The sequence below is a fragment of the Hypanus sabinus genome, chromosome 8 (genome assembly GCF_030144855.1).
Source record: "Hypanus sabinus isolate sHypSab1 chromosome 8, sHypSab1.hap1, whole genome shotgun sequence".
Classification (NCBI taxonomy): domain Eukaryota; kingdom Metazoa; phylum Chordata; class Chondrichthyes; order Myliobatiformes; family Dasyatidae; genus Hypanus; species Hypanus sabinus.
This window is the reverse complement of record NC_082713.1, coordinates 38,455,385-38,527,473: the sequence shown is the minus strand read 5'-3', so window position 1 is coordinate 38,527,473 and position 72,089 is coordinate 38,455,385. Positions and strand designations below refer to the sequence as shown.

The window sequence follows — 72,089 nt, the reverse complement described above, 5'->3', positions numbered from 1 at the left end:
CCTAAAGAATTTTGTTTAAACAAGCTTAAAATATGAGTTGCATGCCTTTGACACAATTGGACATACCAGGCAGCACCCATGCACTTCATATACTCCAAAGACCTGGATCAGCCTTCTGGACTGAAGAGTGTTAGCAATCAGGGTGTGGATACAATTCATCATGCCGTGCACAAGAATGTATCACACACAGGGTATTTTTAGCCATGTCTTCTACAACTTCAGGGTATTGCAAAATATTTTATAGCCGTCAAAGTACTGTTTCTTAATGTATTCAGTCTTGGAATATAATTTAAGTTGCAACCATTTGGCATGTGACAAGCATTCAAATATGACAAGATAATTTTTTTAGGGTGATGATTTAGGGACTAAACATCAGCCAATGCACCTGTTCTTCTTCTGGTAATGTGGTAAAGTTTGATGTTCACCCAAAAGTCCAATGAGCCCTCAGTTTAAAACTGTATTTTAAATATGGAATCTTGAAGCATTTCCTGAGGACTGTACTGGAGTGCCAGTATGGATTATGTGCTCCTGCATCTGGTACATCTTCAGCTTTGCTAATTAAGTGCATGAGTGTTGTCAACATATTGAAGTGAAAGGAAATCAAGGAAACTGTAGCCATAAGGAGCTGGGAGAGTTAAAAATTATGTTAAGAAAGTTTGGAATCTTCTAGAACATAGCTATTTAAAAGTGATATCTTCATTATTTTGTTTCCTTTTTTGTTCTTCAAATATTTTCATACAACAGTTGGTAGACTTTTGCTGAAAAGATATTTTGGTGACAGATCCGTCTTGTTTTGTGAAATCCCATTGCACAACAGCCATCAAGGAGTCTTCTCCCTCTTGTGCTGGATGAGTGCTTCATCAATGCCAGTAACTCTTGAGAACAAATATTCCATGAAGCTGAAACATCATACGCAGATTTTCAGTTTGTGCTACAGTGGATAAAAATGAACGAAAATGGTTAGCAGCTACAGCATGTTTAGATAGAATTATAAAATTTTAGCTCAATGCATCAAATAGAAAGCATATGAACTCACATACAAATCCCTTATAAAGTAATATTTTTAAGTTTGTGTGTGAGTGTGAGAGAGAAAGTATTTGCTATGGGAGAGGTCTTGTCACTAATTATGTATATTTAGCATGCTTTGTAATGTCACAAGTTTCTATATAAGCAATATATATAATTCTCTTTATATAGGCAATAGAGAAGTGAAAATATTACTGCAAATATTAAGCAAGCTGTCATTGGAAAAGAGGAAGTTAAAAGCATTTAACTTAAATTTGAATTGTAACTTTACTGAAACAATACTCCAGAATGCCATTGGTTCCACAATGGATTTCCCAGTTAAAAACAAAATTGAAATATAACACCTGAGACATCATCTAGTGACCAGAAGAGGAACAGACCATATGTGATAAGGCAAGATGAAGAATTCTGTTTTTCTTCTTTTTTTTCTTGATTGTATTGTTTCTTTTTAGGGAAGTTAGCACTGCAGTCCTGAAGGTTCTTCAGATACCATAGTAGACGGCGTCACATGTCTAATTTACAAGCTGCTTGATTTTATCACACCTCATCTTGTTGATCCTTTGGCAGGGCAAGCTAAACCTGTGGAAATGTAAACAAAATTAATATTACAGGTTGAAGACATTTTGTCAGAACTTATTGCAATGTGCCTTCAACCTGAAGAAATTTCTCTTTCCACAATCTTCTGCGTATTTCCAATATTTTCTGCAATGCACACAAAAGTGCTGGAAGATCTCAGCAAGTCGGGCAGCTTCTAGGGAATGGAATAAGCAGTCAATGTATTGGGACAAGACCCTTCACGAGGACTGGAAAGGAAGGGGGCAGAGCCGGAACAAGAAGGTGGGCGGAGGGGATGGTGTACAAGGTGGTAGGTGACTGGTGAAGCCAGGTGAGCAGGAGGGTGAGTGGGTGGGGGAGAGAATATGAAGTAAAGTTGGGAAGTGATAGGTGGAAGAGGTGTCAAGACAAGTCAAGTCACTTTTCTTGTCATTTCGACCATAACTGCTGGTACAGTACAGAGTAAAAATGAGACGACGTTTTTCAGGACCATGGTGTTACATGACACAGCACAAAAACTAGATTGAACTACTTAAAAAAAAACACAGGGAAAGCTACACTAGACCACAGACCTACACAGGACTGGGTAAAGTGCACAAAAACAGTGCAGGCATTACAATAAATAATAAACAGGACAATAGGGCAAGTTGTCAGTCCAGGCTCTGGGGGAAGAAACTGTTACATAGTCTGGTCGTGAGAGTCTGAATGCTTTGGAGCCTTTTCCCAGACAGCAGGAGGGAGAAGAGATTGTATGAGGGTGCGTGTGGTCCTTCATAATGCTGTTCCCTTTGCGTATGCAGCGTGTAGTGTAAATGTCCGTGATGGCAGGAAGAGAGACCCCGATGATCTTCTCAGCTGACCTCACTATCTGTTGCAGGGTCTTGCGATCCGAGATGGTGCAATTTCCAAACCAGGCAGTGATGCAGCTGCTCAGGATGCTCTCAATACAACCCCTGTAGAATGTGATGAGGATGGGGGGTGGGAGATGGACTTTCCTCAGCCTTCACAGAAAGTAGAGACGCTGCTGGACTTTCTTTGCTATGGAGCTGGTGTTGAGGGACCAGGTGAGATTCTCCACCAAGTGAACACCAAGAAACTTAGTGCTCTTAACGATCTCTACCGAGGAGCCATCGATGTTCAGTGGGGAGTGGTCGCTCCGTGCCCTCCTGAAGTCAACAACCATCTCTTTTGTTTTGTTCACATTAAGAGACAGGTTGTTGGCTCTGTACCAGTCCGTTAGCTGCTGCACCTCCTCTCTATAAGCTGACTCGTCGTTCTTGCTGATGAGACCCACCAGGGTCATGTCATCGGCGAACTTGATATGGTTCGAGCTGTGTGGGTCAGCAGAGTGAACAGCAGTGGACTGAGCACGTAACCCTGGGGAGCCCCCTGTGCTCAGTGTGATGGTGTTGGAGATGCTGCTCCCGATCTGGACTGACTGAGGTCTCCCAGTCAGGAAGTCTAGGATCAAGTTGCAGAGGGAGGTGTTCGAGCCCAGTAGCCTCAGCTTTCCAATCAGTTTCTGTGAATGATTGTGTTGAATGCTGAACTAGTCTATGAACAGCATCTGAACGTATTTGTCTTTTTTGTCCAGGTGGGTTAGGGCCAGGTGGAGGGTGGTGGCAATGGCGTCATCTGTTGAGCGGTTGGGACGGTACGCAAACTGCAGGGGGTCCAGTGAGGGGGGCAGCAGGGTCTTGATGTGCCTCATGACGAGCCTCTCGAAACACTTCATGATGATGGATGTGAGTGCAACGGGACGGTAGTCATTTAGGCAGAACACTAAGGACTTCTTCGGCACAGGGACGATGGTGGCAGCCTTGAAGCACATTGAAACTGTGGTGCTCCTCAGGGAGATATTGAAGATGTCAGTGAGAACATCTGCTAGCTGGTCTGCACATCCTCTGAGCACTCTACCAGAGATGTTGTCTGGTCCAGCAGCCTTCTATGGGTTGACCCTGCACAGGGTTCTTCTCATGTCGGCCACGGAGAGACACAGCACCTGGTCATTTGTAGGAGGGGTGGATTTCCTCGCCGCTAGGTCATTTTCTGCCTCAAGCTGGACGTAGAAGTTATTCAGCTCATCTGGGAGGGAGGCATCACCTGCACAGTCAGGTGATGTTGTCTTGTAATTGGTGATGTCCTGGATGCCCTTCCACATGCGCCGTGTGTCGCCGCTGTCCTGGAAGTGGCTGTGGATTCGCTGGGCGTGTGCACGCTTTGCCCTCTGATGGCTTGGGACAGCTTGGCCCTCACTGTTGTTAGAGCTGCCTTGTCGCCTGCTCTGAAGGCGGAGTTGTGGGACCTCAGCAGCGCATGCACCTCCGCGGTCATCCATGGTTTCTGGTTAGCGTGTATAGTGATGGTCTTGGACAGAGTAACATCATCAATGCACTTGCTGATGTAGCTGGTCACTGATGCCGTGTACTCCTCTAAGTTGGTAGAGTCGCCATCGGTTGCAGCCTCCCTGAACATGTGCCAGTCAGTGTGCTCAAAGCAGTCTTGAAGAGCAGAGATGGCTCCTGCTGGCCAGGTTTTCACCTGCTTCTGAACTGGTGAAGGGTTGAAGAAGGAAACTGATAGGAGAGGACAGTGGAACATGGAAGAAAGGTAAGGAGAAGGGAAAGTGTGAGAGTGTGACTAAAATGGGGAATGGAGAAAGAGAGAAGAGAGTGGGTGGAGAAAATACAGGAAGTTAGATAAATCGGTATTCATGCCATCTGGTTGGAGGCTAACCAGACAGAATATGAGATATTGCTCCTCTATCCTGAGTGCAGCCTCATCATGGTAGTAGAGGAGGCGATGAACTGGCATGTCCATCACTTCCCTCTGGTGCCCCTCCTCCTTCCCTTTCTTCCATGGTCTACTGTCCTCGCTTATAAAATTCTTTCTTCGTCAACCCTTTACCTCACCTCCCAGCTTCTTACTTCATTACCCCTCTGTGGTAAACTTTGTATACCTGTCTGGCCACACCCCTCTGCTGACTGCTCCTGTGGCTCCTCCCACAGACCCCTGATAAAGGCGATTGGAGGCACTGCTCCCCCCCCCCCCCCCTCCAGTCTCCAGGATGTCGTGGTCTCGTTTGCTGCTAATAAAAAAGCCTATCGTTCACCTCCTGTCTCTGAGAGTTATTGATGGTGCATCACCCTCCCCTCACTATCCACCTTCCTCCTCACCTGGTTTCATCTATCACATGCCAACCTGTACACCATCCTCTCTCCTCCATGTTTTTATTCTGGCTCCTGTTCCTTACTTTTCAGTCCCAGTGAAGGTTCATGGCCGGAAATATCATCTGTTTATTCCTCTACACTGCTGCTGCGTGACTTGCTGAGTTCCTCCAGCACTTCATGTGCATTGCTTAAGATTTCCAGCATCGACAGAATCCCTTGTGTTTCCACTATTTTCTGCTTTCCTTTCAGACTTCCAGCAGCTGCTGTTTTTCAATTTACACATTGCCGGGCCAAGTGAGGCAATGCAATGTGCATCTAGAAATCCTGTTTAAATCATATACTGTAGTTCATTAAATAAAGTTCCAACTGAAGTTTGTATTTTTTGGCATACCTTCACCTCCATCCTGTACATATCAGTTCTCCAGGTCTGGCTGGATTTAACACTATTCTTAAAGGCAAGTTGCCACTGTCAGAAATGGTGGTGAAACATTTTTTTTGTCACCAAACATTTATTTCCTTCGTTCAGCCTTCTGTTTCCAATGCATTTAATGAGCTTTTTAAATTTCATCAACTAATATACAGGAGTCTGAGTTGAGATACTTAATAAAAATAGAAGAATTCATGAAGCAGTAGCCACATAAGCAGAGAATTTTCATACTTAAAGTACAAGAGATGCATGATACTGATTGTTTGGATTTTGCCCCCCAACACAATAATCATTTCATGGAATTTGTGGTTGTCTTTTTTTCTCAGTATAATGCAGATTGCATGGAATAATGTGTCCTTCACTGTCACAGCAAAGGGGTTTAATACATGACCTCCTGAGCCGCTGATGAATGTCAAACCTTTACTGAAATGTTAGTAATTCCAAATGTAAACGATTCTAAAGCCAGGGTCTGAAAGGCAACAAGCTTCCTGACTGTTTTGGCAGATTCCCAAATCTCACAAAAGGTTTGCATCTGTCAAGAAGACAGAAATTTCTTGCAATGTTATTGACACTTAAGAGTAAGGGTACACCTATAAATAAACCAAGTCTACTACTTAGTCATTCCAGAGGAAATTATTTTTGGTTTTAACTTGACCAAGTGTAAAACTGGAAAATGTTCTTAGGAGAGTGCCTTCTCTACTTCCTGGGATTGAAATCGTACCTTCACAACTCACTCCAAACTTTTAAACATTTACCATCAAAACTAAAATAAAATCATATTCTATTGAATTCACATTGGAACAATTACTGTATTTTATAGCTAAGAGGCTAGTTTTATATTTTCTAACAAGAAAAATTGAATTATAGAATGTAATGTCAAAGTTTTAGCGAACATCCTTCAGCATAACATGTGAGAGAAGTATTTATCTTATTCAGTTACCATAAACCCTGACACTTGTTCATAGGCATTTTGTGGAATGGTTTTTCTGTTGTATGTATTTTAATTTTATTTAAAAGCCATTACATTTTTTGAACAACGCACACAAAATATTAAAGGAGCTCTGCAAGTCAGGCAGCCTCTATGGAGGGAAATGAACAGAGTTTCGGGCCACTACCTTACATCAGAAATGGAAAGGAAGGGGCAATATATAAAGGTAGGTGGAGGGGAAGAAATGCAAGTTGGCAGGAGAGAGGTGAGTCCAAGTGAGAAGGGGAAGGGAGGTAGGGGAGGGAGGAAGGGTAAAAGAGAATGATTTGTGAAGCTAGGAGGTGATAGGTGAAACAGTCAAAGGTCTAAAGAAGAAAGAAACTGATAGGAAAGAACAGCAGATCATGGAATAAATGGGAAGAGGTTGGGAACCAGGAGGAGTTGATAGGAAGGTCATGAGGGCGGGTGAGGGGAAGAAAAGGGCTGAGAGGATTACCAGACTGAGGGAAAACAAAAGGGGAAGGACAGGAAAACAAATTGAACTTAATTGAAATTAGAGAAATTGACCTTAATACCATCAGGTTGGAAACTACCAAGATGAGATTCCAACCTGCATCTGATCTGATTGTGGCCGTAAAGGAGGCCATGAACAGACTTGTCGGTGTGGGAATAGAAAGTGGATTGAACAGGGTGACCACTGGGAGATCCAGACTGTTCTGGCAGAAGAAGCAAAGTGCTTGACAAAGTTGTCCACCTATCTGCATCAGTCTTCACACCAAAAGCACTAGATGTGACAAGTGTCACAGACAGAATTTCATGTGAAGCACCACCTCACCCAGAAGGACTGTTTAGGGCCCTGAATGGTAGCAAGGAAGGATATGTAGGTGCAGATGTATCACTTAGCATCGCTTCAGGGATAAGTCCCAGGAGGGAGATCAGTGCGGAGGGCCAAGTGGACACTGGAGTCACGGAGAGAAGAACTCTTGTGGAAAGTGGAGAGAGAGATGTGCCTGCTTAAGCTTAAAATCTTTTAGTTCACTTGAACCGAAGAGGCCAACAAGCCCTTGGAGGAAGAAATGGGGGAAGATATAAACTATTATGGCAAAAAACTAGTGGACGAGGCAAGCAAGTTTAACAGTGATGCTGGAATAGAGACAGGAGGCTTAGCTGAAATGAATAGCATGAAAATATTAGAGATGAGGCAAAGTATGATATTGGTGATGTACAAACAAAAATACTTATATTGCAAAGCAGTGGAAATATCAAAGTTCCAGAAAATCAGAGTTGAGATTGATTGATATGCATGTAAATACAGAAAACATTAAAGGCAAAACTGAAAAGCTTGAAGCATTAGAGAGCAAACAGACACTTTAGTAGCTGCTGTTGCATGAATGAAGTCACCAAAGAGAAGTAGTGGTAGATATGAGGAACACACACAAAATGCTGGTGGAACGCAGCAGGCCAGGCAGCATCTAAAGGGAGAAGCACAGTCGATGTTTCGGGCCAAAACCCTTCGTCAAGACTAACTGAAAGGAAAGATAGTAAGAGATTTGAAAGTAGGAGGGGGAGGGGGAAATGCGAAATGACCGGAGTAGACCAGAGGGGGTGGGGTGAAGCTGAGAGCTGGAAAGGTGATTGGCAAAAGGGATTCAGAGCTGGAGAAGGGAAAGGATGATGGGACGGGAGGCCTCAGGAGAAAGAAAGGGGGAGAGGAGCACCAGAGGAGAACAGGCAGATTGATGGGCAGAGAGAGAGAAAAAAAGCAGGAGGGGGGGAAAAACTAAATATATCAGGATGGGGTAATAAGGGGAGGAGGGGCATTAATGGAAGTTAGAGAAGTCAATGTTCATGCCATCAGGCATGTAGACCCAGCACTACAAGACATTTTATGTGCTAAACATCAAAGAAAATTCAGGATAATTCCATGTTTACAGTGCTTCCTTTGAACTACACATCACAATTCCATATTCACAATGCTTCCTGTAAACTATACACCACTTTCACACATCCATCCTTTACACCCATACTACAGACACCAATATACACTTAATTAAAAGGATTTAAATTAGTGCTGCCTGGTCTTCCAATTAACTCTGGTGCCTTCCAGTTAACTTGGTTCACACTTCTTAGGAACCCATTGTTCAGAGTTACATTTTAGATTTAATCTTAAATGCACATTCAGATCTGAAGGTTGGTCGTTGAAGTCAATATTCACTTTTACATCCTAACCCCAAAAAGACCCTAACAGTAGCTACAACATTTGGACAAGGCGGGCGCTTAATCATCTTGGCTATAACATTTTCAGAAAAGACAGAGGAGAAAGAATCTGACTGTTGCAGTAAATGATCACATCACTGCAGTGATGTCTGGGAACTGGCACTGAGACTGAATCCAGAGAGGTAGAGTTAAGGCAAAATTTAACAACTCCAGTGTATGTTAGAGTGTAGGTATTTTGGTGAAATATGCAAAGAAAGGCATAAATATTGCAAAATTTGTCCAAACGCAAAATAATTTGGAATAATGTATTTGGCCCCATTGATGAATGATTACATAATTCATCTAGGTCTACTTACAAATCCATTTTTTTTCAAAACTGATATATTAAAAGCTTCATTTGTTCCATCTTTTAAAAAAACAAGGAGCTGAAAGAAAAGCAGGAGAATAACTGAGTAATGGTAACCATTGCCTCTTAGAACACTAAGCACATTAAGGAAGGTTTGTTAAAACATAAAGTATCCAGTCCAATTAGAGTGGACAATAAAGGTGGTAAATAAAGGGCACAGAATAATGAATAAATATCAAATACCCAAAAAATTGAAAGAAATGTGGTGATGTTTCATAATTACCCACTCAGTGAACTGCAATGCACACACGAAAACCTGACTAAAACTTAAAATGGAGGCAGAGAAATGAAAAACAAAGAAATAGGTTGAAAGAGAATGTAGAAAACCACTCAAAAGAGCAAAAGGTTTGATTAAAAGTAATGGAATTAAAGCAGGGAGTGGGGAAATTCAGCTGAAGAAGTGACGCAAAATCTGGAACCACCAGATATAGGAAGAACATTAAACAAATATATCATAATTAATATTAGTAAAAAATAGAGAGAATGGGTATATGAAAGGAAGATATGAAATGCTTGTCACAAACTCATTAAGAAAGGAATTGGTTTTGAAAGTATTAGCAATACTTAGGGTACAACAGTTATTGTTTGCACATGAACCATATGATCTGGAAGTTGTCCTTCCTATAACATTTTCAAGGTTGCAACATAACTCAAAGTCCTGCAAATGACAGATACAAGGATTCTAATTTCTCAATCAAAATTTAATCTAAATTGTAGTGAGCAATGTAACACTTACTTTCAATAAGAAAATTAAAGATACAATGGAGAGTGACAGATGACAATTCATGCTATCAGATACAATTGTTTATTATAAACAATTCTGAAGAGAAGAAAATGGAAAGAGAGGCAGCAACAACCAAAGCCTGATCTGCCATCTGGAACTACCTGTGCTGAATGCGGAAGAACTTTCAAAGCCAAGATTGGACTCCTAAGCCACTTGAGATCCAATAAATAGATCAACAGAACAAAGACCATCATCCTTCACCTCGAGGGATAGCCACGATGACGACAATAAACAATTAACATGGACTTATCGTCTTAGTCAATTTTTAACGGGAATTATTTTGTCAATGAGAAAGAACCAGGTACATTCAACTTTCGTGATATGGGGTGGTGGGTGTTGCATGAAGAGTTACATGAGTCTAAAGACACACACTCAACGTTTAGGAACAGCTTCTTCTTTTCTGCCATCATATTTTTGAATAAACAAAGAAAACATAACATTACCTCACTAGTTTTTTTTACTTGCTTTTGCACATTTAATTTAATGTTTATATATTTATTTCTTATTGTAATGTATAGTTTTATTATTTTTATGTATTACAATGTACTTCTGCAGCAAAACAATAAATTTCATGATATATGCCAGTGATATTAAATCTGATTCTGATTCTATTGCATTATGATACAATTGAAAATGGTGCACCATGAATTGAAAATTGATTGCTGGATAGATAAACCTGTGTTGTGCAAATTGGAGATTCTGAAAAACAGTGTATTACAAGGGTCAGTGCTGGATTTATTTTTGTTTCAAGAATACAAAAGAACATTTGGATTTATTGCTTTAATATGAAAAAAGCATTCTACTGTATTTCATACAGCCATGAACAAAAGATGGCTTCAAACTGTAGATAATATTATGAGCAACACTCTCTTTAGAGCAGATGTAGGTATATGTATTTGGCAAAGGAATCACAAATTATGGGACTGCAGCCATGAACTACCAATGGAACACTGAAAGCCCAAGTTTCGCAGAAAATTTGAGATGGAACTATAGACGGTTACAGAGATGGCAGTCAGAAGACCTAGTAAGAACTTAAAGATGATGGAGACAATGTTAAATCATGGCTTTAAGAGTTTAGAAGCCAATGACAATTAAAATAAACAGGAGTTTTGTGCAAACAGGACATTCTAAAAATTGCCAGAGTTGAAATACTGGAGATAAGCCAAGGGGTTAAAAAAACTGAGTTTAAAACACATGCTCTATTGAGGACACAAAAGCAGGTGGTCTTGAAACAGTGAAGAGAATTGTAAAAGCATTCAGGAAGATACTTTAAACTTAAAAAATAAACTTTATTTGAAAATATATATGGAAGAAATAGAAAAGTGCATGGCTTTGTTTATATTCATAGTTCATCCAATCTGTACATACAAGCCTATACATTTATGGCATCATTTAGTTAATACAGACTATGTACGAAGCATGTGTCTTTCGTTTCACGGAATCCTGTTTAACCCCTTCCATACTGGATGCAGCGATTCAGATCAATGGATTATATACACTGTCAGGATAGATCTATAGAGTTACTCAATAGCAGAGGTGGAGGAGTGTGCCTCATGATCAACTCATATTGGTACAAAGAAGTAATCAGCATTGTCCCAATGCTGCTCACCAGACCAGGAATATCTAGCAGTAAAGTGTTGTCCTTTCTACCTACCATGGGAGTTGTCTGGGATCATTCTGGTAGTAGTTTATATTCCACCTCAGGCCAATGTCAAGCAGGCTTTAGATGATCTGAGCAATGGGATCATCATGCATGAAACTGCTCACCCTACTGCCTTCATCATCATTTTAACCAGGCCAGTCTGAAAAATCACTAAGAAATTACCATCAACAGATCACTTGCAATACCAGAGGAAACAACACACTGGACCGTTGCTACACCACCGTCAAGTATGCCTACCGTGCTATTCCACACTCTCACTTCGGGAAGTCTGATCACCTGGCTGTACTTCTACTCCCTGACGCAGAGACTGAAGACTGCAACCACCAGCAGTGAGGACCAAGAAGGTTTGGACAAGGGAAGCACAGAAGCAGGACTGCTTTGAATAGGTGGACTGGACTGTATTCAGGGATTCATCATCGAACCTGGATGAGTTTGCTGCAGTTGTTACCGACTTCATTAAACCCTGTGTGGATGAGTGTGTGCCAACAAAGACTTACTGTACATTCCCAAACCAAAAGCCGTGGATGAATCAGAAAGTATGTTGTCTGCTGAAGGCTAGATCTGTGGCATTCAAGGCCGGCACCCAGGCCTGTACCAGAAAACCAGGTATGATTTGCTGAGGATTATTGCAAGGATGAAGAGACAATTTCGAACGAGGTTGGAGGTGACATCAGATGCACGGCAACTCTGGCAGGGTCTGCAAGATATTACTTCCTACAAAGTGAAACCCAATAGTATGAATGGCGGCAATGCTTCACTTCCAGATGAGCTCAATGCCTTCTATGCACGCTTTGAAAGGGAGAACACAACTACAGCTGTGAAGATCCCTGCTGCAACTGATGACCCTGTGATCTCTGTCTCAGAGGCCGACGTCAGGCTGTCTTTAGAGAGAGTGAACCGTCGCAAGGCAGAAGGTTCCGATGGAGTACCTGGGAAGGCTCTGAAAACCTGTGCCAACTGACTAGCGGGAGTATTCATAGACATTTTCAACCTCTCACTGCTACGGGCAGAAGTTCCCACTTGCTTCAAAAAGACAACAATTATACCAGTGCCTAAGAAGAATAATGTGGGCTGCCTTAAAGACTATCACCCAGTAGAATTCACATCGATGTGAAATGCTTTGACAGGTTGGTTATGACTAGACTGAACTCCTGCCTCAGCAAGGTCCTGGACCCATTGCAGTTTGCCTATCATCATGATAGATTAATGGCAGATGCAATCTCAATGGTTCTCCACACAACTTTAGACCACCTGGACAACATAAGCACCTATGTCAGGATGCTGTTCATCGTCTATAGCTCAGCATTTAATACCATCATTCCCACAATCCTGATTGAGAAGCTCCAGAACCTGGGCCTCTGTACCTCCCTCTGCAATTGGATTCCTTGACTTCGGAATACCACAGTTTGTGCGGATTAGTGATAATACCTCCTCTTTGCTGATGATCAACACTGACACACCGCAGGAGTATGTGCTTAGTCTCTACTCTCTGTATACACATGGCTGTGTGGCTAGGCATTGCTCAAGTACTTACAAATTTGCTGATGATACAACCATTGTTGGTAGAACCTCAGCTGGTGACAAGAGGGCATACAGGAGCGAGATATGCCAACTAGTGGAGTGGTGCCACAGCAATAACCTGGCACTCAATGTCGGTAAGACAAAAGAGCTGATTGTGGACTTCAGGAAGGGTAAGATGAAGGAACACATACCAGTCCTCATACAGGGATCAGAAGTGGAGAGAGTGAGCAGCTTCAAGTTCCTCGGTGTCAAGATCTTTGAGGATCTAACCTGGTCCCAACATATTGATGTAGTCATAAAGAAGGCAAACCAGCTGGTGGTGTAGTGATATCAGCGCTGGACTTAGGAGCGAAGGGTCCTGAGTTCAAATCCAGCCAGTTCTCTTGCACGCTTTCCATCCGTGCTGGGTTGAGCTAGCAACTCAACCTCGTAAGCTTGCTTAAAAAACCCCCCATCATGATGGCATCCTGATGACTCCACTCGGAATTAAGGGCTTTCTTCTTTTTCATAAAGAAGGCAAGACACTGACTATACTTTATTATGAGTCTGAAGAGATTTGGCATGACAACAAATACACTCAAAAACTTCTATAGTTGTACCGTGGACAGCATTCTGCAAGGCTGCATCACTGTCTCGTATGGAGGGGCTACTGCACAGGATCAAAAGAAGCTGCAGAGGGTTGTAAGTCTAGTCAGCTCCACCTTGGGCACTAGTACCCAGGACATCTTTAGGGAGTGGTGTGTCAGAAAGGCAGCATCCATTATTAAGGACCACCAGCACCCAGGGCATGCCCTTTTCTCACTGTTACTGTCAGGAAGGAGGTACAGAATCCTGAAGGCACACATTCAGTGACTCAGGAACAGCTTCTTTTCCTCTGTCATCCGATTCCTAAATGGACATTGAAACTTTGGACACTACCTCACTTTTTTTAATATACATTTTTTCTATTTTTGCACATTAAAAAAACTATTCAATATGTGTATTTGATCAACTTGTTTATTTATTATTATGTTTTATTTTATCATTTTTTCCCTCTCTGCTAGATTATGTATTGCATTGAACTGGTGCTGCTAAGTTAACAAATTTCACGTTACATGCCGGTGATAATAAACCGGATTCTGATTCTGAAGCACAATGCCATACATCTGGACTCTTTGAGCAATATATCTGCATGTGTTCATGGGACTGTTGCAGAAGATCCAGAGCTTCAATCCACAGAGGCGGCAGGAGCTTCCTCAAAATCCATTGCGATAGTTTCACCAAGCTTTAGTACTCCCCCTATCAAGTCTTCCTGCTACCTGGAATGTGCCAGATGTCAGCATTTACTTATGACCAAGATATGTTTTTCACAAATCAATAAGCTTCTAGAAGTACTTGGAGGTTGTTTCAGTGTGCAGCCCTGGAAAGAACCCGTAGATGAGAGTCCTCTGTTCTGCAGCTGGTCTGGATGAATTTTAACAAGAAGCTATGCATTATTTACCCATCTTTCTTTGCATAAATATCATCAACAATTTGTCCTGGTTGTCCGTCATGATTCTAACCAATATAGAGAGGTACTATAGAAAGCACCCTATCTTGACATATCTTCATTCAATACAGCAAATACTCTGCCCAACACTGGAAAAAATTGCAGAGAGTTGTGACCATTAGTGTTCTGCAGTGGTCAGTTTTGGGATCACTTCTTTTCACATTACATGTCAACAATCTGAATGATGAAATTGATGACCTTATTGCCAAGTTTCTGATGGTACAAAGGTAGGTGGAGGGGCAGGTAGTATTGAGAAATCTGAGTCCATAGAAGAACTTGGATAGATTAAGAGAGTTGGCTAAGATGTAGCAGATGGAAAACTGTGTAGGGAGGTGTATGCTCATGTACTTTGATAGGAGGAATAAAGTGTAGACTATTTCCTAAACTAGTAGTGAATTCAATAATAGAAAGAGTAGCTGGGTTTGGCGGTGCTCGTGTAGGATTCCCTCAGGTTAGCTTGCAGGTTGAGTTGGTGGTAAAGAAGGCAAATGGAACATAAGCATTCATTTCCAGAGGAATAGAATATAAAAGCAAGCGTGAAATGCTGAGGTATTGGTCAGTCTGCACTTGGGAGTATTGGGCCCCTTATCTATTGGCATTGAGAGGGTCCACAGCAGGCTCACGAGAATGACACCAGGAATGAAAGGGTTATTGTATGAGGAGTGTCTGATGGCCCCGGGCCTGTATTTGGTGGAGTTTAAAAGAATGAGGGGGGAATCTCCTTGAAACCCACTGAATATTGAAAGGCCTAGAGTGGATATGGTGAAGGTGTTTCCAATAGTGGGGAGTCTAGGATCCATGGACACAGCCTCAGAATACAAGGACAAACCCTTAAAGCAGAGATAAGAAGGAATTTCTATAGCTAAGCCGTGGGGAATTTGTGGAACTAATCGCCACAGATGGCAATAGAGACCAAGTCATTGGGTATATTTTAAGCAGAGGTTGATCGTTTCTTGATTAGTAAAGGCATTAGAGGGGGAAAGGCAAGAGAATAAGGTTGAGATGGATAATACCTCAGCCACGATTGAATGGTGGAGCCGACTTGATGGAAAGGAGATAAGGTGAGAGGGGGAATTGGGGATGGGGAATAGAGAAGGGGGAGAAGACCGTGACTGGAAGTTTGAGAATTAATGTTCATGCCATCAGGTTGGAGGATACCCAGATGGAATACAAGTTGTTGCTCCTCCAACTTGAGTGTGGCCTCATTACGGCAGTAGAGGAAGTAATGGATGGACTTGTCAGAATGGGAATGGGAAGTGTAATTAAAATGGGCTGCTGCTGGAAGATCCCGCTTTTTCTGACGGACAGAGCGTTAAGTGTTTGGCAAAGCAGTCCCCTAATCTGTGTGGGGTCTCCCTGATATACTGGAATCCACACCGGGAGCACTGGATACAATAGATGACCCCCACAGACTCACAGGTGAAGGACCGTTTGGGGCCCTGAATGGTAGCGAGAGACAGGCGTAACACTTGTTCTGCTTGCAAGGGTAAGTACCAGGAGGCAGATCAGTGGGAAGGCATGAAAGGACCAGGGTGTCGTGTAGGAAACGATCCCTGTGCAACGCAGAGAAGTGTGGGGCGGGGCGGGGGAAGAGGAAGATGTGATCCAATTGTACAATTTTTGCATTTCTGGTGTGATTTGGTCAATACGTTCAGTGGCGTTAACAGAATGATATTTAAGCATGGCAACATTGCCCAGCCCCACCGTCTCGATGGCAACTCCGACCCCCGCCCGGGCCGAGCCTCCCTCAAGTCTCGCGGGACCAGCCCGCCGGGGGCGGGGCAAGCGGCGGCGGTCACGTGGTGCCGCCGGAAATGGCGGTCCTTAACGGTGATGATGGCTAGAGGGACCGAGCTGGTGAAAATGGAAACACGCAGTACGTCGCTCTTCCGGTCGGACGCCTGATTGCGGCTCCCGCCGGCCGAGGGACAGCACGCCGCTGACCATGGAGCACATCATAACGCCAAAGGTAAGGCCGACGGCAAGGAAATCAAAGCCGCCCATTTCCTCGATCCCACCCCCTTTGCCCACCAGTCCTCTCTCCGATTCCCATCTCATTCCCGATCTCCACACCATTCCCTCTCTCGATCTCACGTCCAATTCCCACTGCACGATCTCACGTCCCATTCCCTCTCCCGACCTCCCGCCCCATTCCCTCTCCCGACCTCCCGTCCCATTCCCTCTCCCGACCTCCCGCCCCATTCCCTCTCCCGACCTCCCGCCCCATTCCCTCTCCCGATCTCCCGTCCCACTCCCTCTCCCGATCTCCCGTCCCACTCCCTCTCCCGATCTCCCGTCCCATTCCCTCTCCCGACCTCCCGCCCCATTCCCTCTCCCGACCTCCCGCCCCATTCCCTCTCTCGATCTCCCGTCCCATTCCCTCTCCCGATCTCCCGTCCCACTCCCTCTCCCGATCTCCCGCCCCATTCCCTCTCCCGATCTCCCGTCCCATTCCCTCTCCCGATCTCCCGTCCCATTCCCTCTCCCGATCTCCCGCCCCATTCCCTCCCCCGATCTCCCGTCCCATTCCCTCTCCCGATCTCCCGTCCCATTCCCTCTCCCGATCTCCCGTCCCATTCCCTCTCCCGACCTCCCGCCCCATTCCCTCTCCCGATCTCCCGTCCCATTCCCTCTCCCGACCTCCCGCCCCATTCCCTCTCCCGATCTCCCGTCCCATTCCCTCTCCCGATCTCCCGTCCCATTCCCTCTCCCGACCTCCCGTCCCATTCCCTCTCCCGATCTCCCGTCCCACTCCCTCTCCCGATCTCCCGCCCCATTCCCTCTCCCGACCTCCCGCCCCATTCCCTCTCCCGACCTCCCGTCCCATTCCCTCTCTCGATCTCCCGTCCCATTCCCTCTCCCGATCTCCCGCCCCATTCCCTCTCTCGATCTCCCGTCCCATTCCCTCTCTCCGATCTCCCATCTCATTCCTTCTACGGTGTCCCGTCCCGTTCCCGCTACCGATCTCCCGCCCCGTTCCCGCTGCCGATCTCCCGTCCCATTCCCTCTCCCGACCTCCCGCCCCGTTCCCGCTACCGATCTCCCGCCCCGTTCCCGCTGCCGATCTCCCGCCCCGTTCCCGCTGCCGATCTCCCGCCCCGTTCCCGCTGCCGATCTCCCATCCCATACTCACTCCCGGATCTGCCGCCCATTCCGCGCTCTCTGATCCCTCCCCATTTCATCTTTTGCGTCCCGCCCAAGAGCTGGCTGAGTTGCCTCAACACCTGTCGCGTAGTGGCACTCACATCGACTGCGATGAAGTGCTTTGAGAGGTTGGTCATGGCTAGAATCAACTCTTGTTTCAGCAAGAACCTGGACCCGCTGCAATTTGCCTAACGCCTCAATAGGTCTCTAGCGAATGCAATCTCACTTGCTCTCCACTGGGATCACCTGGACAATAGCAATACTGCCGGTTATTGATTACAGAACGTTCAACACCATCACACACTCATTTCTAATCAACTAGCACCAAATCCTGGGCCTCTGCAACTTGATCCTTTACTTCCTCACCAGGAGCTTGCAGTCAATGCCAATGTGAAATAACATCTCCTGGCTGAAGATCAACACTGGCACACCACAAGGATGGGTGTTTAGCCCATTGCTGTGCTCTTTCTACATTCACGATAATGCGGCTAGGCATAGTTCAAACTACATCTGCACATCTGCCGACAGCATGTCTCGGAAAAGGTCCAAAGGGGGAGGGTGATCAGCCAGAACTTAGTACGTATTGGTACCAATGATATAGGTAGGAGAAAGGAAGTGGTCCTGAGGAGAGAATTTAGAGATTTAAGTAGAAAGCTGAAGAGGACCTCAAGAGTAGTCATCTCTGGATTACTTGTGCCAAGGGTTAGTGAGGGTAAGAATAGGATGATTTAGTAGATAAATGCATGGTTTAGGGACTAGTTCGGGGGCATGGTTTCAGATTTCTGAATCATTGGGTTCTCTCTGGGGAGAAGGTATGACCTGTACAAGAGGGATGGGTTACACTTGACACAAGAAAGTCTGCAGTTGCTGGAAATCCAGGCAACACACACAAAATGCTTGAGGAGCTCTGCAGGCCAGGCAGCATCAATGGAAAAGAGTTAACAGTCGATGTTTTGGGCCGAGACCCTTCACCAGAATGGAACACCTGAAGTCAAGGGGAACCAATATCCTTGCGGGCAGGTTTGCTAGACCTGTTGGGGAGGGTTTAAAATGATTTGGTGGGAGAAAGGGAACCAGAGTGATAGGGCTGACGATGGGGCAGTTGGTATACAACCAGACGCAGTGTGCTTTGAGACTCAGGAAAGATAGGCAGATTGTAGGGCAAAATTGCATTCAGTGGCAGGAATTGCAGTGTAACATGGGGACAAGATCGAAAAAAGTAACAATACAAGACTTAAGATAGGTGTCATGCAGTTTAGAGATTAGTAGGTATAATGTGGGCATTATTGAATTGTGGCTGAAAGAACATAGTTGGGATCTTGACTTCTAAGGATACACAGTGTATCAAAAGGTTAGGCAGAGGGGATGAGATAGCTTTGCTGGTAAAAAAAAAATCAAATCCTTGAGAAAGAAGTGACGTAAGATTGGAATATGTAGAATCCTTTTGGGGAAGAGTTAAGAAACTTCAAGGGTATACAGTCCCTAATGGAAGTTATATACAGGCCTCTGATCAGTAGCCAAGATGTGGGCTACAAATTACAATGGGAGATAGAAGGACAATGTTACAATAGTCATGGGGGATATCAATGGGTTGGGAAAATCAGGTTGGTGTTGGATTCCAAAAGAGAGAATTTGTAGAATGACTACAAGATGTCATTTTAGATCAGCTTGTGGTGGTTGAGCCCACTAGGGGAAAGGCAATTCTGGAATGGGTGTTGGGTAATGAACTGGATTTGATTAGGAATGTTAAGATAAAGGAACTCTCAGGAGGCAGTGATCAAAATATGACAGACCCCACCCTGCAATTCAAGAGGGAGAAGCTAAAATCAGATGTATCAGTCTTCCAGTATGATAGAGGCATGAAAGAGGAGCTGGCCAAAGTTGAGTGGAAGTGGACATCAGCAGGGGTGATGGCAGAACAGTAATGGCCAGAGTTTCTGTGAGAAATTAAGAAGGTGCAAGAAGTATTCTGAAGGCAAGGTGATGCAACTGTGGCTGAGAGTGGAAGTCAAAGACACCATAACTGCAAGAGAGGGTACATAACACAACAAAAATTGGTGGGAAGGCCGAGGATTGGGAAACTTTTAGAAATTAATGGAAGGGACCTAAAAAAGCCGAAAGGAAAGAAAAGATGAAATATGAAGGTAAGCTAGCCAATAATAGCAAAGAGGTTACTAACAAAAAGAGTAAAAGAGAAAGTAGATATCAGACCACTGAAAAATGATGCTGGAGAGGTAGTATTGGGAAATGAAAGAAATAGCAGATGAATTAAAAAAGTATTTTGTATCTATCTTCACTGTGGAATACATTAGCAGTATGCCAGAAGTTTGAGAGTGTTGTGGGGCAGAAGTGAATGCAGTTGCTATTACTGGAGAGGAGGTGCTTGGGAAACTGAAAGGTCAGATGACAGATAAGTCACCAGGACCAAATGGACTGCAGCCCAGGGTTCTGAAAGAGGTAGCTGAAGTGATGTGGAGCATTGGTGATGATTTTTCAACAATCACTGGATTCTAGCATGGCTTTGGAGGACTGGAAAATTCCACTTGTCACTCCACTCTTCAAGAAGGGAGGGAGGCAGTAGAAAAGAAATTATAGGCCAGTTAGCCTGACCTCAGTACTTGGGAAGATGGAGTTTATTGTTGAGGATGAGGTGTCAGGGTACTTGGAGGCACATGATAAAATAGGCCAATCAGCATGGTTTTGTTACGGGAAAATCTTGCTTGACAACCCTCTTGAAATTCTTTGAGGAAAAAAAAACAAGCAGGATAGACGCAGGATGGATGTTGTGTACTTGGGTTTTCAGAAGACCTTGGACAAGGTGCCGCACATTACAGGTAGTCCCCGAGTATTGAATGTCCGACTTATGGACAACTTGTACTTAGGAACTGAGGAAGCAGAACGCAGTCCGCCATTTTAAATCGGATCGCAACGCCGTCCACTATTTTAAGTTGTTGCCGTTGACACTGTGTTGAGTGTGTAACTTTGTATTTGGCTTAAATTTTTCTTAGCAAGATTAACCCTGACCCCCCCCCCCCCCCCCCCCGTCGGCTGGTGGTGCAGTGCCAGGCTGGAGAACAGAGCTTCCCAAGTTCAATCCAATGACAGACTGCTCCCGTGCCGGGTTAATGTCAATCCGGTGACTCCTGTACCATCTGTGCCGGGTTGATAATCGAGCTCGTAACTCGACATTGTAAAAAAAACACTGCCACCTCCGGTTTAAATTCCCACGCGGAATATTGTGGAGGATCAAATACAGTACCAAAACCCAGCACAGCCCCCACTCGTCCCATTTAACCTGTCTCAGTGCGGTGGACTTTAGGACCCGGGGATTTCAGTGCGGTGGTCCTTAACTCTGCCCCGATGAAAGCAACAATTATTACTAAGCAACACAGTGGTTTAATTATTGGAATACATATGTTTCTTAAGTATTTTATATGCATAGAAAGGTAAAATGTATACTATAAATTAAGACAAACTTTTGACTAACTGACGCTAAATAATACCGGATGTACTTGTTCCGACTTATGTACAAATCTGACTTAAGACGGACTCGGGAAGGGAACGTATGTAACCTGGGGACTGGCTATAGTCTGCTTAGCAAGGTAAGAACTCATGGTATTACTGGAAAGATATTAACATGGATAGAGGTTGGCAGGAGCCAAAGAATAGGAATAAAGGGACCCTTTTCTGATTAGCTGCTGGTTACTAGTGGTGGTCTGCAGGGGTTGGTGTTGAGACCATTTTTTTAAACGATATATAGCAATGATTTGGATGATGAAATTGTTGGCAGTGGCCGAGTTTTTGGACAATACAAAGAGTGGTGGAGGGGCAGGTAGTGTTGAGGAAACAGGGAGCAGAAGGACTTGGATAGATTAGGAGAATGGGCAAAGAAGTGGCAGATAGAATACAGTGTCAAGAGGTACACTGAATTACAGGAAGGATATTAATAAGGTTGAAAGAGTGCAGAGAAGGTTTACAAGGATGTTGCCGAGACTTGAGAAACTGAGTTACAGAGAAGGGGTGAATAGGTTAGGACTTTATTCCCTGGAGCTTAGGAGAATGAGTGAATGCAAGCAGGCTTTTTCCAATAGGTTAGGGGAGAAAAAAACCAGAGGACATGGGTTAAGGGTGAAAGGGGAGAAGTTTAAAGGGAACATTAGGGGGGTGGCTTTCTTCATACAGAGAGTGGTGGGAGTGTGGAATGAGCTGTCAAATGAAGTTGTAAGTGTGGGTTCCCTTTTAGCATCCAAGAAAAACTTGGACAGGTACGTGGATGAGAGGTGTATGGAGGGATATGGTCTAGATGCAGGTCAGTGGGACTAGGCAAAATGGTTGGGCACAGCCAAAAGGCCTGTTTCTGTGCTGTAATGTTCTATGGTTCTCTGTAATTGTATGGTCATGTACTGGTAGGAGGAATAAAAAGGTGGACTATTTTCTATGCAGACAGAAGATTCAAAAATCTGATGTCCAAAGGCACTTGGGCGTCCTCGCCTAAGGTTAACTTGCAGGCTGAGTCGAAGGCAACAGTGTTATGTGAAGATTAGAATATAAAAACAAGGATATAATGTTGAGGTTTTCCAAGGTACTGATGAGGCTTCACACAATATATATAAATATATAAGATAGCTTATATACTGTATATTGATTGAATATCCATCAAGTGATGCCAGGTTGTACATACGGTGACTGACAGGAAATAAGAACATAGTGGTGGTGTTGGTGAGTGGAGCGGTTGATCAGCCTTATTGCTTAATGAAAGTAACTGTTTCTGATTTTAGGAGTTCTGGTATGGATGCTACAAAGCATCCGCCCCTGATGGGAGTGTGGCAAACTGAACCCCCAAAAATGTCGTAGCTTTCAGTGAACTGCAGGGCTTGAGAGTAATGTGGGATTAGTGGATGGAGGAAGAGTGATTGGTAGTCAACGGATAGTGCTGAAGGGGATGTGTGATGTCATTGGGGAAGGGTGGTCTTGCTGTGCAAAAGAACAAGTGGTTAGCACTTGGAAAGTTACGGGTTTGGGGTAAGGTTTTCTCAAGACTGATGGGAAGAGGAGGTAGCAGTGCGGGTGAAGAGTCAGTTTTCTCTCCTTTTCTTGAATAGTGGGGATAGATTTACATTTTTATGAACTAAGGGATTTTGAAAGATGTCAACCACTGTTTCTATTGCTCCCACCTTCAAACCTGAAGATGCAGCTTTTTTGTTCCTGCAGATTTATTACTTTTCAGTCTCATTCAATTTTCTTACTTAATTCTAGACTAATGCTACTTTCTTTGAACTCTTCATTCATCCTTTGTACCTCACCACTATTTCCAGGCAGATTTTTATATCTTCTGTGATTATGCATACAGCATTTTGTTTAAATTGTCTTCATTTCCCTATCTTTGATATTATTTACCTTTTATCACTCTGTAAAGAACCAAATTAACCAGCTAATCTTTTTCCCTTTCACAGTTCTACAACAGCTCTTACTGTTTTTTTTTACCGTTTCTCAGAGCTAGCTCATGTATTCAGTTCTCCCTTGTAATGGTCTTTCTATGCTGAATCTGAGATTCTCTTTTTTTTTTGGCAAGCTTTTAAGGACTATCTTTTTCCTGTAATCTTTTGTTTCTCTTGACAGCCATAACTGAGCCACTTTTCCTGTTTTGATCTTTGCTTACTCTGATACTGTAAATTGCTGACTCTTTGAGGGACTAGTGACTGCAAACTGCACATCAGAAGAGGTGTTTTTCAGAAAGACCGTCATCAATGTATTATTTAACTCATACCCCAAAATGTGAAACATAAGAGCAAGACATTGACCCTGCATGAAGTGCAGTTAGTTATTTTAGAGTTAAGAACTAAAGTCCTAAGTCATAGTTTACTTCTGAAAGCTCAAATTTCTGCTGGAAGTGGAGGAAACATGCTAATTTATATCATTAGCTGTGTGACTAGATTCTGGCAAATGTTAGCTGCTATGAATTGACTTGGGGTGATTGTCCATTGGTCATTAATTGCCCTGGAAATGATCACTAGTGAGATCTAACATGGGCTAATATGAGGTGGTATAAATTTAAGGTGTTTGGTGGAAAGTATAGAGGGGATGTTAGAGGTAGTTTTTCTACACAGAGCGTGGTAAGTGCATGCAGTATTTTGCTAGTGGTTGTGGTAGGGGCAGGTGCATTAGGGACATTTAAGAGACTTTTAGAAAGACACATGGTGAGGGAAAAATGGCGAGCCATGTGGGAGGAAATTGCTAGATTGATGTTAGGGTTGGTTAAGGGTTGGCACAATATCTCGAGCTGAAGGACCTGTTCTGTTCTATGTTCTAGATAGCTTTTAGTGAGTAAGGTAAGAATGATGCAAGTGGCTTGATTTGAAGACACTTGATTTTAAAATGTTGCCTTTCAAAACATTTTTAAAGTATTATCTGTCTGTACAGCCTCTGATTAGGCTGCACTTAAAAAGCTGAGTTGGGGAAACTATGCTGTAAAAAGAACAAGGAGGCAGTATTTAAATGGTTGGGGTCAGAACTGAAAGATTACAGCTGCAGGAACAATTGAAAGGGTAGCGGACTTGTTTTTTTAAATCAATTAATAAAGGAACTAGAAATGAACTGTGGTAGATTTTTAGAATTCAGGATCCATTGGACAGGGCGGCAGAAGCAAGGATTGTATTGGGCCAGAAATTGTTTGTTTAGTCTGTTTGTGTAAATATGGCACAATTGACCTTCCCAATTCATAACTAGCTGATCCATAAGCAGACGGATGTTTTCACTGGCCCTTAACATACAGGACCTCCGAATCAGTGGGGCTTCCAGTGCTTGAGGAGTAATCTCTGCTTCAAAGATTCTCCGAATGTTTTGACAGCTGGCAAAACCTGACTGTTAACTTGGTCAGCTCTGTTGCCTGCAAAAATTGTGTTTTCTTTTTAATCTGTACATGTCTCTTTTTCAGTAGGTTTCAAAAAATATTAAAATTCATGTAAATAAAAAATACGAAGGATTTATTAAACTTTAGATTCACAGTATTTTACTTTTGGAACTGGAAATACATTACATTGTTTGGTAATTTTATTTGCTAATAATGAATAAAATGCAAGCATCACTGTTTCTTTTTGGATGTTAATGCTTGCAAGAGTCCCTTAAACAATAAAGATAAAATCTCTTTAACATAGTAGTCTTTTTTTAAAACCCTGATATTTTTTATTTTATTGAAATAACCTTTTGTTGCTGAGCATCAATTTGTAATTAAGTAATACATTTACCATGGTTAAGTACATACTATACACTTTCACTTTCATAAATGTTATTATAAATCACATTTATCATTCTACAAACGTTTGTACATCAACAAGGGCACCATGGTAGCATAACGGTTAATGTGAGCTTTTAAAGTTTGGGACATTGGTATTCATTTCCACTGTCACCTGAAAGGAGTCTGTATGCCCTCTTTGTGGAATGTTTTGGGTTTTCTCCAGTCTGGGTGCTCTGGTTTGCTCCCACAGTCCAAAGACTGGTTGGTAGGTAAATTGTTTTGTGATTAGACTAGGGTTAAATCGGAGGCTGCTGGGCGGTGTGGCTGCAAGGGCTTATTCCATGCTGCATCTCTCTCAATCAGTCAATCAATAAATAGTGGCCTACAAATACACCTCCTTATTTCTCAGTGGTTGTTGATTAAGAACATTTGTTCAATGCAGTGAAGTTTGTTTCAAAGTGAGAGGCTATCCGTTTCTGTTGCACTTGTTCAAATGTTTCAGAATTTAAAATGATTGTCTGCTTGTGTGTAGTTTCTTATTGATTCTATCGAATTTCTTTGTTCTACTGTGAATGCCTGCAAGGAAATGTATCTCAGGGTAGTATCTGGTAACATATAAATGCTTTTGATGATAAATTTACTTTGAACTCTGAACCTTGAAAACGAGTGTATCCAGATTGTTCTCATGCTGATAGTGTGATTTTTAAAAGTATCAATGAACTTAAAGCATTTTTCTATCTGTTGTTATTATGGCATGGTATCATTGGGGGGTGGGATATTAACTTGTTTCAGTTTCTGACCATGCCTAATGATTTGATGAAGAACGATTAAAAGGAGGACAATCGCGTGCATTACTTAGTTGAAAATAATTTATTCTGATTACATTTTTGTGAAATGTTTCCTGTGACACATAATATGTAAAATGTTTGTGCCTATCTATCACTATCAATGCCACAGTGCCTCTGAAATTTGCATCAGTTGTTTTGATTCTAAATGTGAACATAGGAGTTTTGAAAGCAGTGTTATATTAAGGCCCATTATGGCTGCTTCATTCTATATAAGTAACATGTTTTTTTTCAAGCCCGGTGGCTTTTATTTGCTGAGTTAATCACCATCTGTATCTGCATGTCTTTATGTGGTTTTTTAGTGTTATGGTGAAAGGCAAATAATTCCTCTACTGTGAATATAACTACTTAACTATTGAAGAACTTTAGTTCAAATTTTTAATTTTCATTTGCCTTTGTATTTCTTGCAGGTGGAATATGTAAAGTTGCTTGACCGGTTTACTTCGAAGAAACCAACACTGGGAACACTTTACTTGACTGCAACACATCTGATATTTGTAGAATCTACATCAGAGGTCCGAAAGGAGACATGGGTGTGTAATTGCATATTATTGTGCACTGCTTTTGTGCTAACATTTGACTCTTGAGAGTAAAAGTACCCACTAGTAATAAATGCTTATTTTGATGTTTGGGTTTTATATACTTTTGACGTCAATGAATTGCAATATTTGAAGCAGTATAAAACTGGCCTCTGATAGAAACAAAATTAGTGAAAAATTTTAAGCAAGTGATTAGAAAGTGACAAGGTTAATACTTCAGATTTTAGTTTCTGTTTATGCCTAACTTTTCCTGGTTTTCTAGAATCTGCAATAAGTTTGTGTGTCAGCTCGGTATCCTTACCCCAGTGAGTAATTTAAGGTAGAAGTTAGTTACTAGTGGGTGTCAGCAATATGAATTGTCTTTTGTTTCTCATTTTCACAATCTATTTGGATTCCTAGTGGGTAACAGTGGTATTTGTTTCAGTTTTCATTTTGATTACTTTATTTACAAGAGATTTGAGAACATTGCAATTGAAACTGCTGTTGCCAAATGAAAAACTACAGAATTCATGGCCAGACATTGAAACTAATTTGTTTTATTTCTTCTTATAGATCTTGCACCATCACATTTCAGCAATAGAGAAGCTTCCCCTTACTTCTGCAGGGTGTCCATTGTTAATCCATTGCAAGAACTTCAGAGTTGCACACTTCGTTATTGGTCGAGAGCGTGATTGCCATGATGTTTACAGTTCACTTCTCAGACTGTCACAACCAGGTACAATACACCCTTTGTAAACCTCCATGTAAATTTCTTAAGTTTCTTAGCACTTTCACTTGCCTTAGTTCTGTTCAGTAGCTGATGCATTGTTTTGGTATCTGATCACATATTTTCAAAATTTCCATATTATTTGTTACTTCAAGGTGATTGCTGTGAATGCCCAGCATAATCACAAACAGGAAATCTATGATGATGAAGCAAAATTTTCCTACTAGTTAAGTTGATTAGAAATCACTAGGGCTCTTTGAATAAAACCTAAATTTAAATGGGGTAACTGTGTTTTTGCTGGCTTTAATGATCCAGAGTGAGGTTCCTAATTGACTCAACTCCACTGTTCATATTATTTTTAATTGTACAATACAAAGACAATTTCACCTAGATCAAATGAATTTACTAAAAACAGACCATTATGTTGCTGCTTTAGAGGTTGACAGACATTGTTGCCACTCCATATTGTGTCAGTGTTGGATGATAAATAGGAAATATTAGAGAAAATCACAAATTAGTGAATGTATTTATTTGTCCCTCAACCATGATAATATTTCTGGCTGCTTCATAGATACATAATCAGGGCAAAGTTAACGGTGAATCAAAGAAAAAGATATTGAGTGATTAAAATCTTGGCTACAAGGAAATTCAGAGCTTGAAACAAACAAAAACATTCTTAATGCTCAACAAGTAGACATCGGAGGATGTTTCTCCTGGCTAAGAGTCTAGAATGCGGGTCACAATCTGAAAGTAAGGACTGCGCCACTTAGGATCAAAATGAGGGGAAAAGTAGTGAATCGTTGAAATTCTCTGCTCCCGAAGACTGATGGCTCAGTCATGACCATATTCAACATCAAAGTTGATTGATTTCTGCTATTAGGACAGTTATCAATATGGAGATGGGTTAGGAAAATTGTGTTGAGCTTGAGGTCTACCTTGTTTGTTGAGTGAGTTTCTATTGATGCAGTTTCTGTGGACCAGATTTAACAATGACAGAGCTGCCAGCTTTGCAGTGAAAAGAATGAGGATGCAAAAGAGTTCGGAGTTTAAGGGACATAAATTTTTTAGAGGTTGACAGTACAGGGATGTGAAAAGTTATGGTAAAAGGAGAGATGATGAACCTTAAGGGATGTCAAGAATGATTGAAAAGAGATAAATATTTAATCAATATACTGGTGGTGGCTGGTAAAAAGACTTTTACTAGGAAATGGTTATCACAGGAGAGCCCAACTTTAAATACGTGGATGGAAATTACAATGGACATTTACAAAATGGAGAAGGTAACAACATCTGTTAACCATAAGCTGGAACAATTTGATTCATACTGGGAAAAATGGTTTAACTACATAATGCCTCATAGGCCTGATTTTATTCTCACAAATCAATGAATCTGTTGTAAAAAAAAAGATCGCTCCCTACTTGTACATAGTTCTTTCCTTTTGCTTGTTTTTTCTTTCCACTCTTTTCTATAAGTGTATACGTCAGATAAATACTTTGTGGAGATTTGTGATATATATAATTATATGATATATATGTACAATGTCTGAAATACATCTTATGGAAATGTTTGATGATGAACTTCAATAAAAAAATAAATTACAAAAAAAAGGGAACTTAGAATTAATGTCTTGAGGTCTTGGGAACAGAAGTATATAAAAAAAGACTGCATGTGATCTGAACAAGGTAGCAAAGTTTTGGATAAGCTAATGTTTATGATGATAGGAGGCTGGCCAGGGAAGCATTAAAATGGACCTTGTAATTGCCGAAAATATGCACTACTATTTCAACAATATTGGCAGGAACAGGGATAAAATACTGAACTGGGATGATGGATATTTTTTGGATTGTAGAGGACATGGAATAAAAATGTCAAGAAACCTGTTGGGATTTTGATGCTAGAAGAATGTTGGTTCTGGAAAACATGGACAGGGATCTGTTTTATTTATAAAGTGAAGTGAAGCAACAGGTATTTGTTAACTAGTGTGTTCTTCTAGGGGCTGAATCACACACTCATTCCTTGCACAGATTTTCAAATCTGTTTTTAGTGAATAGCCAGTTGTACTTTAAGGTGTCAAAAATTGAGGCAATGCTTTTATGTTGTAATTCTATGTTTGGAAATTATATGCAGTGCAAGAAAAATAAGAGAACTCTCTATAGAGAATTGCTTTGATTCTGTCCTAATTTGCAGTGCCTACTCACAAACTATCTTTGTTAGCTCATTTCATTATGGGAAACTTGTGTCAGCATTTTAGTTACTTTTTAAAATATTTTAGAAGTTTGAAACTGCAAAATTTCCAAAGGGTGCTTACCTAAAAGGATAGCATTGTGTAGTACAGTAACATTTTGTTCGATGCAATAGAAACAATTTTGAGAAGAAACATTTGGTTAAGCACACTGCAGGCCAATTCTAGATTTTGAACGGGTTCCATTTTTATAGACATCCGTAAGTTGGTTTTGTCCGTATGTCAGAAAATACACAAAAACACTCGATTAGTTAACCATTGCTCCACAGTATTTTAATGAGTGATGTTGATTAGGGAACATTAACATTTATTCATTTAATGTCTTCTGCCTTCTTTCAATGGTACAAAATCAGTGTCCCACAAAGTGTCTGGTTTCAATGGGCTTGAAGTATCAGTGGCGATTGCATAGTTTAATAAGTGTCATTGTGGCAGTACCAATAGAAGTGGTTGCTTCTCATTTGCCTGGCGAAGTTGCAAGTAAGCAGGTGCTTTTTCATGGTTGGTCTTTTTGGATTTAAGAATATTTATTGGAGTTCTGATGAAGGGTTTCAGCTTGAAATATCAACTGTATATTCCCCTCCGTAGCTGCTGCTGCCTGACCTACTGAGTTCTCCAGCATTTTGTATGTGTTGCTCAAGATTTCCAGCATCTGCAGAATCTCTTGTGTTTAGTGTCATTGCTGGGATATTTTGAATGCAATATTATGGAATTACACATTTCAGGGAATCTGAGACATTGATTTCAAGTTGCTTAGTTTATGAGTCTTGTTAAACTCAGGGGTTCTGGTGCATGTGAACTGTAATGTGTATTTTCGTGGTAGAACAATATAATTGATGAGTAGTTCACAGAGGTCCAATGAAATTGTACGATAAATCAAGCGCACTTTCACAATTAAATTATTGTAAATCAGTCATTTGTACTCACCCTCATCAACATGGAAAACACTCGAAGAAAAGCATGTGATGCAGCTTTTAAGTTAAAGGCGATCAATCTGGCGGTTGAAGAAGGAAATTGAGCTGCTGCACATAATCTTGGCATAAATGAATCGATGGTGAGACGGTGGAGACGCCAGCGTGAAGAACTGAGTCAATGCAAAATGATGACAAAAGCTTTCAGAGGTAATCATAGCAGATGGCCCGAACTTGAAAACTTTCTTGAAGACTGGGTTAACACACAGAGAGCAGGCGGCCGCGGTGATTCCACCGTGCAGATCAGACTGAAGGCTAAAGCAATCGCCACCAAAATGAAAATCGAAGATTTTAGAGGTGGGCCATCGTGGTGTTTTAGATTTATGAGACGAAAAGGCCTGTCCTTCAGGGTACGCACGACTCTGTGTCAGCAGCTCCCTCCCAACCACGAGGAACAACTTGCTAACTTCCGCACATTCACTCAAACAAAGATAGCGGAGAATTCCATCGGGCCAGATGATATCATAAATATGGATGAAGTACCTTTGACGTTTGACCTGCCTCTCACTCGGACTGTTAATAAAAAAGGTGACTCGTCCATCACACTGAAAACAAGTGGCCATGAGAGAACGCATTTTACTTGTGTTCTGAGCTGCACAGCATCCGGACTAAAGCTTCCACTGATGGTGATTTTTTAAGCGGCTGACAATGAAAGTTCAGTGAAAGCTGCCATCAAGAGTACAAACTCAATTCCAGCTGTAATTCCTGGAGGCACCACGAAGTATTTGCAGCCACTGGACATCAGCGTGAACCGGGCATTTAAAGTGGCGCTGCGCGTTGAGTGGGAGGCTTGTATGACGAGCGGTGAGAAATCCTTTACCAAAACAGGACGCATGCGAAGAGCATCTTTAACTCAAGTGTGCCAGTGGATCCTAAATGCGTGGAGCCGTGTCACAACATCCACCATCATCAACGGGTTTCGAAAGGCTGGACTGCTGCATGATGAAGACGACCGCGTGCGCTCAAGTGAGAGCAACAACGAAGAGACTGAAGTGAGTGACGAGATCCTGAGGTTGTTCAATTCGGACTCTGAAGAAGAGGACTTTGATGGTTTTAGTGCGCAGGAGGAAGATGAAGAAGGCGATCAATAACTTTTCCTGGTAGGCTGCAGTATATATATTTTTTTTACCAGTCGTTAGGAGATATTGGAATGTTGTTCGTGCACTGTTCAGTAAAAAAGTATACGCAACGTAATTTGTGTGTTACCGATACGTATGTATATTTAAAAGTAGCTGTGTTACAGGCACTGTTCGAAAAAAAGCATTTGCAATATGTATTTGTTTATGTTACCATACGGATTTAATTAAAAGTTAAAAAATCCTCACGTGTAATATCTTTCTGTGTAAATATCTCATATTACAACGTGGGACACCTGCGGCTTAAAATCCGGTGCGGCCTGTACAAGTACAAAATTGATTTTCTGTCTAAAATTAGAGCATGCGGCTTTTAATCAGGTGCGCTCTGTAGTCCGGAATCTACGGTACTTTGATCTTTTCTTTTGTGGTAGTAAAGTTTGACTGCAGATTCAACTATGCTTTGAAGATTTGCATTAAGTGATTCCTTTAATGGTACTGATGTCTTGGACACATCTAGATGGCATTTTATTTATCTCACAAATGAGTTAGACAAAAAAGTGTTGCTACAAAGGACAGATCTATCTGCTAAATTGTGTGCAAAACTTAATTGTCACTGAACTTAGTCTGGGTTCCTACACAATAAGAACCAGAGACTGTCTCCTTTTCTGTTAGCTGCATGGACTTCAGCACATTCCTGCACACTTCGGCACTGACTCATCTGGCCTGGATCTTACAATCTGCACCAGGATGCTGCTTATTTTGTTTGTGGGATGTGTTCACACAGAGGAACAGCATAATTTAAAAACCTCATGGGTAATTAGGGATATCTTGCCTATAAACCTGTCATGAATTTGATAATGTTCCATTCAGTAACATATTGGCATTCAGTATTATTATGGTTTATATATAAAATTTTTATTGATGATTGTTAAGGGTGTTCCTTTTATACATGAGCAGTTTTATCTTTATTAACTTTGCAACAAAATTGATTACATTTCAGTGGAGTATGAGGAACTTTATGCTTTCTCATACAACCCTAAACATAAGGAAATGGAGAGAGACATCGGCTGGAAAATGATAGATTTAAGGGAAGAATTTCAGCGAATGGGAGTACCTAATGGACACTGGGAGCAGACCGATGTCAATGAAAATTATCAGGTGAGCAGTTCTTTTGTACTTTTTTATAAGCCAGGTATGATCACAGTTACAGGTATCATTGATGGGATCACAGTTCCCAAATAGTTATCACAACTTAGTTTAATTGTTAGTCTTAGCATTAGCTTAGTTGAATACAGTTTATGAATATGAGCCAGCAGATCCTTGGAATTTGTGCTTAGTTTAGGGTCTCTTAATTTATCTGATTTTGCCAGAGCAAATGATTGGTTGTCATGTACGAAGCTTAGGGTAAACAGTGGTTACAGTTTCACTCTCTATTTCTTGTTTACTCATGCTGGAAAGTGTGCAAATGTGAATTTGAAGTTCTCTCTCCAGACACTTTGTAACACTGTCCAGACTGATATCTGAAAAAAAAAATCCATTCGACAGTCTTCCAAAGACAGTCTATCTAAAACCAAAACAGAACAAGAATTTGCATCTCGGGGGGGATGACAATACAGATCCCTAATTTCACTTGAAATATTTTTCCAGCACAGATACAAAATAAACCCAATTCTAAATGTTACAGTATTTTCATCTCATACTTTTATGTTGTTTTTGCCAATGTTCTGTATTCCTGGAGCCTTGAATTTGAAACTGCCTTCCTTATTTATAAGAGCTGAATCAATATCCTATTTAGTTTCCGCTTTTGGTGGATTTCCAACATCACCAGCAAAGATCACTGCTGGAATTTCACTTTCCTGCAGGCAGTGACAAGTTCATTTTAAGAAAACTTACACTGAGCTTGACTAACTTGTTTAAACTTACCTTGTTTTTTGTGCTAATATTGACATTGATTAGGTTTCGAAAGGATAGGAATTAATTTAAATTGTTTTATAAGGTGATGGAATCTAATCTGGATTGGGAAAAAATATAGAATTAATTGCTTAGATCTTAAAACAGTTTTTGCATGGAAACACTGAGGTGAATGGTTGGTTTCTATGACTAATGGTGGGATTATGTTAAAAGAGACCTATCATAAAATCTGTTTGTTATGCTTGTCAGTATATTTTGCTGATTCATTTTTCTGAACCAGCCAAACTATTCGCTGACTCTGTGGTGAAAAATGGCTTTAAACTTTCCAGTAGCTGACATCTCTGATGTGAGAATAAAACTTACAGAGTTCACTAGATCGATGTATTTAGTTTGAAATACGATTATTCATGATTTCATCAAAATCTGGCCTGTTTCTAAAGTCTGAACTTCAGTTTTCCAGGGAATATCTAGACTAAAGTTCAAAACATATCTGCAGCTTGTTAAATTTTAAAGCTTTTCTTCCATTCCTAGCATTAGTGACTAATCTTTAAGTATTGCTTCATTCCTTTTGAAAAGATTTTGTAAATATGAAAAATTGCATTGCAGTGCAATCCAAAGGTGAACAGAAAAATAGCTATTACTGTAGTTGGAATAATTAATTGATATTATTATTCATGTCTGTGTAAATTTTTAGATGTCAGGAAAATAAATGTTCAAAACCTTGTCAAACAGTTCTAGTCATAGAGTGAGAACCTGGAAACAATTCCTCTGGCCCAACGCATCTGTGCAGACCATCAGGCACTCGTTTGTACACTAACATATGCTGTTGTATAAATCTGATTTGGTAAAAGATACATTTTTAGTTGATGAGAAAGATGATAGAAATAAAATTAATGAACTGCTTTGTTAAGTCAATATCATTATTAAAATTGATCCAGAAGCATTTGTCATGGATTTATTAAAACATTTAGACCTTGCAGTGTTGTGAAGTCCATTATTGAATATGAAACTCAAATGTTCATACTAGATGAAAGGCGACCATGTTTCTGACTTCATTTGGCATTCGTTCCTGCAATATTACATCAGTATGGCAGTGACAATGAAAGCAGAAGAGAGCAAAGGTGGTCACGTGGGCAGAAATGGCTGCTGGATGTTGTGGGTTTACACATTTCAAATGTGATAGGGAGGGAGTGGCATTACTCATCAGTGATAGCATCACAGCTGCAGAGAAGTTGTGTATGATTGTCTTCTGAATCAGAGTCAAAGTCAAAAACAGGAAGGGAGAGCAATCTCTCGAGAGTATTCTATGTAACCCCCTCCCGCAAATAACAACAGAATAAGAAGGTGGGGGGAGTGGAAGGAGACAAGGTAGAATGTGATAGGTGAGGCCACATGGGTGGGGGAGGGGGAATGGAGTAAGAAGCTGGGAGGTGATAAGTGGGAAAGGCAAAAGACTGGAAAAGAAAGAATCTGAGGAGAAGAGAGTGGACCATGGGGGAAGGGGAAGGAGGAGGGGAAACCAGGTGATAGGCTGGCGAGGAGAAGAGGTAAGAGGGAACTGGGGAAGGGGGAAAAATGATCAGAAATTGGAGAAATCGATGTTCATGCCATTGGGTTGGAGGCTATCAAGATGGAGTATGAGATGTTGCTTCTCCAACATGAGAGTGGCCTTATCATGGCAGAAGAGGATGTTATGGATTGCCATGTTGGAATGGAATTGGAGATAGGAGTTAAAATGGTTGGCCACTGGGAAGTCCTGCTTTTTGCAGATCGAGTGGAGGTGCTCGATAAAGCGGTCTCCTAATCTGCATAACTCGTCGCCGTATCTACATGGACCTACTAACTTTTTGTGATTCATACATAAGAATACCTAGATACAAATGAACTTAACACAGTTACAGTCTGACCCTCCATATCATTAAACTAAATAGTACACAATTGAAGGCCAGGAGTTATTGCTGGTTTCACGCACTTGCGAACTAAAAACTGTACTTATTAAAAATCTGCTTTCTTGTAATAAAATTTCAACTCTTGTTAACATACTACTTTCTATATAATAACATTTGTATACCAGCCTTTTATGTGACATCTTATCAAATGCCTTTTGGAAATCTAAATACACTCAATAGCCACTTTATAGTACGCTCTGTGCTTAATCAAGTGGCCACTGAATGTGTATTTGTGGCTTACTGATGCTGTAACCCATGCATTTCAAAATTTGATGAGCTGTGCATTCAGTGATGCTTTTCTTCACACCACTGTTAAAATGCGTGGTTATTTGAGTTACTGTCACCTTCTGTCAGCTTGAAAAACTCTGGCCATACTATAACCTCTGTCAATAATGAGATTTTTGTCCACAGGACTGCCACTCACTGCAGGTCTTTTTATTTTGTTTTTCGCACCATTCCCAGTAAACTCCAGAGACTGTTGTGCATGAAAATCCCGGGAGATCAGTGGTTTCTGAGGTACTTAACCCATCTCATCCGGCACCATCATTCCATGGTCAAACTCACTTAGATCACATTTCTTCCCCATTCTGCTGTTAGGTCTGAACAACGACTGAATCTTGACCATATCTGCATGCTTTTATGCATTAAGTTGTTGTCTCATGATTGGCTGATTAGGTATTTGCATTCACGAGCAGCTGTACCTAATAAAGTGGCCACTGAGTGTACACTACAACAACGGTTTCCCCTCTATCGATTCTGCTTGTTAAATCCTCAGAGACCTAGTTAATTCATCAAGCATCGTTTACCTTTCATGAAACTGTGTTGATACAATTTGACCAAATTAAGCTTTCCTTAATGATGAGTTATTTCTTCTTTAATTATTGACCCTGGTATCTTGCCAACAATAAATATCAAGCTAACTGGCCATAATTTTCAACCACTTGTCTCTCTCATGTTCAATAACCTTGTCAAAATAGTGAGCTCATCAGCAGATTTGGAAATGGCATAGCTAGTAAAGTTGCTACCTCACAGAGCCGGTGATCTGGGTTCAATTTTGACCCTTACTGCTATCTGCCCGGAGTGCACATTTTCCCTGTGAACTGCATGGGTTTCCTTCTGGTGCTCCAGTTTTCTCCCACTCCTCAGTGCATGCGAGTTGGTGAATAACTTGTCATTGTAAATTGCTGCCAGTGCGTAGATGAGTGGCAGAAAACGGGGGTTTATGTGCAAGGATTAAAATGGAATTAGTGCAGAATTAGTTTAAATAGGTGCTTGATTGTCATGATTGTGTCAATGGATCTGTTTCTTTGCTGTATAACTTTAGGTTTCTATTCACTTTTAATATTGTACATCTCAAAAACTGACTTCAGTCCAGAAACATATGTGATTTCTAAATGATGCTATATCCAAAATTAACACAGTTAAGTATGAGTTCAAGTTTACCCAAGGCTATTTCAGTAGGTTCTTTTTAATTCTAGTTTGAAATTTAACTTAGAACATAGAAAACCTATAGCACAATACAGGCCCTTCAGTCCTTAAAGCTGTGCCAACCGTGTCCTTACCTGAGAAATTACCAAGGGTTACCCATAACCCTCTACTTTTCTGAGCTCCAGGAGTCTTTTAAAAGACATTATCGTATCTGCCTTCACCACCGTCGCCATTCCACACACTCACCACTCGAGTAAAAGGCTTGTCCTTGATATCTCCTCTGTACCTAATGCCAAGCACTTTAAAACTGTGCCCTCTCCTGCTAGCCATTTCAGCTCTGGGAAAAGGCCTCTGACTATCCACATGATCAGTGCCTCTCATCATCTTATGAACCTCTATTAGGTCACCTCTCATTCTCCATTGCTCCAAGGAGAAAAAGCCAAGTTCACTCAACCTATTCTCATATGACATGCTCCCCAATCCAGGCAACATCCTTGTAAATCTCCTCTGCACCCTTTCTATGGCTTCCACATCCTTCCTATAGTGAGATGACCAGAACTGAGCACAGTAGTACAAGTGGGGTCTGACCAGTGTCCTATATAGCTGCCTCTCGGTTCCTAAACTCAATCCCACAATTGATGAAGGCCAATGCTCCATATGGTTTCTTAACCACAGTCAACCTGCGTAGAAGCCTTGAGTGTCCTATGGACTTGGACCCCAAGATCCCTCTGATCCTCCACACTGCCAAGAGTCTTACCATTTGTACTATATTCTGTCATCATATTTGACCTACCAAAATTAACCACCTCACACTTATCTGGGTTGAACTTCATCTGCCACTTTTCAGCCCATGTTTGCATCCTATCAATGTCCCACTGTAACATCTGACAGCCCTGCACACTATTCAAATCACCTCCAACGTTTGTGTCATCAGCAAACTTACTAACCCATCCCTCCACTTTCTCACCCAGGTCATTTATAAAAATTGTGAAGAGAAGTGGTCCCAGAACAGATCCCTGAGGCACACCACTGGTGGCCGACCTCCATGCAGAATATGACCCGTCTGCAACCACTCTTTCTGTGGGCAAACCAGTTCTCGATCCACAAACCAATGTCTCCTTGGATGCCATGCCTCCTTACTTTCTCAATAACCCTTGCATGGGTACCTAATCAAATGCCTTGCTAAAATCCATATACACTACATCTACTGCTCTACCTTCATCAATGTGTTTAGTCACATCCTCAAAAAATTCAATTAGGCTTGTACGGCATGACCTGCCTTTGACAAAGCCATGCTGACTATTCCTAATCATTATGCCTCTCCAAATGTTCATACATACTGCCTCTCAGGATTTTCTCCATCAACTTAGCGACCACTGAAGTAAGACTCGCTGGTCTATAATTTCCTGGGCTATCTCTACTCCCTTTCTTGAATAAGGGAACAACATCCGCAACCTCCAATCCTCCAGATCCTCTCTCTTCCCCACTGATGATGCAAGTATCATCGCTGGAGGCTCAGCAATCTCCTCCCTCGCCTCCCACAGTAGCCTAGGGTACCTCTCATCCGGTCCCAGTGATTTATCCAACTTGGATGCTTTCCAAAAGCTCCTGCACAACCTCTTAATATCTACATGCTCAAGCTTTTCAGTCCACTGCAAATCATCCGTACAATCACCAAGATCCTTTGCCGTAGTGAATACTGAAGCAAAGTACTCATTAAGTATCTTTGTTATCTCCTTCGGTTCCATACACACTTTTCCACTGTCTCACTTGATTAGTCCTATTCTTTCACGCCTTATCCTTTTTGCTGTTAACATAGTTGTAGAATGCCTTGGGGTTTTCCTTAATCCTGCCTGCTAAGGCCTTCTCATGGCCCCTTCTGGCTCTCCTAATTTCTTTCTTGAGCTCCTTCCTGCTAGCCTTATAATCTTCTAGCTCTCTATTATTACCTAGCTTATACAACTTTTCGTAAGCTCTTCTTTTCTTCTTGACTAGATTTACAACAGCTTTTGTACACCACGGTTCCTGTACCCTGCCATCCTTTCCCTGTCTCATTGGAACATACCTATGCAGAACGCCACGCAGATATCCCCTGAATATATGCCACATTTCTTATGTACATTTCCCTGAGAACATCTGTTTCCAATTTATGCTTCCAAGTTCCTGCCTGATAGCCTTTCCTCTGGCTGTACTCCTTCCCACTTCAGGATATCGTGGACACGATCAGAAACATCCCAGACCCGGGCACCTGGGAGGCAAGCTACCATCCGTGCATCTTTCCTGCGTCCACATAATCGCCTGTCTGACCCCCTAACTATAGAGTCCCCTGTTACTAATGCCTTCCTCTTCCTATCCTTACCCTTCTGAGCCACAGGGCCTGACCCTGTGCCAGAAGCGCAGCCACTATTGCTTCCCCCAGGTAGTTCCCCCCCCCCCCAACAGTACTTCAGCAGGAGTACTTATTGTCAAGGGGTACAGCCACAGGGGTGCTCTATAGCTTCTGCCCTTCCCTATCCTGACTGTTACCCACTTATCTGTCTCCCCAGGCCCCAGTGTGACTACCTGCCTATAGCTCCTCTCTATCACCTCCTCACTCTCCCTGGCCAGATGAAGGTCATCGAACTGCATCTTCAGTTCCCTAACCCGGTCCTTAAGGAGCTGCAGCTTGACACACCTGGCGCAGACATGGACATCCAGAAGGCTGGTAGTCTCCTGGTCCTCCCACATCTGACGCCAAGCACAGAAAACCAGCCTCACACACATACTTCCTGTCTCTATTCTACTCAGGCAGCCTACCTTGCCTTGACCCGTAAATGCTGAAGCCCCGTTGAGCCAAAGCCTTCCTACTCTTGTCTCGCTCTACTCCGTCGCCTGCTCTGTAAGGTGTCTCCTTTTAAACTCTTCTTGCTGTTCTCACTGGCTGGTGCGTTTGTGCAGTCGTGCCCCGATCAAGCCGCTGAAGACATAACCATCTCCCTTTCAACTCTTCTCAGTTTGATCGGGGCATGACTCGCTGGCTGACGTCCACGCGCTTGTGCAGTCGTGGCCCAATCAAACCGCTAAAGAAATAACCGTTCCCTTGAAACTCTTCTCACTGTTCTCACTGGCTGATGTTCATGTGCCTGTGCAGTCGTGCCCCAATTAAACTGCTGAAGAAAAAAAATTGTCCAAGAGTTTGCAGATGCTCGAATCTGGATCAACAGTCTTAAGTCCTGATGCAGTGTTTTGACTCAAAACATCGACAATTCCTTTCTCCACAGATACTGTTCAGCCCCCTGAGTTCCTTCAGCAGATTGTTCCTTTAAGTTGTCTAAGTGAAGTGTTCATTTTTCTTTAGTTTCCTGTTTTGATAGTAAAGCATTCATTTTGTTGAACTGTTGATCAGTTTTATTAAACTGATTGGGTTTAGCTCTATTTGTATTTGTCACATTTTACTATGGAATTTTGTTTTGATTTCTTCTAGACCTGTAGTACTTATTCATCTGTTCTCTATGTACCAAGAGAAGCCACCAAGCCAACAATAGTAGGCAGCTCAAAATTCAGAAGTAGAGGACGATTTCCTGTTCTTTCTTACTTTTACAAGAAAAACAATGTAGGTATTTTTTTACCTATGAGTGTCCCTTGCTGGGTTTTCTTCTTAATTCTGGCCCTCTTCCTTGATAATGACGTGTTTTATTTTTAAACAGGCTGCCATTTGCAGGTGTAGTCAGCCATTGTCAGGATTCAGTGCCAGGTGTGTGGAAGATGAACAAATGCTACAAGCCATCAGCAGGTCCAATCCTGGGAGTTCTTTTGTATATGTGGTAGACACTAGACCAAAGGTAAAATTTAGTTTCCCAAATGTTGTATCAAGATTACTTACAAGAGTCAGTGGGTTGAAATACATTCTGATTTTCTGATTTTACAATTACTTCTGAATTAAAGATCATCTATAATATAATTTCAGAGAGCGAGGGCAGGATGAAATACATTTCATTGTTACCATCAAAGAACATATTAATTATATCATTTAATTGTGATGTATAGATTTATGCATCAGTTGATTTTATTGATGAGTGGCCTGACCTATGCATTTCAGGACTGCTCATAACACCATATTAATGTTGAGTCAGTAAGCAAACCCCTTTTAAGTGATATAGAGGCAATAAAACAAGTTTACAGAAAATACTTGACATGTAGAGCAGCATCTGTGGGAAATGAGTTAATTCTCCACCAGAGCTCCCAGTTAGTCACCAGTCTGAAGCATTTAACTATGTATACAATCTGCCCATTTTACTGAGTACTTCTGATATTTTATCCATACATGAAACTTATTAAGATGTGTTCTTAATTTTATTTTTTGATAGCTGAATGCCATGGCAAATAGAGCTGCTGGGAAGGGGTATGAAAATGAAGATAATTACTCCAATATTAGGTTCCAGTTTGTTGGTATTGAGAACATCCATGTGATGAGGAACAGTTTGCAAAAACTTTTAGAAGGTAATATACCTTTACTAGTTCTGCCTGTGCTTATTAAATTTGAAATTTGAACATTTGAAACTTGGTTTAAGAATTAGTAAGAAAAATTAAAAATAAAATTATTGTTGGTTGATAGGTTTTGGTGTTTTAACTACTGACATACTATTGATGAAAGTTCTTGCCTCAGCATTTTCTGGTTTAGCTTAACTTTTGTGATCCCTACACATACCTTGGGCCCTTTTGTCTGATTTTGCAATTTACTGGATGATAACTCCAGGCTATCTGGATGATGGCAAATTTTGTCATGCTCATTTGGAAAGAATTTTAATGTGGGCGTAATTAATTTTGCTCTTTATCTATCAGAGCAATGTGAAAAATGGTCTGATAGATAATTTTTCACAGTGTGGGTGAAATGAGCCTTTAAGGGAACAGGTTTTCCTACAATGTTATAAATTCCGTATGTTGGATAGAAATAGAATAACTCTTGTCTTTTAACCAGCCGCATCATTCTTCCAAAGAAATTAAATGGAAGAGGGATGGGGAAGTGGCAATTATAGCTTCAAAAAATCAATGTAATGATTTGGTGCATGGTTTAGAGGAGTCAAATTAATAAATTAAGGTTATCAAACATTGTAGTTTCAGAAAATAGTTGATTTTTTTTGAAGTATTTAATTTATATGAGATATTTTCTCCCCATTAGTAAATAGTATGCAAATTACCCTGATAACAGTGATGTTTAGTGAAAAATATTCTCATTATTTAACTTTTATGTACAAATATTGCCCTTGGGTATGGATTTGGAAGGATTGGAATGAGTTTTCATTAGAAAAGCCGGTGTTATAATTAGAGGAAATATTATAAAGGAGATGAAATAGTAAACCGCTGTCAATAATGCTGATGATGTGCTTTTAAGTATGAGGGCTTCAAACAACATTTGTTTTCATTTGTATCAGTAGGCAAGGGAAAATAAAACAATGTTGAAATATAAATAAAGAATATTATTTTCCATTTTAGTATGTGAGTTGAAAACGCCTTCAATGAGTGATTTTCTTACGGGCTTGGAAAATTCTGGCTGGCTGCGACATATCAAAGCTGTCATGGATGCTGGTTTCTTCATATCAAAGGTAATGGCGTGAGCATTTTTATTTTAGAGTATTTGTCATTTTTTTTGAATCCCTATTTAATGATTCAGTGACTGAGCCACAGCTAATTCTGATAAATCCTTTTATAAAGGCTTTTATTATTCAAATGTTGTGAAATTTAAGACATTACCTCTGATTTTACAGACTGTTATAATCATTTCATGCAAGTTGAGTTTGGTATCCAATCTCTTTTGAATCATTTCATCATTTTGTCTAAAATTTGTTTTTCACTTATTTAATGCCTGGGGAAACTTTAACTGAATTATAACAATTGTGAAATAACTCTCAAAGTAGTACTTCCAATACGTAGTCTCCCTCCCACCATAACATTTATGATTAGTTTCATATTGGTCTAGAACAAAGCATTACTTTTGAAGTTATTTTACAGGAATTTTTTTATGAATGTTTCGTACAAAATACATATAAAAACTTGCTGTTTAAAATAATTTTTATTGTTCACAATTACTGCTAGGCTGTGGCTGAAGAAAATGCCAGTGTATTGGTCCACTGTTCTGATGGGTGGGATCGTACTGTTCAAGTTTGCTCATTAGCTGGCCTTCTCTTGGATTCCTACTATCGAACAATAAAGGGATTTATGGTAAGAGTTTATATGGCACATTACAGTTTTGGGATTTTGATAACATTGTTTACAGACTCAACCAGCTGAACTTAGTTTTATATTCTATTGAATAAAATATATTGTATTAATTAAAATTAGTTTGCAGGCTGAGCAGGTAAAGGCGTTGGTTTAAATGGCAACACGCTCAGAATGCCAAGGAACTCAGCAGGTTAGGCAGTATCTTTGGAAATGAATAAACAGTCGATGTTTTGGGCCAGGACCCTTCATCAGGACTAATGTGGCCTATATATTTGAGTATATGGCAGTACATTGTGCAGACTGAAACCTTATGGTCAATTTAGTCAAATTATTAGTCTACGTTGTGTGGCTAATTGCGGCTGAGATGAGAAAGAAGTTATAAGACAGAAGGAGCCTACAATAAAGCCGTTCCTGAAGAAGTGTGAAGAAGAAACATGGACCGTGTATGTGCTAATATTGTTTTGCATGAATTCTTCTTTACCATTGAAATAATGAGTGTGATGATAGACAAGGCATAACTTTATTTTGGTTTTATTGCTATATACCTGTAATTCAAAACCTGAGCATCACATGTTCTGAATGTTTCAGTGGCTGTGTCTCATTTTTATACCAGAGTGGAAACTATCTGGACACACGGGATTTGGACAGCAGCTTCTTAATTTCCACATCTAATTGTGCATGTATTGTTGCTAGAATTTGTTTTTTTAGCTCTAGTAATGGTGAACGCTGATGCCGCCACTGAATCTGTCTCCCACCCCCACTCCAGTAAAATCCTGGCTAACGTTTTATAAGTTGAGAAGATTCCTAAAATACCTAAGTGTTTTCAGGTGGTCTCTGTCAAAGAACCATGAAAAATCTTCCCAACTCAAGCATTGATGATGAAAAAAATATGGAAATTTCTACCTGCTCTGTATTCTGACAATCATGTGCTTTTTAAAATGAAGCTTCAAATAAAATGTCAATATGCCCTGGTTCAGGCAACAATTAAAATATAGTAAGAATAGAAGGATGCAATTGGAAATGTTTGTGTGAGGTAGAATTCAGATTTTGGAATGGAGACAAGGATCTCAGAACAGAGGCAAAACCCGGCCTTGATGCTGTTATATACTGTAATTATAGACTTTAACAATGTCTCCACTGAAGATTAGCAGTTCTCTAGAGAGTGAAAGGATATTCCTGACAATTGAATTATTGTGAAAGTGGAAACTTGACTTACAATTGAACAGATTTCAAAATTTTGAATAAGATCAGTGGGGTGATAGAAGTTGGGACTTGTATAAATAGAACACTTTTTACGTAAATAAAAAGAAAGTGTTCAGTACTTCAGAGGAGTATTAGACTATGGAAATACGAAATAATGATTAGACATTTATTTAGATCCAAAAGGAATTGCCCATTGTTCATTGCTGATGTATCAGAAATTTTAGTTAGCAAAGTATATCATAAAGTATTATTTCTAATAATTTATCCTCATCAAAATGTGCTTTTTTTTTCAAGGTTCTTATAGAAAAAGAATGGATCGCTATGGGACACAAATTTTCCCAAAGGTAATTGTGCTCACTTATTTGGGGGATGCATCAAGTAAACTTTATCATTGTTGTTTTCATATCCTTTTTCCCTCTTGAATACAATAAATGAATATATGAGCAATGAGTCACTTGGTCCCTGAAATTTGCTCTGTCATTCAGTAAGAGAATATCTGCTTAATCTCAAATCTACGTTCCCATCTTCCTGTGGTAATCTTTCAGCCATTGCTTATTAAGTATCTGCTTTAAGATGATCCAAAACCACAACATTTTGAGGAAGTAATTTTTGAAGGCTCATTATGCATTGAGAGAACACATTTCATGACATAATTTTTAAATAGGGGTTACTTGTTCTGATTTCTTACCATTCTACCTTCTCAAGACTCCTCAAGATCTTATGTTTCAATCATATCTAAATTCCAAATAATATAATAGCCTGTCCAACTTTTCCTGATAAAGCAATCTGCTCACTCAAGGTTTTTGTTTATAAAATCTCTCGAACAGTTTCCAACTCTTTAACATAATTTGGGAAAGAATGGTACTCTAGATGTTTCAGTATCAACCTATGTAACTGAATGATAACCTCTCTTCTTTTGTGTTCAGTTCCCCTATCAATAAATACTTAAATTCTGCTACCCTTTCTGAATTAATTGCTTTAACTATTTGTAACTATTTACAAATCTTACGTGAGGACAGAAAACCAGAACAGAATGTTACAAACACTTAGTATGTCAGTTAGCCTCTGTGTAAAAAAGAAAAGTTAACACTTCAAATCAAAGCTGGAGAAATGAGAAAACAAGTTAGCTTTATACTATTGGGTGAGTGGGGTGAAATAGATAACGTAAAAGGAGTAATTCTGAAAGAGTGAGGACAAATTACCTTTCATATTATACTTGATGAAGCTATTAGTTGATAAGAGCAGTTAGAGAGGAAGCATACAAAGGAACCCGTAAAAGCTGTGGTATGCAGATGAATACCCTGGATCCGATTTGGCCGTTTCTGATACAACAGGAACATGAATTACCCAGACTAGGTCTGAGTCCAACAGGCTGCAGTGTTACCAATTAATAGATAACCAAAAGTGACTGAATGTTGATATTCCAAAAAGCAGTCAGTCAATCAAAATGTGGTTCTCTCACACTGATTGGTTGCTTCCAATCTAATGTATTGCATTTGCTACTCGCAAAGCAGCCTTCCAAACTCTATATCTACTTCAGCAGTTTTGGGAATTTGCTGTCTCTCTATCAGTTTGGCCAGTTCTGCAGCTATCATCTGTTCACATATCACAACTTTTACAAGTTCTATTGTTTGCCTTTACTCTTTCGGGCAACTGAAAGTGACCGAATGCAAGCGCTATATATGATATTCTTTTAGTATACATTTATTTTCCCCAATGTGATGTACCTTTCTTCCATTCTAGTATACTGCTCCTGGAGGAAACCCAAGTAGTCGTAGGGGGAATATGCAGTAGCATCTTAGGACTGCATTGAACTCAGGTGTATGGTAGTGTAATGGGTCCACTAGCAACAGCACCATTCAACCATTTATATCGTAGGGCAAGAGAATAAAAGCAAAAGAAACTGCAGATACTGGCAATCTGAAATAAAAACAAAACATGCTGGAAATAATCAGTAGATATAAAGAGAAAATGATTTAATATTGCAGATGAAAGACCCATTTTCCCAAATGGAAAATGTGTTCTTCGTGTGCAGATGGTGGTAGAATAGCGGAGGAATTCATGTCAGTGAGGGGAGAAAAAAAAATTACCGTAGATTCCGGACTACAGAGCGCACCTGATTAAAAGCCGCACGCTCTAATTTTAGAAAGAAAATCAATTTTGTACTTGTACAAGCCGCACCGGATTTTAAGCCGCAGGTGTCCCACGTTGTAATATGAGATATTTACACAGAAAGATATTACATGTGAGGATTTTTTAACTTTTAATTAAATCCATATGGTAACATAAACAAATATATATTGCAAATGCTTTTTTTCGAACAGTGCCTGTAACACAGCTACTTTTAAATATACCTACGTATCGGTAACACACAAATTACATTGCGTATACTTTTTTACTGAACAGTGCACGAACAACATTCCAATATCTCCTAACGACTGGTAAAAAAAATATATATACTGCAGCCTACCAGGAAAAGTTATTGATCGCCTTCTTCATCTTCCTCCTGCGCACTAAAACCATTAAAGTCCTTCAGTGTCCGAACAACAGTGTCCTGAACAACCTCAGGATCTCGTCACTCACTTCAGTCTCTTCGTTGTCTCTCACTTGAGCGCACGCGGTCCTCTTCATCACGCAGCAGTCCAGCCTTTCGAAACCCGCTGGTGATGGTGGAAGTTGTGACACCGCTCCACGCATTTAGGATCCACTGGCAGACTTGAGTTAAAGATGCTCTTCGCATGCGTCCTGTTTTGGTAAAGGATTTCTCACCGCTCGTCATCCAAGCCTCCCACTCAACGCGCAGCGCCACTTTAAATGCCCGGTTCACGCTGATGTCCAGTGGCTGCAAATACTTCGTGGTGCCCCCAGGAATCACAGCTGGAATTGAGTTTGTACTCTTGATGGCAGCTTTCACTGAACTTTCATTGTCAGCCGCTTAAAGAATCACCATCAGTGGAAGCTTTAGTCCGGATGCTGTGCAGCTCAGAACACAAGTAAAATGCGTTCTCTCATGGCCACTTGTTTTCAATGTGATGGACGAGTCACCTTTTTTTATTAACAGTCCGAGTGAGAGGCAGGTCAAACGTCAAAGGTACTTCATCCATATTTATGATATCATCTGGCCTGATGGAATTCTCCGCTATCTTTGTTTCAGTGAATGTGCGGAAGTTAGCAAGTTGTTTCTTGTGGTCGGGAGGGAGCTGCTGACACAGAGTCGTGCGTACCCTGACGGACAGGCCTTTTCGTCTCATAAATCTAAAACACCACGATGGCCCACCTCTAAAATCTTCGATTTTCATTTTGGTGGCGATTGCTTTAGCGTTCAGTCTGATCTGCACGGTGGAAACACCGCGGCCGCCTGCTCTCTGTGTGTTAACCCAGTCTTCAAGAAAGTTTTCAAGTTCGGGCCATCTGCTATGATTACCTCTGAAAGCTTTTGTCATCATTTTGCATTGACTCAGTTCTTCACGCTGGCGTCTCCACCGTCTCAACATCGATTTATTTATGCCAAGATTATGTGCAGCAGCTCGATTTCCTTCTTCAACCGCCAGATTGATTGCCTTTAACTTAAAAGCTGCATCATCTGCTTTTCTTTGAGTGTTTTCCATGTTGATGAGGGTGAGTACAAATGACTGATTTACAATAATTTAATTGTGAAAGTGCACTTGATTTATCGTACAATTTCATTGGACGTCTGTGAACTACTCATCAATTTTATTGGTCTACTGTTACGAGGCAAAATGTTTTTGGCGGCATGAAAAAAAAACATGCATTAGCCGCACCGTAGTATAGGCCGCAGTGTTCAAAGCGTGGGAAAAAAGTAGCGGCTTATAGTCCGGAATTTACGGTAGGATTATTTTCGGATTTGTGTCAGTAAGTGCTTAACAAGGACACAGTGGGCTGAAAGGCCTACTATCTCCTTGCCTCTATGATTATAGGTGTGGATCTCTGCATCTCGGATTAATGCAATCTTCTCATCTTTTAAATAATATGCTTTTTTAAATTTTCCTGCCAAAATGGACAGTTTCAGAATTCCTCACCTGCCTAATAACCAAGAAGTCTCTGTTCAATGTGTGCCTTTTCATTATTTCCCCATCTTCAACAGCCAAGTCCTGAGATTGATTTGCTAGGATTCATTCCTAAAAGCTCTTTCCCTTGCTTCAGAGCTCCTTAATGCTTAATCCTCTGAACAGATTTTTAATTACCTCTCCTTGTAGCACCCTATCTGGATCTGTCCACCATAGGATGATTTATGTTGAAGTTAATATAAAAGTTGTTGGGAATAGTGAGGGAGGTAATGAAGCAGCTACTCCTGGATACGTCAGCATCTATGTAAGGAAAACTATATGGACAGTGACAAAATGTAGCTGAGCAAAATATGCAGGCCTGCATACAAAGAAGAGCATCTGGGGCAAAATGCCTACTGGTGCCTTCAGGTCAGAAATAATGTAGATGAAGGAGATAATATTTTTAAGAAATATCATTTCAATTTAAAGTTTAGTTTAGTTTTAAAGAACATTTTTATTCGTTTTCTGCTTTAACTTTCACAGATGTGGCCATCTAGAAGGTGACCCCAAAGAAATTTCACCTGTGTTTACTCAGTTTATTGAATGTATCTGGCACCTGATGGATCAGTTTCCATGTGCTTTTGAATTTAATGAGAAGTATCTGCTGGAGATCCACGACCACATCTCCTCTTGCCAATTTGGTAATTTCATTGGAAACTCCCAAAGAGAACGTCAAGAGTTGAAGTAAGTTTCATTTAAGCATTAATGCCATGAAGGACCATTTAATGCTCTTCGATTATTATGTTGTCTTAAATTACCTTTGAATTCTTGCATTGTATCCTTAAATACCTCGCCAGTGAAGTGTAGCTTAAGCCAAATATAACAAATGTCCTGAATAATATTAATTGTTTTGCAATGGAAGCATAGAGGCAATAATAAAAAAAGCTTCTCCGTAAATGCTCTTATATGGAGAAGTGTTGTTGTATGGTGAAGATAGGAATCAGAACTCAAAGTTCGTGTAACATTAACAGTCATCAGTCATAGCAACAAAGCAGCTGCAGATCTCCTCAGTATTGACAAAATAAAAGTCCATTCCTAAATTTTCTGAAGTCCATCACTTGCGGATTGGATCTGTGTACTACCAGATGAAGTTGGAACTCATCATGTCTTTGATGCGCTCTGTAAGTTAGAGCATTTACTGGATGGCTAGTTGAATGAAATAAACAGGAAGTAATGAAAGTGGACATAACAAATGTTCTTCGTTGAAACTTGATCTCTTGAAGAGAGTAAAATTTGATGTAAAAGCAGCAGCAATTATTAATTCCTCATTGTTACTGGGTGTGATTTTAAAACAATTTAACCATCCTCTTAAATATTATGATTGCTTGTATAATTTGGAATACTTTTCTTTTAAAATTATAGAATACAAGAAAAGACTCATTCCTTGTGGCCGTTTCTACTGGGAAAGCAATATCTGTACCGGAATCCCCTGTATAAACCCAGTGCAATAAATACGGTGTTAAAGCCCAATACCGCTCCTTTTAATTTCAGGTAAGTTTTGAATCTGGAACTTAAATTCATTTTTTTGTTTTGTCTTGGTTATAACTTTTTTTAAAATTCTGTAAAATATTTTATGACAAGATTTCCTGATGTATGAGAAATGACAGGCATCAATGTAGAGAGGGAATAGTTAATCCTCAAAGTCTCACTAGGACTGGGGAAAGTAAGGTAAATAGGATTTTAGATGTAGGGAGGAGTGAGGGGAGGGGCGAACAAAGACGGAGATTAGGATAAATTAACTGACTAAGGGACAGTGGTGAAAAAGGGTTGTATTGGGGCAAGCAAGTGAACAAAAGGTCTGACTGGAGGAGGTATAAATGGGGAAGGTGATTATTTGAAATAATCAAAAGAAATTCTGATTCTGGAGATCTCAAAGTGCTCATAACTTTCCTGTTTTGCTGTCTGGAAAGTTATAATGGGCTGGTGGCATACTTGCTATTATGACAACAGGAAATGTTGGAAATACCTAGCAGATTAGCCAACATTGTAGAGAGACCATCAAAATTAACACTTCATGTTGATGACTGGAATGTCTTCTCAGCAATTCAGCTTTGCTAGCATTGGTATTTCAATCACCTGTAATTTTATGCTTTTTGATTAATGGCCCATGAGCTTAAATTAGCCTTTATTAATAAAATGTTAGAAGACAAAAGTTTGAAAGGATGGGATAGAGAATTACTCTCCAGTATCTACAAGCTTGGATCATGCTTGTTGTCTGTGTAAAGGAGACCCTGACTCTGCGTTTGGTCTTCTCAGTGAACGGGAGCCCAGATTTTAGGCAGTAAATATCATACGATTGAAAAAAGTGTAAATAAATCTCATATAAATTAATCTGCATTTGATTGACTGCATCTCCCGCAACTTCTGCTTCTGAATTCTACCTGCCACAGCTCCCAGCCTCACTCTCCTCTGTCTGCCGTGGACCACTCTGACATTTCATCCTCCACTGGATCCACACCTTTAACTGTTAGTTCTTTAGCTTCATTACGTCCAGGAAGGATTGGCAGATTGCCCATCTTCAGACCGCAGCCCCTGCCAAACCCCACTCGGACATTGACTTGGTCGGATGTCTCCAGACTGCGGATCCCGCTGTCTCCAACTGCAGTTCTGACAGCCCTTGTCTCTTCCAGATTGCAGGCACCAGCATCATCAATTCCAGTACCCAACAAATCTGGATGTCTTCAGCAACAAATTACACAGCCTCTTGCTTTGGCTGCAGCCCCGACCTCAGCTGCCTCCATCTCCAGTCTGAGAATTCTCCCGTTGGGAGCTCCCGTTGGAACCCCTGGCTCCCATTCCCCCACCACCACTCTCCAACCTCTTCAGGCTCCTCTGTCACCACCCTACCTTCGCTGAACATCCCAGCCCTCCTTTCTCCTCTGACGTCACCATCTCTCCGCTCCCCTTCAATCCCTGTGTATCTCTGACCTTCTCTGAGGCAGAAATTTTTGTCCTCAGCAAGGGCTTTGGCTTGTCTCCCTCCACCCACACCTCAGTAAATTCCTCATTCCTCCCCACCCATGACACCAAGCTCTTCTGTTGCCTCCGTCTCTGAGCCCACTTCTTTGGCAAAGGATTCCCCAGCCCACACTGATGATCCTTTCTGTCTTCAACCCTCCCCTCTTCTTGAACACATTGCACTGGAACTTTTCATCTCCAGTTGCCAATGGGACATCAATCAGCACAACTTCAGCACTCTTATCTCCTCCTTGAATTTGCCTCCCCCAAACGCAATGCCCTTCACTTCTGCACAAACGCCAACCTCACCATCAAACCTGCAGATAAAGAGGGTGCTGTATTAGTCTGGCAGACTGAGCTCTACCTTACCGGGGCCCGGCAGCAACTCTCAGACTCTTCCTCTTACTTAACCCTTGAGAAGGACCCCACTCCAGACCACCTGGCCACTGTCTCCTGCACCTTATCAACTCTGGAAATCTCCATTCTGCTGCCACCAGTCTCATAGTTCCCTTACTGTCACTGTTCATTTCTACTTCCTACCCGAGATCCCCAAACTGGACTGTCCAGATGGGCCCTTTGTTTCTGCCTGCTCGTGCCCCACTGACTGTCTGCATACCTCAACTCCTTTCCATCCCCAAGGTTCAGTTCCTTCCCACCTATATTTGCAAAAATTCACATGCTCATGATCTCGTCAACAAATTTACTGGCCCTGACATTTTCACCATGGATGTTCAGACCCGTTACACATATATTCCCTATCAAGAAAGCCTGAAATCTCTCCAATTCTTTCTCAACCACAGAACTAACCAGTTCTCCTCCACCACCACCCTCCTTCGCACACCACCCTCCTCCTCACCCTCAACAATTTCTCCTTTGGCTCCTCCCACCTTCCCGAAACTCAAGAGGTTGTCAGGGGCACCTGCATGGCCTCCAGCTATGCCTGCTTTTTTGTAGGCTACATGGAACAATTCATGTTCCAAGCCTTCCCTGGTAATGTTCCCCAACTATTTCTGCACTACATCGATAACTGTTTCTTGCACCCATGCTGAATTTGTCAATTTCATCAACTTTGCTTCCAACCTGCACCCTGCCCTAAATTCACTTCCAATTCTGACGCCTCTCTCCCTTTTTTCAATCTCTCTGTCACCATTTCCAGAGACAAACTATCTACCAATAGGTTTTATAATCTACTGTTTCCCACGCATCTTGACTGTACATCTTTCCAACCCATCTCATGTAAAATTGCTATTCCCTTTTTTTAAGTTCCTTCCTTTCTGCTGCATTTCTTCCCAGGATGCGGCATTCCAGGACTTCAGAAATTTTGACTTCTTCCACTCTAAGAAAGGAGGAACGGAAAAGAGAGGAAATTATAGGCCAGTTAGCCTGACCTCAGTGGTTGGGAAAGCATTGGAGTCTGTTACTAAGGATGAGGTTTTGAGGTACTTGGAGACTAATGATAAAATAAATCAAAGTCAGTATGGTTTCTGTAAAGGGAAATCTAACATGACAAATCTGTTGAATTCTTCGAGGAAGTAACAAGTAGGGTGGACCAAAAAGTGGCAATGAATGTCAGTTACTTAGATTCTCAGAAGACATTTGATAAGGTATCTCACATGAGGCTTCTTAACAAAATAAAATCCTACGGTGTTACGGGAAATATACTGACAGGCAGGAGGCAGTGACTGGGAATAAAGGGGGCCTTTTCTGGTTGGATACCAGTAACTAGTGCTGTTCCTTAGAGGTCAGTATTGGGACTGCTACTTGTTAATGATTTGGATAATGGAATTGATGGCTTTGTGGCAAAGTTTGCAGATGATACAAAATTAGGTAGAGGGGTAGGCAGGGCTGAGGAAGCAATATGATTGAGCAGGATTGAGCAAAACAAATTGGAAAAATGGGCAAAAAAGTGGCAGATGGAATACAGTGTTGGAAAATGTACAATAATACATTTTGGTAAAAGGAACAATAGTATGGACTATTATCTAAATGGGAAGAAGGTTCAAACATCAGAGGTGCAGAGAGACCTAGGAGTCCTCGTGCAAGATTCCCAGAAGGTTAATTTCCAGGTTGAGTCTCTGGTAAAGAAGGAAAATGCAATGTTGGCATTTATTTCAAGGGAATATAATATAATAACGAGATAATGCTGAAGCTTTATAAAACACTAATCAGGCTGCACTTGGAGTATAGTCAACAGTTTTGGGTGCCATATCTCAGAAAGGATGTATTGTCATTGGAGAGAGTCCAGAGGAGATTCACGAGGATTATTCTGAGAATGAAGGGGTTAACATATGAGGAGTGTTTGGCAGCTTTGGGCCTGTACTCACTGGAATTTAGAAGAATGTGTGGGGATCTCATTGAAACTTACCGAATGTTGAAAGGACTTGATAAGGTGGATATAGAGAGGATGTTTTCTCTGGTGAGGGTATTCAGATCTAGAGGGCACAGCCTCAATATTGAGGGACGACCTATTAGAACAGAAGTAAGGAGGAATTTTTTTCAACAAAGAGTGACAAATCTGTGGAATACTCTGCTACAGACTGCAGAGGAGGTGAAGTCCGTGGGTATATTCAAAGCAGAAGAGTGTCCTGCTGAAGGTTCTTGGCCTGAAACGTCAACTGTACTTTTTTCCAAAGATGCTACCTGGCTTGCTGAGTCACTCCAGCATTTGTGTGTGTTGCTTGGATTTCCGGCATCTGCAAATTTTCTCTTGTTATTGGTAGATTCTGGATTGGTTGGAGCATCAAGGGAGATGTTGAGAGGGCAGGTGTATGGGGTTGAATGGGATCCAGGATCAGCCATGATTAAATGGCGGAGCGGATTTTATGATCTGAATGGCATATTCCTGCTCCTGTGTCTTATGGTCTTGTATCCTCCTTCAAAGAACGGGTATTCCCCCTGCTCACCATTGATGCTGCCTTCACCCACATCTCTTCCATTTCCTGGTCATACGTGCTCACCTCATCTCTCCACTGCCTTAATAGGGATAGAGTTCCTGTTGTCCTTACCTACCACCCCATGATCCTTCACATCGAACGCATCGTTCTCTGCAATTTTCGCCATCTTCAGCAGAATTCCACCACCAAGCACATCTTTACTTCTCCCCCACAGTCTGCTTTGTGCAGGGATTGCTTCCCTGTGTGATTCCCTTGGCCATTCATCCCACCCCAGAAGTCTCCCTTCTGGCACCTGCCCATTCACCTCCTCACTCACCTCCATTCAAGGCCCCAAACAGTCTTTCCAGATGAGGCAACACTTCACCTGTGATTCTGTTGGCATTGTCTGCTGTATCTGGTGCCTACGATGTGGCCTCCTCTGCACAGGTGACCACTCTGTTGAGTACCTCCACTCCATCTGCAAAAATTTCCCAGTGGCCAATCATATCTCCCTTCCTGCTCCAATATGTTGGTCCACGGCCTCTTCTGCCATGATAATGGCAGCTCTCAGGTTGCAGGAGCAACACCTCATATTCCGTTGTAGTAGCCTCCAACCTGATGACATTAACATCATTTTCTCCTTCCGGTATTTTGATACTTTCCCTTCCCCTTTCTTCTGTTCCCCACTCTGGCCTCCTACCTCTCCTCTTCTCCAGGCTGTCACCTCTCCCTGGTGCCCCTCCTCCTTCCCTTTCTCCAATGGTCTACTCTCCTCTCCTACCAGATACCTTCTTTAGCCTTTTTTCTTTTCCACTTATCAACTCCCATCTTTTGCTTTCTGGCATCTTTTCCCTTCCTTTCCAGTCCTGATGAAGGGTATCGGCCCGAAACATCGGGTACTGATTCATTTCCTTAGATGTTGCCTGTCCTGCTGAGTTCCTCGTGCATCTGCAGAATCTCTTATGTTTATAAATACATCTCTGTTTCCTCTGGAAAGTGTGTTTGGTCACATATGGTTGGAAGGAGAACAGATGTTGTATTCACTGCATGCAAATGCTCTGTGAAAAGTGGAGTGAGTATGGTGGGGTTATAAGAGTGATCCAGAGTGTCTTTTGCCTCTGAAGCATCTTCTGATAAGATAGTAGAGAAGATGTGTTAGTGGCAATATGTAGGTGAAGATGATGCCTTGTGTAAAGATAGATTAGAAAGTTGGCAGTGCTTTTTTGTTGTATTTGTTGATTATGACCTAGTCTGTATAAAGAGCCTTAAAATTAATCTTGTGTGGAAGGAATTGGTGTACCGTAAGCATGGGGATACCAGCCAGCCAGTCCCAGTGTTCCCACTGTAAGTAATTCAGAGACCTTCACCTGCAAATGGTTGTAAGAAAACAAAACACTTTAAAACTAAAACTTTTCTCCAAGCTCTTAAGTCCTAGTGAGATTCATGGGTTGAGTGATAGGCCCACGCTCAGCTACAGGTAGGGCTCAGAGGACTTGGGTGTGGGTGTGATCATGTCCTTAAGAGGTGGGCAGTGAAGGAGATGTTGTAAGCACAAAGTGCATTGCAGATGCTGTGGTCAAATCAAGACGTACAAAAATGCTGGATGAACTCAGCAGGTCGGGCAGCATCCGTTGAAAGGAGCAGTCAACGTTTTGGGTCGAGACCCTTCATCTGGACTAAAGAAGGAGGGGGCATGGGCCCTATGAAGAAGGTGGGGGGAGGGTGGAAAACCAATCAGAGGAGTGGGGGAGGGGATAGGCAGGAGAGGTGAAGAAGAAATCTAAGGGGAAAGCACAATGGGTAGTAGAAGAAGGCAGAGTCATGAGGTGATAGGCAGCTAGAAGAGGAGACGGAGTGAAGGAGGGATGGGGGAAAGGAGAGGGAGGGAATTACTGGAAGTTGGAGAATTCGATGATCAAGGGGCTGGAGACTACCCAGACAGTAGATGAGATGTTGTTCCTCCAACTAAAGTTTGGCCTCATTAAGGCAGTAGAGGAGGCCATGTATGGACATATCCGAATGGGAATGTGAAGGAGAGTTGAAGTGAGTGGCAACCAGGAGATCCTGTCTTTTGTGGCGGACGGAGCTTGGTGCTCGACTGCGTTGTGTCTCACCGATGTAGAGGAGGCCGCACCGGGAGCACCAGATGCAATAGATTACCCCAACAGACTCACAAGTGAAGTGTTGCCTCACCTGGAAGGACTGTTTGGGGCCCGGAATGGTGGTAAGAGGGGAGGTGCAGGGACAGGTGTAGCACTTAGGCTTGCAGGGAAAAGTGCCAGGTGGGAGATCTGTGGGGAGGGGCGTGAGGACCAGGCAGTCATGGAGGGAACAATCCCTGTGAAAAGTAGAGAGGGAAAGATGTTGATTGTTAGAGAAGGAGATGTTGATTGTGAGAGGTAAGAAGGATGAATAGTGCATGTGATCATAACCAGCTCTTGGGAAGCAGTTTCTTAATATTTAAGAATGTCATTTAAAAGAATATTTCCACCTTGCTTTAGATTGAAAGAACTGATAAATATCTCCCTTTCTTTGAAATGCTTTTAAGCAAACACCGTGAGAATATTCCTCACTGTCGATGTATTTTTTTAAAATGTTCTCCTCTATGGGATAACTAAGACTGGCTGTGGTAAAGAAGTCTTGCATTTTTTCATTTTCTGAATCAGAGCATCAACAAAGTGACTTAACAGCAATTGTCAGTTCCATGTAAAATGATTAGTATTCTTGCTGTCATGCATTCAGAGGGGAAAAGTAATAATTTTGAAATTCCTTTTGTAAGTTTCTGTTTGTTCCATTGTCAGACACTTTGAATTCACGTAGCATAGTTCTGTTCATTTTTAAAGATGTACATGCAAATTTAAAAAAAATATTTCTTCTCCTGTCTAGGTTCTGGTGTGGAATGTATAATCGTTTTGATCGAGGAATGCAACCAAAACAGTCAGTTCTAGATTCTCTGCAAGCTGCAGCAAAACAAAAATCCGAGCTAGAAGAAACTGTAGAAGATCTGAATCAGGTAAAAATATTTAAGGTTGCCATGCAAGAGTTCCACAATAAAAAATGTACCATGTAGTCTGTGAAGCCATACATTTCATATTGCAATCTACTACCTTCAAGAGAAAAAAAAATGGTTGATGTTTGCACTTGTGATGCAGACATTTACCTCTGTTGCTTGTGCACAGGTTTCCTTAGTGCATCTCATCTGTAGTTCTTTCTTCTACGTACAGCTGGATTATAAAATCTCCAAGCTCACTCACTGTTGGCAGACTATACTGGCACCACTCCCCAACTTTTCCTCCGCTACATCGACGACTACATTGGTGCTGCTTCCTACACCCAAGCTGAGCTCATCAATTTCATCAACTTTGCTTCTAACTTTCACCCAGCCCTCAAATTCACTTGGTCCATCTCGGACACTTCTCTCCCCTTTCTTGATCTCGCGGTCTCCATCTCCGGAGACAGACTATCCACTGACATCTTCTACAAACCCACTGACTCCCATAACTATCTTGACTATACCTCTTCCCACCCTGCCCAATGCAAAAATGCCATTCCCTATTCCCAGTTCCTCCGTCTCCGCCGCATCTGCTCCCAGGATGAGGCTTTCCGTTCCAGGACTTCTCAAATGTCCTTTTCTTTCAGGATCGTGTTTTCCCTTCTGGCGTCATCAAAGGTGCCCTCACCCGCATCTCCTCCACCTCCCGCACTTCAGCCCTTAACCCATCCTCCCATCACCACAACAGGGACAGGGTTCCCCTTGTCCTCACCTACCACACCACCAGCCTCCGGATCCAACACATTATCTTCCGCAACTTCCGCCACCTTCAACAGGACCTCCCCACCCAGCACATCTTTCCCTCCCTATCCCTCTCAGCTTTTCGCAGGGATCGTTCCCTCTGCGACTACTTGGTCCACACGTCCCTCCCTGCAGAACTCCCACCCGGCACTTATCCCTGTAAGCGCAAATGCTACACCTGTCCCCACACCTCCCCCCTTACCACCATTCCAGGCCCCAGACAGTCCTTCCAGGTGAGGCAACACTTCACCTGCGAGCCTGCTGGAGTTGTCTATTGCATCTGGTGCTCTCGGTGCGGCCTCCTCTACATCGGCGAGACCCAACGCAGATTGGGGGACCACTTCGTCGAGCACCTCCGTTCCGTCCGCCACAATAGACAGGACCTCCCGGTTGCCACCCACTTCAACTCTGCCTCTCATTCCCATCTAGATATGTCCATACATGGCCTCCTCTACTGCCATGAAGAGGCCAAACTAAGGTTGGAAGAGCAACACCTCATCTACCGTCTGGGTAGCCTCCAGCCTGGTGGTATGAACATTGAATTCTCCAATTTCTGGTAATTCCCTCCCTCTCCCCCTTCCCCTATCCTAGGTCCCTCTCTGCCTCTCTCCCCTTTCAACTTTCTGCTCCTTTACCTCTACAGTTCTTTCATGCTTATCCCCTCCCCCCTTTATCCTTCCTCTGACTGGTTCTCCACCTGGCGCCTCTAGCCCTTCCCCCTCCCCTATCTCTATTACTGGGCTTCGGCCCTCTCCCCCCCCCCCCCCCCCCCCCCCGATGAAGGGTCTCGGCCCGAAACGTTGGGTACTCTTTTCTCACGGATGCTGCCTGGCTTGCTGAGTTCTTCCAGCGTCGTGTACGTATTCTATACAATTGTCTTTGTATGGTGTACTCCGTTGTATTTTTAGCAGGGCATTGTGGCATACCAATCCAACTAATCTTTCTGAAGGTTTACTAATCTTTCCGAGGCATGGAAGCCAGAGGGTTAAGGGAATAACCCTACCATTGTGTATGGGGCAGTGTTCACTGAATAGAGTTCATGGAATATTGATAGTAGCAGTCACAAGAACCTTTTCATTTTACATTTCAGTCTCATTGAGAATCATTGGGTCTTATCTGTGAACAATTTCCAAATATCAAGAAAACTAATTTCTCTTGAATTTTGTTTTGGTTTTGTGCAGGACTTTTATCATTGAGAATGCTTATTAATGGTTGAGCATTTAAAATTATGTCAGTGCATAACCCAGATCTTCATGATTACACCAGAAGTACAATAGAGTAGCTGGATCCATTTACATAGCCAGTTAAGTTGCTGAGCGTCAAACTCCATGACTTTAGATCTATTATTGCAACTCCATTCCCTTTGTCCAATGGTTTGAATATAAAATTGACAAACTGGCATTAGTGCAACACACAGAGAACTGGAAGAACTTAGCTGGACAAGCAGCATATGTGGAGGGAAATGGATATTCAGCATTTTAGATCAAGACCTTTCATCTGGAGTCCAACATGTGCTGTTTTTATCTCCAAACATGCTTGTGGTGCTTTGGAGAAATGTGAAAATGTTGAAAATGTATTTTATTATATAAATTATTTCATGTCCTTTCATAATTGATTTAATATGCAGCTGGAGCTGATGTATATTCCTGTGTTTTTTTTCACACAGGAACTTCTTCATGTAAATGAATCGCACTCTGGTGCTTCTGTTACCTTATCAATGAAGCTTTCGACTGAGGAACACACTCCCCAGATTCAAGTATTAAATGCTTCTCAGGACGATACAGAAGAAAACAAAGTTCCATTAGCAAATGGCATGGAGGATTTAGTAGAAACTATTTCTGATGGGAGTGAAGAAAGGGAAAATATACTGGATTCTTCATTTACGCACGAGTCCACTTCAAATTACACGGACTCCCTTTCCTTAGTCAAAATGAGCATACAAGGGGACGAAGAACATCATGAAATCTTTCAAGACAAGGTTGAAAAATAGTTACTCATTTTGAAACAAATTGTTTTTGTGTTTGTTCCCAAGCATATTTTGTCTTAATATTTTCATATTATTCTGCAAAAGTGTCAAAAGGGAAAATGCCAAGAAATAGCTGTGTAACAAATATATTCCAGGTTTAGAAAAGGAATCTATCTCGCTGCTTAAATCACATGATTTACTTCAGAGAGACAATCTTATAAGAAGCACACTCTTGGTATTAATACTTATCCATTAGGAGGCCCTGATGGATATTTGGTGAATGTCCATAATGGATGGGAGACCGTCATTACTTTGGCCCTGAATTCTTTTTACAAGGCTTCTGAATTCCTGATATGCCCCGAGTGATGAGGCTCAGATGTTATAATCTGTCCAGTTATTGCAGATGTATTTTATTGTATTTGTCAACTTTTAAAGTTCCAATCTTCGTAAGTAGCTTCATTGTAGTATTTCTGAGTTTTACTACTGAAGAAACCAGTTTTGGATATGGTAAAGCATTTTAGAAACCCAAACTGGCTGCTTTGTATATATTGAGTATAACCAATATGTTTTCTAAAATTGGAAATTATTAAGTTTTAGCTGTAATATGTAATAAACTGATGATGATTGTTTCCCTCTTTAATTATCTTCAGTTTCCCCCCCTCAGCTATATTTCTATTCCATATCTTTTGATATGGCTTTTCTGCTGTCACCAGCTTTGTGATATATTAGCTAACTAGCTGTTTTTATGTAAACTTGTAAGATAAATTATTCTCCGGTTATATTCAAATCCAATTGTGTTCTCAACATGTCTTCAACTTGCATTTCCCATCTAAAGTGTAAGAAATAAGAACTTGAGCAGCTGAAGTGTTGGCATTAACTAACTATGAATATCTAGCTTTAGAGATAGTCACTTGGCTAAGGCCATCTACAGTCCTATCAATGATCAAGCAACTCAGAACAAGGAAGGGAATTTATTCAGGCTTTGGTGTGGAAAGACCCTTATGAGATGTGTCCTTGGAAGTAGCTGCAATTCAATTATTTTCACAGAATGCCTTGTGAACAGGTTATACTATTATTCTGCTTATTATGAAAAGTTACCACAGTTCTTTCAATGTGATTGTGAGATGTTGTCACCTGATACTGCCTGTTGAACAGTATTTGTTGCAGTTAGTGCTAATGTCTTATTTCATTTGAGATTTAGAAATATGAAATCTTTTTCATGAGATTTAACAAAAAGTTTATTTTCTAATCATTAAAGAGTTATCATTTGTATTTTTAATGTTGGCTTATTTTCCAGTTTATTCAAATTCTGAACTTTTGTTATTATTTGTCATGTCTCCAGATTCAGGTTTCTAATCTAATCTAGACTACCCAGTACCGCTTCCTAATACCAAACCCAATACAGTGACCCAGAAGGTCATTCAGAGTCTATTTTCTTCAACTATTTTGGGGATTTGTGATGTGCAGAATACTTTGCCAGATTTGCAATGTTCTTGTCCACTAGTGTTGCTTGCTGTCAGTAGCAGATTTTCTCTTAGGATCTCATCAGAAGCAAATGAGTAAATATTAACTGCAAGTGTCATTAAACTCAACTTCTCTAAAGCCTTTATTTCATGACCATTTGTCACCTACTTTATTTTTGCAGCAATTTGGTTACTTTAAATATGAATCATACAGTATGTATTTGTGTAAGACGAGATATTTGTTTCACACTTCAAGAACGGAAAGGAGGACACAAATGAATCATTGCAATGGAAATTGCTGTGCTTCATATTTGGGAGTGCATTTATTTGCAAACCAGGTTCTGCTCTCCTTGCCTTCTCTGTCGTATCACATTTCTGAAAATAAGATAAAATTTGAACTATTGCAACTTTTGTTACCATGCTATCACAATAATTGCAGTGGAGAAGATATTCTTAAGTGGGTGGAAAATGTTAGCATTATAGTAAAGTCAATGCAAGATTGGTAAATTGAGCACATCAGATGAGCTTGAAACCCACAATGGCAGTGTGATTTGAAATTCAGAAGTTAAATAAAATCTATAATTAAAAGTTATTATCAAATTATCACATAAAGTCCCTTTGTGTCCTTAAGGAAATCTTGACAACTTTCTTCCGCGTTGGCTAAATGTGATTGAAAACACATTGTAATATGATTTATTAAATCACTCCGTCCAGGGCTATTAGTGCTGGTTGTGAATGCTGGCCTAACCAGTGACACCAATAGATAAAATAGGGAGAAAGGAACTTATTTATTTTGCTAAATTATTTCAATACTTTGGAAACTGTTAAGAATGTAGTAAATATGTAAAAGCAGTCTGAATACAAGAATGTATGATTTAGATATGGTTTTATATACCAATTTTATAGACAAACATTTTGTCAGTGGCACCTTGAAAATCAAAGGAAAACCTGTGAAGTACCTGAAAATCTTGTTATAAAATAGCTCTGACTTTCTTTGCTCATTTATTCTATCTACTAACCACTATTCTGTTTCATATGAATGCAAATATTTGCTTTGGCAATACCTTCAACCAAGATTTAGGATTCCAGATAATGTTCATGATGTATTCGACTGCTGGTGGGGACGAGTCAGATTCTGTACTCATCTGACATACAGAGACATTCACTTCCTCAGAGTGCCAAGGGATTTTACACCATTTTGCAACCAATCTAGATTAAATAATATAATACAGAAAAGACTTAGAATTAGCCCAAGATCTTATTATTAATGGTTCATTTAGCTATCTATCTTGTCATAGATACTTCCTTCTTAAGCATTTAATGACTGTGCCACACTTGAATTTTAGTTAGCTTTGAACAGTATTTTAAAAATAAATTAAGGTACACTGTAAGCAAAATGAAAGTAACCAGAATAGATTTTATAGAAAATTATTCTTGAAAATTTTCTCTTATTACTGCAATACAATGTGGATGCAAGCCCATCAGCTCAACCAGTTCATGCCTATCATGGCGCCTACCTAGCTTGTCCCAATTTCTTGCATTCAGCTCATCTAAGTCTTGTTCCTCCACATGCTTCCTATCCAAGTGTTTCTTGAATTATACTATAGTACTTGATTTCTGGCAGCTAGTTGCATATTCTCACCACCCTCTGTGTGAAAAAGTCGACCTTCAGGTTCCTTTTAAAGTATTTGCCTCTCACCCTAAATCTATGCCCCATGGTTTGGGCCACACTTACCCTTGGGGGAAGATTGTTACCATTCACCTTATCATAATTTTAAACATTTCAACTTGGTCATATCTCATTCTGCATTCCAAGGAAAAGAGACTTAGACTGACCAACTTCTCCCTAGAACTTGGGCCCTCTAATTCTGGCGACGTCCTTGAAAATCTTCTAGAGATCATCTTTAGATCAAAATTTGATCAGTAAGGTGGTCTATTTCTGCCTATGAATCAATTTAAAACTGTTACCTTTCATTTGTAGTTAATCTGTAGACCGCCATTTCATTTATGCTGCCTTCTTTGTGTGTCACACGCCTTTAGAGAATTGATCAAGACTATGACTTGAATTAAAACATTGATGTACAGTGTTTTCTCTCAGATCTTCAAGATCGATATTTTTTCCTCTGTTTTATTGTAGAGGTTGATTGATGTTGGATATTATTTAAAAATGAAACCTTGCCGGTTGCTGTTCAGTTGTACCCATTTATTAAGTAAATAAACAAGTGCCCTCTAGGTTTGTACAGCACTTTTCAGATTGTAGCATTGAATAATTTAATAACTGGCTCAAAAATGTTTTTTTTCTGTTAGTGCAGTTGGATAATGGTGTTATTTATCTATAACACAACACTGAAATTTTGTCTCTTTAATACCTATCTCACCTGGCATGAATGTTTTGGAATTCATTATTCAGCTATTCACTCTTATTCACTCTTCTCAACTTGAACCTTCTACAAAAGGAGTATGTTATTCTTTTAATTATTAAACTTAATATATAACTTTGAATATTTGTCCAAAATATTGCCAAATAACACTCAGAAAATAAAATACAAATATTATGTTGAATTTTGCTATATAGAAATCAATGCAAGGTTAATCGTTTACTAAGTATCCTAATATCTTTCCAATTTTACCCTACCCTTTCCCGTCCTGTTGATTTCTTGACAGCTTAGATCCAGGAGCACCACATTTATTCTGCTATCATGAATAATAACAGAATTTGATATCAGCACAACATCATGGGTCGAAGGGCCTGTATCATTCTGTAATCTATGATCATATTTTTTTTATTAAGTGCAATCGTGAACAATAGCCAGATCAGAAATGCTGATCAAGTCAACGAGTTCCGAAAGAAAACACTGATAGGCCAATCAGATGGTTCACTGCTGCTCAGTGATATAACACAACAAAATCCTATGTACAATTAAGAAACATTAAAAAAATAGGCATACTGGAGTCATGATGATCATGATGAAGTCTGCTGGAGAGAGACATTTATACACATGTTGTCCTCCATAATTCAGAGAGATTGAAGGATAAGGTTACAGGGTGACAAAATGTGACAGGAGCACTTGGAACTTGAATAAAGTATTCTTAGTAGTCGGTGTGATCAGCTATATTTCAGAATTTATTCTAGTGTTTTTTCCAGTAGGAACTAAGGTATTGATCATAGAAGAAACTGATTTTTGCCATTTGAAATTAGACTGCACAAGGTATAATGTCATTTATACAAATCAATAACGACAACTTAAATGAAAATGGCTGAGATTTGTTTCTGGATTACATGAGGATTTTACAACAAAATGGAGTTGAGACCAAAATCACATTATCTATCATCTACTTGAAAGACAAAGTGGGCCTGAGCAGCCACATGGATTCTTTATTCTGCTTCTTATGTTCTGAACACATTTTAAGGGTATTAAACACCAGTATTGAGGAAAGTCTGTTTGCTTTAAACAGTTTTCTTTTCCATTTTCTTTTGACAATTTCTCCTCCCCTAACCTGATAATAGACTTCTTGGGGTATTTTTTCTACATTCCTTCTGGTGCCCTTTATTTGCCTTGTGTTATCAATACATTTTAAGCCAGTTGAATTTCTGATATGCCCTCATGCCCAATCCTTTGGCCACAAGCTTTCTTTTCCTCTGGAAACGAACCTTTCCCCTTCAGATCTTCATACTTTTTGTTCAAATTGAATTCTTTCTTCAGGTGTTTTTTTACCCTCTCTGGTTAGTGTCTTTAAGAGCTAATGGGGTGGCAATGGTGGTATCAGTTTTTCTACTTCCTCTTCTGATTTAACATCTTTCTGACCTTGCAACAATCTGTTCTTTCCTTTGTTATTGTCAATAAACATGCTAATTGGGGCTATATTATTTCTGCTTACCCGCCATTTCTCATTAACCACTTCCTATTAACTCACTTGAGATCATTGCCTTACCAGCAACCACCAAATATTACTCTCCATTCCATCTAGCAGTCTCCATCCACCCCTTCCGCACCTTTCTATGGCCTTCCTGACTACTACCAGCTACACAATCCCACGTGATCCTATTCTATGTTGTTTCCAAGATTCATAGGCAAGATTGTCCTAGCAGACATTAGTGCAATCATTTCTTCATATGATCTGCATATACCAATCAACTGACAGCCATTACTATTAAAAAAATGTTCCTGTGCTTAACACTCATTTATTTCACTATGGGTAATCCATACCTCAACAGCTTCATCTGCCTACAGCATGACGTTATATCCTATCTGTTGTTGTCATTGCCAGGCTGAAATTATTTTTAAATTGAGCACCTTGTCTGTACTTACCTTTTCCAAATAAATGTAATAATCATTGGTCTTGGGTATGTTTGCCTTTTTGTGCGATTAGTGGAACATTCTATCTGGAACCTTCTCTTAAATCATAATGATATATTGCATTACATTGTGTATTTTGAACTGGAACATTTCATCAATTGTTTTAAATTTTTGTCTCAGACTTTGGATTAAGATCAATCTCTTAATTCTTTTCCCTACTTGTTGCATTCCATTTCCAGGGGATAGATACTCAGCCAATGAATGTTATAATCCTGTCAATAGCTTGATTAAAATTAGCCCACCTTACTTCCTGTAAGGATTCCTCTCTTTTATTTTACTTCTTCTGCATCTTATCAGTTCTAATAGCTGCTACACCATTGCTTCTAATGCCATTCAGGTCCTTGAGTCTGTTTCATCATGCAGCTGGATTCTGTCAGATATGCATCTTAACTTTGTCTACCCATGTTAGTCCCAAACCCAAAAGGTACCTGTCTAACAACAACCCATCAACTTAGATTCCATTACTTTTCAGAAAATAGTGTATCACCTTGTCACAGATCTTCAAGGAAGTAGTTCTTGATGTAACCCCTGAATATCTTTTCTCTTGTTCTGGATTCTTCCATTATAAGTCACACACACACAAGTTTATGAAGCTGTGGGAACTCAGTTTTAGACCCTAGATTTGACTATGCAATAATCTTAATTTTATGGATGTGGACTTAACCTGTTACTTACACTTACCCCTTACCTGTTGTAAATATACAGTAAACCTTTGTATCCTCAGGCCCACTGACTTCCTTAACTGTGGTGTTTAACTAGAAATAATATTTTTAGTGAGGAGGGAAGGCAAGGCAATCCTATTTGATTTTGTATTGGAAACTAATTTCAGAATAAGATTTAGAACAAAGATTTTTCATAAAGACTGAAATATTATATCATAGATATTGTTGGCAGTCCAAGTTTCTTTATGCAGAAATATAGGAAAATGTGGTGAACTACATATACCTGTCTGGACATGCCCCCCTGCTGACTGCTCCTGTGGCTCCTCCCACAGACCCCTGTATAAAGGCAATTGAGGCCTGAGCCCAGCCTCAGTCTCCAGGATGTAGCATGGTAGTCAATTGCTGCTTCTTCTTTCTTCCAGCCAATAAAAGCTGATATCTCGCCTCACTTCTCAGAGAGTTATTGCTGGTGCATCAGAGAAAGAGGACTGCAAGCGAGTTAATCATTTCTGACCCCTCCCTCCCACCACCAACCATGTGCATGCACAAGTGTTCACACGCACATTTGAGAATTTGTGGAAGTAATACTGCCTGTTATTTTTGTTTCTTCTTAAGGGTTTTGATATCACTTATAATCTACTGAGATGATCTTATTCAATGCAAAACAGAATTAGAGCCCGGCATCTAATTACATCCTGCCTTTACCAACTGAGAGAAGATCTGTATTGAGAAATGTACTATAATATCATTTCAAGCCAATATTTTTTCATATGTGTGCCCTGAAAAGGAATGTTATAAAGTTGCTCAATATATTTCAAGAATGTTTTGTGAATCAAGTCATTGAATATATTGTATAAGACTTAACTTATCTCTGATTCATCTTTGTAAGCAGTGAACTATTCTTTTTGTAACTGTATTTAAAAGTATATAGTGTGTATCAAGCCTGCGTATCATTTTCTCGTGCTTTGTTCAGGCGTTCTTAATCATAACTTATTTTGGGACTGTATCAGTTAGCAGTTCCTCAAGCATTTTTAAAAAGGATTCTAATGTTCTGCAGTTACATACATATTCATCGTATTGGTTTGAATAATATTTATTTTATTTAACAGTAGGGAACATAAATGTTCTTTGTCGTTAACCATTATTGAAAGTGTCGGTGCAAATGAAACAGCTTTTAAAATTTCACAGATCTTCAGGTTTGGTAATGAGAAAGTAAAAGCTAAAAGGAGGGATGTAATATTAATTTTTTTGGTAATTTATTTTTTATTGAAGTTCATCATCAAACAAACATTTCCATAAGATGTGTTTCAGATATTGTACATATATATCATATAGTCATATTTGCCACAAATCTCCACATAATATTTATCTGAAGTATACACTTAAAGAAAAGAGAGGAAAGAAAGAACAAGCAGAAGGAGAAAACTATGTACAAGTAGGAGTGATCCTTTTTTTACAACAGATTCATTGATTTGTGAGAATAAAATCAGGCCTATGAGGTGTTACGTAGTTAAACCATTTTTCCCAGTATGAATCAAATTGTTCCAACTTATGATTAACAGATGCTGTTATCTTCTCCATTTTGTAAATGTCCAAATATTTTTAATGTTAAAAGATGTCACAATTTAGGAAGAACATTAAGGGCTTTGAGAAGTTGCAGTAGGAATATGCAGGAGTGATATCAGCAATTATAGGGTTCAGTTTATTCTGAAGGACTGGAGCAGCTGGGAGTCAGAGAGCAAAAAGAAATAAAATGAGTTGGAAATAGCCTTCAAAATCATGAAGTTTAGAGTAAACTGTTTTCTGTTGTTGGAGGATTGGTAACCAAAGGGCAACAACTTCTAGACAATTGACTAAAGAACCAGAGGTGTCTTAAAATAAGCTTTTCAGTAAGTTCTGTGATGTGGACTGCATTTCATGAAATAGTACCTAAATGGGATTGTTGAAATGGCATTTAGAAAAGAATCATATACATTTTAAAGATATAAAATACAAGGCTGAGGAATGCTCAGAGTTTTGGAACTAATTGAGTAGTTCCTACAAAGTACTGGCAATGAACCATAGAACATTACAGCACAGAAACAGGCCCTTTGGCCTTTCATGGCTGTGCTGAACCATTTTTCTGCCTAGTCCCACTGACATGCACCTGGACCATATCCCTCCATACCCCTCTCATCGATGTACCTGCCCAAGTTTTTCTTAAATGTTAAAAGTGAGCCTGCATTTACCACTTCAACTGGCAGCTCATTCCACACTCCCACCGCTCTTTGTGTGAAGAAGCCCTCCCCCTTAATGTTCCCTTTAAACTTCTCCCCCTTCGCCCTTAACCCATGCCCTCTGGTTTTTTTTCTCCCCTGGCCTCAGAGGAAAAAGCCTGTTTGCATTCACTCTATCTATACCCATCATAATTTCATACACCTCTATCAAATCTCCCCTCATTCTTCTACGCTTCAGGGAATAAAGTCCTAACCTATTCACCCCTTCTCTGTAACTCAGTTTCTCAAGTCCCGGCAACATCCTTGTAAACCTTCTCTGCACTCTTTCAACCTCATTAATATCCTTCCTGTACTTAGGTGACCAAAACTGCACAACAATACTCTAAATTCAGCCTTACCAATGTCTTATACAACCTCACCATAATATTCCAACTCTTATACTCAATACTCAATACTTTGATTTATAAAGGCCAATGTATCAAAAGCTTTCTTTACGACTCTATCTGCCTGTGACACCACTTTTAGGGAATTATGTATCTGTATTCCCAGATCCCTCTGTTTTACTGCACTTCTCAGTGTCCTACCATTTACCTTGTATTGATAATGGATTGTAATATAATCCATTATAACGGATAATGGATTGATAATATTCCTTGACCCTGTACCTCACAATTATGAATGATGACAGGAACCTGTGAGTGAGTGCAAATTAAAGTCTGAAATAGTTGTAACTATGTCCAGTTAGAAGGGCTTCGCTTTATCCCCACTATCTATCACAGAAGCCAATTTTCAACCAATTTAAGTAATCCACGTGATAAAGGCTGAGAACAGTGGGTACTGCAAAGACTGAGGCATCCCATCTATAACTGAAGATCAGAGGTCAAAACTAGGTAAGTTATCTCACACATTTAGGCAACCAGTGGAAAATTCCCCAAGTTTTACTGGTCCAAAAAAAACGCAGGGTAAATCCAGCCTGTTACTTCCCACTTATCCCATTCTCGATCAGTAAGGTTGATGTAGAACATGCTAGCTTGTGGCATGAATGATGTTTTTGCTGAGATTGCAGGGTTCTTCACAGCACGGTCCATACGAAAGAGCTGTCTGGATATAAGATGACAATGATAGTCCTTGATCTCAAAAAGTGCTTGTTAAGCTAAAGTAAATGGACGTCAAGAGGAAAACAGTATCATACCTTGTAAAAAAAAATAGTTTTAGTTGATGGAAGTCCATCATTATGAGCCCAGGGCAATGATAGAGGAATGCCCTAGGCTCAACCATCTTCAGTTCTTCATAAATAATCTTGTTTCCATGGTAAATGCAAAAGTGGTAATTGCTGATGATTTCACAATGTCAGTTCCTTTATCAATTCCTCAAGAAATGAAGCAGTTCATGCAATAAGATCTAGGCAACATTCAGAAATGACTGATTAGTGCTAAATAACAGTCATGCTACAGAAATCTCAAACAATGATCATCTTAAACTAAAGAGTACGGGCAGCCCCTGTGATATGGGAAACTCACAGAATTTTGTGACATAAGTAAATAAACACATCAAAAACATGAAATTTAGCAGACACTGGAAATCCAGAGTAACATACAACATGCTGGAAGAATTCAGGTCAGGCAGCTTCCAAAGAAAGGGATAAACAGTAAACGTATCAGCCTAACACCCTTCATCAGGACAGGAAAGGAAGGGGGAAGAAGCCAGAATAATGAGGTGGGGAGGGGAAGGAGTACAAACTAGCAGGAGATGGGTGAAGCCATGTGAGGGAAGAGGTAGGTGGGTGAAATGAGGAGCTGGGCGGTAGTACAGGTAAAAGGTAACAGGCTGGAATCTGATAGGAGAGGAGAGGAGGCACAGGTGGAGGGGAGATGTGATAGGCAGGCGAGAAGAGATAAGAGGGGAGCTAGAGTGGGGAATGGAGGAAGAGGGAGATAAAATTACCAGAAGCTGAAATTGCTGTTCATGCCATCAAGTTGAAGGCTACCTAGACAGAATATGAGGTGTTGCTCCTCCAACCTGAGGGTGGCCTCACGGACGTGTCAGGGTGGGAATGGGGATTGAAATTAAAATGGCCGGCCACCAGGAAATCCTATTTGTTCCAGATGGAGAGAAGGTGCTGGACAAAGTGGTCCCCCAATCTATGTCATGTCTCACTGCTGTAGAGGAGGCTGCATCAGGAGCACCAGATACAGCAGATGACCCAACAGACTTGTAGGTGAAGTGTTGCTTCACCTGCAAAGACTGGGGATCTGTATAGAGACGAGGGAAGAGATATAGCATTTCTGTCGCTTGATAAGTTCCAGGAGGGAGATTACTGGGGAGTGATGAATCGACAAGGGCATTGGGGGTGGTGGTGGTAAAGATGTATTTGATAATAAGATCCTGTAGAAGATAGCGGTAGTTGAAGAGAATGATGTGTTGATGCGGTGACTCATGAGGTGGTAGATAAGGACAAGAAGAAAGCTTTCTCTGTTTAAAGTAGCAGGAAGATGGGTGAGGGCGGAGGTCGAGGAAATGGAGAAGATCAATGGTGAAGGAAGGGAAAGTTCATTCTTTGAAAAATGACATCTCAGATGTTCTGGAAAAGGAAGCCTCATCCAGGGAATAGATATGGAGGAGACAAAATAACTTAGAAAAGGGAATAACATTTTTACAGCTGACAAGTTGGGAAGAAGTATAGTCAAGAAAGCTGTGAGAACCAGTAGATTTACAAAAGGTATTGGTAGACAGTTTGTCGCCAGAGTTGGAGACAGAAAGATTGACACATCAGTCCTTACAAAAAATGCAGGTTGCAAACACATCAGTGATTGACTCAAGTGCAGATGACACAGCCTTATGTTACAGGAAATCATGATACAGGCCATTTTCTAGCAACATAGTAATGTGGCGTTGAGTTGGTAAATCCTATGCCATCATCCTAGGAATCACCATTGTCCAGATAATATACAGCTACATAAATACTGTAGTTATAATAACAAAAATCAGAGGTTGAGTATTCTCCAACAAATAACTCTTCCCCTGACACCCCAAAGTCTCTTTACCATCGAAGAATGCAGCTTGAAGAATACACACGAAACTCTGCACAATCCCAATACCAAGACAATTGTTGGTGTCACTGCACCATGGCAATCCCTACATTGTCACTGAGTCTGAAGCCTGTAACTTCCTACCCAACACCATGGTAGTATCCTCACCAGGATTACAGCATTTCAAGAAGATGGCTTAACCATGACCATCACCAGAGCAATTAAACATGGATTACTGTGGCCACCCTTTTCAGCACTACCCATTCCTGAAAATAATGGCATATATTAAAAAAAACGTTGCAGCACAATAACTTGTCAGTTCAAAGCAAAGTTTGAATCTTAACTTCTGACTGGGCAGCTTTCATCAAACGAAAAGATCTTGACAAAAGGCTTGAACTAGAAATGCTCAAGTCCCATCGTTTGTGAAGGGAAAAGCTTTTGAAGCAGTAATGTTATTAGGTTATATGCACAACAGAAGAAGAATATCCATAAGAAGACCTTAATTGTAGACAGCTGCAAATGGCTTTAATGCAACAGTTTTAATGAAATACTTATATGAATTAATCCAGACTTGATTAACATGAATATTATCAGTATAAGAAGTCGACCAGGACCTCCATATCAACTTATGAGATTATTTTTTCCTTTTCCAGAATATATTACTGTTGTTACTCACCAAAAGAATCAGAAATAGCAGAAGTTTGCTCTTTTCTTTATACTGTTTGTGCCTTCATTTCACCTATAAAGGATCCAGTTAGTGGTACTATATTGTACTAAGACCATAAGATGTCTGAGTAGAATTAGACCATTCAGCCCATCGAGTCTGCTCCACCATTCCATCATGCTGATGTGTCCCTCTTCACCCCATTCTCTTGACTTCTCCCCATGACCTTTGATGCTCTTATTAATAGACAATAGACAATAGGTGCAGAAGTAGACTATTCAGCCCTTCGAGCCTGCATCACCATTCTGAGATCATGGCTGATCATCTACTATCAATACCCGGTTCCTGCCTTGTCCCCATATCCCTTGATT

The 72,089-nt window shown here is 40.8% G+C and overlaps 1 protein-coding gene and 2 long non-coding RNA genes across 5 annotated transcripts in view; 1 reads left to right on the top strand and 2 right to left on the bottom strand.

Moving 5' to 3' along the window:
• Positions 1–5,101, bottom strand: part of LOC132397716 (uncharacterized) — a 5,566-nt gene extending 465 nt beyond the window's left edge. The window contains exons 1-3 of the long non-coding RNA XR_009513420.1: positions 4,758–5,101; positions 1,407–1,605; positions 1–931 (exon numbers count right to left, since the gene is read on the bottom strand). The exon at positions 1–931 is cut by the window's left edge and continues 465 nt beyond it. This is a non-coding gene — a long non-coding RNA (uncharacterized LOC132397716). The remainder of the gene's footprint in view (positions 932–1,406; positions 1,606–4,757) is intronic.
• Positions 5,102–15,985: 10,884 nt separating this feature from the next.
• Positions 15,986–60,935, top strand: mtmr8 (myotubularin related protein 8). Of its 3 annotated transcripts, none has more exons than XR_009513527.1 (15): positions 15,986–16,194; positions 25,859–25,981; positions 26,540–26,702; positions 31,981–32,138; positions 39,732–39,860; positions 39,955–40,089; positions 40,615–40,747; positions 41,741–41,850; positions 42,341–42,466; positions 43,964–44,013; positions 48,220–48,420; positions 49,099–49,227; positions 56,454–56,580; positions 57,790–57,916; positions 59,027–59,160. XR_009513527.1 is itself a non-coding variant. In XM_059976972.1 (14 exons), the coding sequence occupies exons 1-14, from the start codon at positions 16,171–16,173 to the stop codon at positions 59,348–59,350; spliced, it is 1,932 nt and encodes a 643-aa protein (XP_059832955.1). In that variant the 5' UTR covers positions 15,988–16,170; the 3' UTR covers positions 59,351–60,935. The 3 variants fall into 3 exon arrangements, 1 of the variants encoding a protein (XP_059832955.1); XR_009513526.1 differs by having other exon boundaries at positions 57,790–57,888; positions 59,027–59,157; XM_059976972.1 differs by lacking the exon at positions 57,790–57,916 and having other exon boundaries at positions 15,988–16,194; positions 59,027–60,935.
• Positions 60,936–67,183: 6,248 nt separating this feature from the next.
• LOC132398049 (uncharacterized) overlaps positions 67,184–72,089 on the bottom strand; it is a 7,220-nt gene continuing 2,314 nt past the window's right edge. Inside the window, exons 2-3 of the long non-coding RNA XR_009513525.1 lie at positions 69,218–69,426; positions 67,184–69,126 (exon numbers count right to left, since the gene is read on the bottom strand). This is a non-coding gene — a long non-coding RNA (uncharacterized LOC132398049). The remainder of the gene's footprint in view (positions 69,127–69,217; positions 69,427–72,089) is intronic.

Bases quoted from the DNA above. Each gene is read 5' to 3' on its own strand.
- mtmr8 (XM_059976972.1), top strand. From the start codon at position 16,171: ATGGAGCACATCATAACGCCAAAG. The intron at 40,090-40,614 runs GTAAAATTTAGT...ATTTTTTGATAG, and splicing joins TGGTAGACACTAGACCAAAG to CTGAATGCCATGGCAAATAG. The intron at 42,467-43,963 runs GTAAGAGTTTAT...TTTTTTTTCAAG, and splicing joins GAACAATAAAGGGATTTATG to GTTCTTATAGAAAAAGAATG.